At 32.1% G+C, this 72089-nt stretch overlaps 3 protein-coding genes across 3 annotated transcripts in view; 1 reads left to right on the top strand and 2 right to left on the bottom strand.

Annotated features, from left to right (window-relative positions):
• The window catches only part of LOC101265010 (probable sulfate transporter 3.4), a 7119-nt gene extending 5277 nt beyond the window's left edge, over positions 1–1842 (bottom strand). The window contains exon 1 of the mRNA XM_004252283.5: positions 1–1842. This exon is cut by the window's left edge and continues 1168 nt beyond it. The gene's annotated coding sequence lies outside the window, so the exon portion shown is untranslated.
• Positions 1843–8660: 6818 nt separating this feature from the next.
• On the top strand, positions 8661–13529 carry LOC138340720 (uncharacterized). The gene is made up of 2 exons (XM_069292677.1): positions 8661–12772; positions 12846–13529. Exon 1 carries the CDS (start codon positions 10337–10339, stop codon positions 11837–11839), a length of 1503 nt encoding a protein of 500 aa, XP_069148778.1. The 5' UTR covers positions 8661–10336; the 3' UTR covers positions 11840–12772; positions 12846–13529.
• A 37889-nt stretch (positions 13530–51418) lies between these two features.
• LOC112940501 (uncharacterized) lies at positions 51419–58623 on the bottom strand. Its single transcript, XM_026028747.2, has one exon. It carries the CDS (start codon positions 58621–58623, stop codon positions 57454–57456), a length of 1170 nt encoding a protein of 389 aa, XP_025884532.2. The 3' UTR covers positions 51419–57453.
• Between the last annotated feature and the right edge of the window lie 13466 nt (positions 58624–72089).

Genomic DNA, 72089 nt, shown 5'->3' with positions numbered 1-72089 from the left:
GATGCTCAAAAAAAATATATTATGATTTCAAATATATGAATTCTATTGGGACAATAATTCTAGGAAAAATCCTTTTGGTCAGAATCGCAGGATAATATATTTCATATTATGTTATTTTATTTTATTTTGAAATTTTTACTTTTTTAATTTTAATATTTTTAAATAAAAATGAAAAAAAATTAATTAATTTTAAAATTTAAAAATAATATAGACTTTTTAAATATTTGAATATATTTTTCTTAAAAATATAACCCTTATCCCATAAAACAAACGCCAAAATTATAATTGTTTAAGTGGTGGGATAAGAATTATATATAAAAAGATCGAAGATGGAAATGACATTTATGTTAAGAATTAATTAAGATGGAATATTTATTTGGTGTCCAGGGCATGACCAATAAATATTTTAGTATGTCCTTGTGCTAACTTTTCTATTATATACATATATAATCATTATTATAAAAAAAATGTTTTTATTTCTTTTTTTCTTCTTAATATGCGTAATGTTTTCCCTCTTAACATTTTTTTAAAACACTATGAGTTGGGGGAAGAATTTTAAATCATAGATATTGATATAGCACTGATTTTAAGCCATATTATAAATCAAACACTTATATCAAGCCTAAGTTCCAAAAAATATGGTACAAGTGTTTGATCGGTGGAATAAAGATAATAATTCTGCGATAAAATATGAGATTATTTGTTTATGGATATTAGTCTCAAATTTATTTCACTATTTGTATTAAAATAATTGAATTGTTTAATCTCATAAAATATTTTGATCCATATGATATTCTTATTTATCACATTCCACCAATCAAACCATCGTTTAAAATAATTCAAAATTCACAATGTGGAAAAATGGTTGAATTAATGACATCGTGAGAGTTCCATACTCTTTTTTTCTACCTCTTAGGAAAGATGAACTTTTATATCATTTAAATCCAAATAAATTATTAGGAGTAAAAAATATGTTAATTGTAATTTATTTTCAAATAAAAAGACAATCATCCATTTTAGAATGGACTAAAAAAGTGTCCTCTAAAAATAGGTTAGTGGGAGTACTATATATTAGTTGAGTGAGAATATAAAGAGAATATTCTATTTATAGTGAAAAGTGCACCAAGACATATTTGTTTGACTAATTAATTAACGGATATGGATTAATTAATAGTAATGTTGAAATTTCTATTCCACCAACTTTAAAACATGTTCAAAATTAGTGCTATTGTAAAATTGAAGTTTGCCATGTTTGATCACGAGTTTATTCTAATACATTTTTTTTTTTGTATTCAGACATAATTAAAATATAAATAATTTTTTTTGGGTCTGGCTCTAACTCGTATATGTAGACGAGGACTCTTATAATCATAAATAACAATAATTATATACCATCATACATTTTTTTATTTCTTTGAAGATTCATAATGTATCATGTGTTCGCAATCTAACTGCCAACTAAAATTAAAAATGAAATAGACTTCAAAAATTAATCGAGAAAAAAATCGCACTATAAATAATGATACTCCCAATAACAATAATATATATGTAGTCCAAGTCAGCGTGGCACCAACCACATACAAATAAACCTTTAGATTGTTTAGCTGATCTTTTCATATGATACAATTATTTGAATCGTTGAATTTACCACAAGTGTAATTATTATATTTATATTCCATTTTTTATGTTCTCTTTTTGTCGAATCAAATTGACCAAATAACACATGCCATTAATAATCAATATGTTTGAATTAAACACATGTATATTAAACGAGAGAAAAATATTGAACTAGAGCACCACATTCATTATGAGGAATCTCAGAAAATCTCTTTAATTAAAAAAAAAAAATAGGCAAAAAACAAGGATTAATTGAACTTGATCATGATAGGTAAACTCGAGTAAAGAATCCTGGATGGTCATACAACTTTTGAAATTGTAATTTCACTTTTTCTTTCTTTGAAATTCAAAGATAATAGCGAAAATCAAGACCGTTTCAATAAGTTTGAGGTTTAAATTTAAATTTCATAAATATGTATTATTTTTTTAGTTGTTGTCATATGTAAATTGAATAATTATAACTTACTTAATGTAATCTTCTACAACTGAAATTTCGAGAAGGTAGGATTTTTTTTTAATTAAAGGACTGAGAAGGTAGGATATACACACACCTTATGAATAATGTAAGCAAAAAAAATTTCAAGAGAGAAAATATAATATAAAAGTTAGAATAATAAAACCTGACTAATTTTTAAAAAAAATTATATAATGACATTGATATAGTTACATTGAATTTGATAAGTTGATATAATGATATTAAAATAATATTAATTTGTTGTGGTGCTTGAAATTTAAAAAATATACAAAAAATATTAATTTTCGTAAACACACACCAACAGATTTGTATAACGCAAAAGGTTTGTTCTTTTGGTGGACTTCAGAATATTTAATAATGAGAGAATAAAAATAAAAAAGAGAGTAAAAAAGATAAATTTAAAAATCATAATATGGGGTCATGAGATATAAATAAGTCAGAAAGATAGATAGTCACGTAAGAAAAGATGCTACAATTAACTAAACAATTTTTCGTTTCTCAATTATTACAACGAGCTTCGCATAAAATAAACAACTATTATTTTATTTTCTATCCAAAAAAAATCTTTTCAAATAATCTAATACTAAATATTAATTAATAGAAATAGTTACAAGGTAAGTAGATACGTCAATTATTGATTTTTTAATGAATATATCAAGTATAAAAATATGACAAGTAAAATTGCACGGAAGGAGCAAATTAAGATGGCGGCTAATATAATGCAAAACATGTGTGTATGAACTATACATTATTCAAGCTAGAATCCAACTATATGCTTAGAAATCAATGTAACGCTTTATTCGAACACAATCACTAAAATTCTAAGTTGTTATAATAGATTATAATTTACTTCATTTTCTATATCAAACACAAATAAAACTATTATAAAGAGTCAAATATTATTGTGAAATATGTTGATCAAAGTTAACTATGAATGAAGAGAAAACTAATTACAAAATTTTGGAATTTGGCAATGGAATTTGATTTTCACCACCAATAAAAATGGAATAGAAAAGGCAAATCGAGCACCTAATTGCAACCGTCCAAATTATGCTAATCTTGGTAGATTCCATGCAACTTTCAATTTGGTGAAACTCCTTTTTATTTTTTCCAAATTTTATTGCTTCCTTTTTATTTAGTTTAATTTTGCAAGTGTCATGTAAAAGTAAGTGTTCATATACTATATGTGACCCCCTTGAAAAGACATGTAAATCAAAATGCAAAAAAAAAAAACACTCTTCCAAACATGAAAATAGTTTTTCGGATCTAATGGACGAATAACAAATTTTTTAAAGAGATTCTTTCGCCAATTTTATATTTGTGAATCAATAATCAAAGAATATTTGTGAATCAATAATCAAAGAGTGAATAGTCAGCTCATGCATTTAAAGGATATGTCCTCGATGATGAATAAATTGAAAAGATCCTTTCTCACCCACAACAAAAAATTAAGGTGGTGACCAGTTTTTTTTCTTGCTTCAACAAGTATTTAAGAACCTAATAAATACTCTAGATACATATATCTTCGAGCAAAAAAAAGAAAATTCTTTTATCCCTAATTGCTTGTTCAATTTTGAAATAGCACATTATTAAGAAAATAGTTATTGATATGATGAGTTTATCATTTTACCCTATTTTTTATAAAGTGGATGAATTAAATACTTAAGATCGATATTAAAGAAGTTTTACATTTTTTAAAGTATTTAATTAATAATATACTCTCTTTGTCCTTATGTAGTTGTCCATTTTAGAAGTGTCATACACATTAAGACACCAATTATTATCATAGGTTACCTATAGTTTTATCCTTAACTTAAAAAATTATGCAACTCCTAAGTATAATAAATGTATTTTCTGATTCTAAAAAACATGCATTACAACTTAGTATAACTATAATTTTTCTAGAATTAAATAAGGGCATATTAAAATTATTATTCTTTCTTGATTTGTTAAAATAGACAAGTAAATAGGGACATATATAAAAGAAAATATGAACAAGTAAATAGAGACAGAGAAAGTAATAGATAAAAAAAATTATTACTCTTTCTTAATTTGTCAAAATGAACAAGCAATTAGAGATAACTAAAAAATAATTAAGAATACGTGGAGTAGATACTGTGTTTACTTCAAGATGTACTCAAAATAGGAGATTGGATCGTTACAATCAAGATTTCCAATTTAATTTGTCATGGTAATAAGGTCTCATTTATTACGATTTACATAATAATCACTCAATCACATCCAAAATCAATATCGAACCTCAAATTACGATTTAATATTACTACTTCATTATTCTCTTTATTAATTTGAAGTGCCATATAACATCACATTTTCCCCTTTTGATATTATAAAATATTTTCTCATGTATTAAAGTGAAAACTTTTGAAACAACTAGAAACACATGCATATTCTACTTTAACACCTTTACTCAGCATATATACCAATTCAAGTCCTTTATCATTCTTATTTAAGGAGATTCCTCTCCGTTCTTTTTTAGTTATTATAGTTTTCTTTTTCAGAGTTAAATAATAAAATTTTAGTTAGTATTTTATAATATATTTTTTATCATATTCATATGTAAAAGAATTAATTTAAAGTAGTTTTTTTTATAATTTTTAAATATTTAAATTTTTGTTTAAAATATCAAATCAATATAGTCTAATTTAATTTTAAAAATTAAATAAATTGACTTTTAAAAAATGCAATATGACAATTAAAAAGGAACGGAGCAAGTAGTATCTAATTCTTAACATGCACGATATTCTTAATTTAACAGATTATCACAACATGTATCCTTCCCTAAAATGAAACTTTCACGTTGAAAAAGAAACTAGCATGAAAGTCGATCTATTACGATCATATCCCATTTATAAAGCGAGTATGTTACTGTAGTAGCACAACATCAACATGAATAATTTTAAATAAAACAAGTATAACCTGAAAATTAAAATAATAACTTGTCAATTATCATGATCGATTAAATTTATTTGTATAGTGGCTAATTAACATTTTAATTAGAGGTATCTTTTGATGATATTGAAGTGGAGAATAAATGGAGGTCAAAAGTTTTCACTTGGCGTAATATAATTCAGATGCGTGATTCTCCCTTTAAAACTAAACTAGAAGCCCCTACTATTTCATTTACAAAAGAATATTATCTTTCTCATGATATTTTCCTATATTTCTTTATTTGGCTAAACTTAAACTCGTCAATAAATTTAATTTAGACATTTTAATTATAAAACTTATTTGAACTGATTACCTAAACATACGATATCATATTTCTATTATACACTTCCAATTTATTTTGAAAAAAATTATGTTTGTTATCAAGCGTTACTGATGTAATTAAATTATCTCTTAGTTATATGAAATATGTCATCTCCATATACTCATTAGCCTCAATTAGAATACAGTTATTGACATTTTCACGACTTATCAAGGCTAGCATGTATAAAAAAACACATTTTAAATGGTTAACTTATCTACGAATGAATATTTAAAAATTTATAGAATTTTTTCTCTAAAAATTGTATTAAGAATACCTAATAAAAATATTTTATGATATATTTAGATATGCTTTAAAAATTTTATATAAAATTTACTGATAAATATAAAAAGCCGATCAATTTATTAACCTTTTTTCAAAAGATATTTTCCTATATATAGTATATCAAAGGTAGCATAATGTACTTTAAGACGTGTCAATTTTTAGAGAATGAAGATTCATAAATAATAATTAAAAAAAGATTCATAAATAATGAGGGCAATGACATGTTGTCCCTTTCTATATGCGGCGAATAGAAAAAACAGTTGTAATCATAAATACTGTTTCAAGAATCCACCTTCAATGGACCAAATTTCAATATGCATGTTAAGCCTTCCGTTTCTATTTATTTTCTATTTACGTGGCATCATTTTTAATTTTACGTATATTAAGAAAATAAATAATATTATTAGTCTATTTTTAATTAACTTTTTTTAAGTCAATTTTAAATTAATGAATATGAATTAATTAATTTGACTAATAAAAATAAATTATTTACTTAGTTTTTTAATATTGATCAAATATATTTTTACGGCTAATAACTCACAAGTATAAAATAGAAAGAATATTATAATTTTATGCATTGATTTTATGAAATAACAAGTATTATAGATCAATTATGTATAGTAATGATGATACATAAAAATGAAACGAGGAAGTATGTGTTTTCTCTAAAAATAGTTGTATTAATTTATTACTCTATTTATTCACTTTTACTTCTCATTTATTCTTAAAAAATATTTTTATTTTTATTAGTCACTTATTTTAAAAATAGACTTTCATTTTTACTTGTTACTTTTGACATATCAAGTGTTACAATTTTTTCCCCCATATTCAACAGTAAATACTTATGTTCCAATTTGAAGACATAATTTAGTAAAATACCAACAATAATTATTTTTTTAATAAATGTGTCAAATCAAAATAAGACAAGTTAAATTGAACAGGGAGTATTTTAAAATTTTAAGATACAATTATTTTTTTACATTTTATCTTTGATTCAATTTTTCTTGAAGATTACAAAATCCTTGATTATGATTTATTAGGTGTTATTTTTTCTTTAAATTGTTAATTTAATTTTTTTCGACGTGTTTATTCAGATTTTCTACTCATTTTTGTTGATACAAATATAAATTGAGTAAACATTTTAATATAGAGAGATTATAGCTTAAATTTTAAAAATGAGATAGCGATAAAATTTTTTTATCTCAATACATGTGAAGCAAGGCTGCTAATGCGCAATGAACTAGGGATAGATATGATATGTATATGTCCATTATCTTATTGGAATTTTCTATACCGCAATATAAATATTATGACATTTGATATGTTAATTGATATGCATTTTAAATCATTTTGTTGGTAATTGTGTTGCATGTTTGATTATAAGATCAGATTTCATAGATATGATATAGTAGTTATTAAAAATTTATTAGATATAAATTTATAAAGTTATTTTTTATTATATTAAATTAATGAAGATATTAGTTCAAATAAATATTATGAATTAATATAATTGATTTAAATTATTTAAATTCAGATAAATATGAATTTAATTAAAGTCTGCTCCATAAAGTCCACATGATATTTCATTTAAATTTGATTGGCCGAAGGGAGTCCTGTTCCAACTGCAACTCCTCTATTATAAAACTATAAATAAGGGGTCTCATAATTCAAAAAAAAAAGAGAACCAAGAAAATTCTAAACAAGAAGCTAGAGAAAATCCGTGGTACAAACGCTATTTAATTCTCTACAAACTTACAAGTTTAAGAATTCAAGCATTCAAGTTCAAGAACAATCAAGATCAAGACCATCGAATTCAAGAACAATCTCGAAGCCCTTGAATTCAAATAAAAGTCAAGATCAAGATAAAGTTCAAGTTCAAGTTCATCATAGATTCAAGAACAAGATTTAAAGCACTTGAATTTATATTTGAAAAAGCGAATTCAGAGGAATCATAGAGATTGTAACACTCACATTTGAAATAATAAATCGATTGTTGCTATAATTTTCCATTCTTGATTATTGTTTTCTCGACGCGAATTTTTCTGTCTACAAATTCTGGCACGCCCAGTGGGACAAAATTTGCCCTTCATTTCTTCTCTCTTAAACCAAATCTAAAAATCTGAAGCTGCAAAGGTGGAAAAATGAGTACTTCAAACCTCGTCTTTGAGTTTCACAAGTCTACACTTCGTCAAGCCTTGAAGCAGGGGACATTTGTAGACATTGAAATTTTATGGGACTCTACAAGATGCGTTCGATTCGAGTTGGGACTCTACAAATTGTGTTCAACTTAAATTAGGATTCTTGAAGGCAACTCAACCCTAAACCCTAGTTTATGCCTATATAAAGGGTCTTAAAAGACATCTCAAAAATTCCATAAAGAGATCAATATCTCGAATACTCCGCAAATTGATGGATTATTCATATAGAAAGGTCAAAAACGGCCCTCGAATCATGGATAAATTTAGGAGAGTAGAATCAAGGGATCAACAGAATTGTACCTGCAATCTATCTTGATGAATAAAATTATGTTTCTTCATATTTTACTTGTGTGGTTTATTTATTTTCCATATGTTTAAAATTTATCGCACGGATATCACTACTAAAAAAAGACCAAAAAGAGACCTAAAAATGGAGACCTCAAAAATAGGTCAATAATAAGAGACCTCATGAGGTCGCTATTTAAATTAATATCTTTTAATTTTTTTTTAATGTAGGAGAGACCTCGTGAGGTCAATTTAATGAATAATTTTTTTTTTACCTAACTTATTTAAAAATTTTAAATTTTTAATCTAATTCTCATAAAATTGGAGACCTCATGAGGTCTCTTATTTTTTAACTATTCAATTAAATTAAATTATTATTTTTAATTTAACAAGTAGAGACCTCATGAGGTCTATACTTGTTAAATTAAAAATAATAATTTAATTTAATTGAATATTTAAAAAGTTAGAGACCTCATGAGGTCTCTTAGACAAAACCAAAAACCTAACCAAAAGTAAAATAACTCTTTCTTCCCTCTCTTAATTTTTTTACACGACTGTGCGCCTCTCTCTCTCTTTCTCACTGACCTCGTCGCGACGCGCCTCTCTCTTCGTCGATCGTCGCCTCTCTCTTTCTCGTCGTCGGTCGTCGACCACCTCTCTGCCGCCTCTCTCTTTCTCTCTCTAAGAAGCAGCTCGTCATTAAGCTCAATAAAGGTATTTTCACTAATTCCACTCATTTTTTGTGTTACTGTTTTTTTCTTTTTTTTTTCTATTTCCTTTTGTACATTTGGGGTTTTTTGGAAATGATTTGAATTTGCATGACCTAGATTGAAGCTTTAATTTTGTAATTTGGGTTTTGGAGAGTAGTTTGGAGGTTTATATTTGAATTAATGAGTGCTGAATTGGGGACCCCTCGCTGGAATAAAGAATTTGAGCTGTTTTGGGGTGTGTGGTTTGTCGTCATTTTAAATGTAGCATTTTGGGAGTGAGGCATTTGACCTGAAATTAATGGATAATAGGGTTCTGATTCTGACTGGTTAGGGTGGGGTGGAATTTGTGGGTTAGAAGTGGAAAATTGATCGAATATCATAGGCAAGAAAGGGAAAAAATGATTTCCACCTGAGGGTTATAATTATTTGTTTATGGGGCCATAAGGTATGTGAGATTACTTGAATATTGGGAGATCGAATTCAATGCTTAAAGGGGGCTCTTATAAGCAATGAGAGAAAAGAGGATTACGAGCAACTATTGTTAATTACATTTTATATGTCTCTCTCTCACTGACCTATGTCGCAGCAAAACTGTTATTGAATTAAATACTTCCAAAGAATAACAAAACATGAATCAACTTCAAATTAAATCCATTTGTGTCCAAGTTTTGGTATAGTTTGCCACAAAATGCAAATATCTTTGCATAGTACAACTACTTATGGTTTCACGTGAATTAGGACTTTTTATTTGTATTACAATGTATATTAATTTGAGATTGTTATAAAATCTCGTAAGTTTCAAATTCTAAATCCATATTTTATTTGTTTAAGCATAAGTACCAACACTAGTTGATCCTATTGATGACAAAATTGATTTTCTTTGAAAATCAATTTGTGTCCATCTAGTGTTGACACTTAGCTTTAAATTTTAGAAATAATTATTTGTTAAGCATAAGTACCAACACTAGTTGATCCTATTGATGACAAAATTGATTTTCTTTTGAAAATCAATTTTTGTCCATCTAGTGTTGACACTTAGCTTTAAATTTTAGATATAATTATTTGTTAAGCATAAGTACCAACACTAGTTGATCCTATTGATGACAAAATTGATTTTCTTTTGAAAATCAATTTGTGTCCATCTAGTGTTGACACTTAGCTTTAAATTTTAAATATAATTATTTGTTAAGCATAAGTACCAACACTAGTTGATCCTATTGATGACAAAATTGATTTTCTTTTGAAAATCAATTTGTGTCCATCTAGTGTTGACACTTAGCTTTAAGTTTGTAACTATCGTGTTAGTATTAAGTTAAACTAAACTAATTAAACTTAGAAATTTGTTAAGTTAGTTAATAAGTTAAACTTGTTACTATAGTATTAGAATTTATTTAAAACTAGACTAATTAGACTTAGAAATTTGTTGAGTTTGTTAATAAGTTAAAATTGTAACTATTGTGTTAGTGCTTGACAAATTTAATTTATGATTCTTATGTAGATGGATCGTAGTTGGATGTATAATATGACTAATTTTGGTCGAATGGGGCTAAGACCTGAATTTGTAGAAGGTGTCATTGGTTTTGTGGAGTATGCAAAGACATTAGATCCTTTTCAACGTAGTGGTATGATTAAGTGTCCTTGTAATAAATGTCAATGTTTGAATTATGAAAAACCAGATGCTGTTGAGCTTCATATCTATCGAAATGGGTTTAAAAAAGAATACACTGTGTGGACTAGTCATGGAGAAATTGATAATAACTTTGATGTATTCCAACATTATGTTCCTGGTGAAAGTAGTAGCGATGTGAATTCTAATGCACAAAATTATAGAATTGATGACATGGTTCAAGATGCTTTTGGTGTGCATTCTGATTTTGATTTTGCTAATCAAGGTGAAGAAGCTCCTAATTTTGAATGCAAAATTTTCTTTGAACAATTGGAATCTGCTAGTCGGCCTTTATATGAGGGGAGTCCACACTCACAGTTGTCTATTGCGGTTAGATTATTAAGTATCAAATCAGATTGGAGTGTTCCTCAAGGGGCAATGGACTCTGTGATTGACCTTATTCATGATTTAGTTGACCCAAATCTAGAGATACCTGATAATTTCTATAAGGCAAAGAGGTTGGTATCAAAGTTAGGAATGTCATCGATGAGAATTCATTGTTGTGACAATGGTTGCATGTTATACTATAAGGATGATATTGATCTAGAATCGTGTAAGTTTTGTGGAAAATGTCGTTATAAACAGACAGCTAGTGGGAAGAAAGTTCCTATTAAGGCAATGCATTACTTACCTCTTATATCAAGGTTAAAGAGGTTGTATGCGTCTAATAGATCTGCTCCTCATATGAGATGGCACCATGAACATAGAAGACCACCTAGAGTTATGTGTCATCCATCCGATGGAGAGGCTTGGAAGCATTTTGATAGAACATATCCACTATTTGCAGCTGAACCACGTAACATTAGATTGGGTTTATGTTCAGATGGATTCACGCCACATTCTGTTTCTGCTGCACCATATTCTTGTTGGCCTGTATTTATAACACCATATAATCTTCCACCCGAGATGTGTATGACCAGTCCATATATATTTCTCAATTGTGTCATTCCTGGCCCTCGGAATCCAAAAGTATTGATTGATGTATACTTGCAACCTTTGATTGATGAGTTGAAACAATTGTGGGTTCAAGGGGTTGAAACGTTTGATGTGTCTCTTAAGCAGAATTTTAATTTGCGGGCTGCCTTAATATGGACTATTAATGATTTTCCAGCATATGGAATGTTGTCAGGGTGGATGACAACGGGAAAGTTAGCTTGTCCTTATTGTACGGAAAATACTAAATCATTCACTTTAAAACATGGTCATAAAAATTCTTGGTTTGACTGTCATCGACAGTTCTTGCCAATGGATCATGAGTTTAGGAGTATGAAAAATGCATTCAGAAAGAATTCTGTTGAACAAGGTTATCCTCATCATCTGCTTCACAACTTATGATGTCGAGTCTTCGCATTCAAGGTAATAAATCTGAGCCTAACACTCCTACCACAAATCAGTCAGATACACCTGGTCATGACAATACACAAGTTGGCATGAGGGACATGCATAATAGACTTGTCATTGAGCCTGAAGGCTACACGTAAGTTTTTTTTAAAAAAATTATGGTATGTTTATTATTATATGATTTAATTCTATTTGTTTTAACTTGTAAATGTTAAAACTTTGTATTACAGTTTCAATCCAGATGATGCTGTGGGGATCATTTCTCAGACAATCAAAGAACTCTATAGAGATGCTTATCCTACATGGGGCAAGTTCCCTAGCAATCTCAAGAGACAAATATTTTTGGAGTTCAGGGTATATTCGAATTTATTTGTTTAATACTATTAAAATATTTGTCTTCATTAATACTTATCAAATAAAATAATTTATGCTTTGATTGTAGAAAAATGTGCTTGGCGTCCGGAACATGAGGCCAAAATTTGTGCAAACTTTCACAAGAAAGCTACGCATACTCTTGCTAGTTTGTTTAATAAAGCTCGTAGAGATAATAGCAAACCTAGCTGGGTTCTATCGGAGGATTGGGCAAAATTACTCGTGCATTGGAAATATGATCCAAGATTTAAGCAGATGAGTGAGATCGGTAAAAAGGCAAGATCATCTACTAAGGGTGGTTCTCTACACACAAGTGGGGCTCAAAGTCAAGGAAGTGTGAGAAGGAAATTGGTGTGTATCATTTTTCTTTGTGTTTATATATTTTATGTATTAATATTTAATTACTCTTGATTATAACTTTATTATTTTATGTAGGAAAAGGAACTAGGAAGACCGATAACTCAAGCTGAGGCATTTAAGGCAACACACATTAGAAAGAAGAAAAATTCTGAAGATCCAGACGTGTGGGTTGAACCGCGAGCTGAAGTGACCTATGTAAGCCTCTAATTTTAAAAAATAATTACTTATTTTCTAAATTTATATTCTCATATGATAACATTCAATTTAGAATCGATATCTTCAAGCTTTGGAGGATTTACAACAAACTCTGCCTGAAGAAAATCGAGGTATGCCACTTACTCAAGAACAGGATGAGAGAGTTTGGTTAGACTTGACTTGTGGGCCGAGTAGATATGGGTATGCATATGGAATGCCGCACAAAATCTTTCGTGAATTTTCTTCTGAGTTTGAAGGCCTAAATAGTTCAAATCATGATGAATCAATGAAGAAAAATTTGGCTATGGAGAAAAAGATTGTTGAGCTATCTAGCCAAGCCGAAGAATCACGGGCTAGGGAAAGGCGGTTGGAATTACAGTTTGCGGGTCTTAAGGCTCAATTCGATGCATTACTTGCCTCAGGAGGGATCCCCCCTTGTTCTGGTGATGTCACTTTTCCTCCTCGACCTCCTCAATCTCAACCTACTCATTATCCAATGGATGGTCAACAAAGAAATATGACCCATGAGAGTAGTGATGAAGAAAGTGATGAAGAAAGTGATGATTATGTGGAAAACACACTACCACATTAGTGAAGTTTAGACTTGTGATAGCTAACTTATGGATCATTTTGTTAACTTTATAATTTTGTGATGGGAATTATTTGTTATGTGAATACATGATAACGTTGGAATGTATTATATAACTTATGAATATCATGGTTTTTGTTTAATATATAATTATGTTGAAGTGAGTTGTAATTGAGTTGATAAGAGAATATTTAGTAAATGTATTGCTTCAATTGAGTTTTTGAAGCTCTTTGAGTTTGATTTGGGTACTGAATTAAAATGACAGGTGATGAGAAGCCGCAGAAATAATAATTTTCTGCCAGTTTTTTTCTAGAAAAAGAGACCTCATGAGGTCTCTATTTTGCATTAAATATTTCACATTAGAGACCTCATGAGGTCTCTATTTACCATTTTCTATTTTATAAATGCAGAAGAGAGACCTCATGAGGTCTCCCTTTTGTATTAATTTTTTCAGCTATTTCAAAATGGAGACCTCATCAGGTCTCTTATTAACATTTTATAAATGCAGAAAAGAGACCTCATGAGGTCTCTTTTCAGCATTATATTTTCCGTAAATATCATAATGGAGACCTCATGAGGTCTCTACTTTAAAATAATATAAAATTAAATTAAATAATATCTTAGCGACCTAATGAGGTCTCTTAATTAAAATATAAAATTAAATAATATTATAAAATTGTGACCTCATGAGGTCTCTATATAAAAAATATAAAATTAAATTAAATAATACAATAGTGACCTCGTGAGTTCTCCTTTTTGTAAAAAATCTGATTATTTGTTGGTGACCTCGTGAGGTCTCCATTTGGCGACCTCATGAGGTGTCTGTAAAAAAGTGACCTGCATTTTACTGACCTAGCGTTGAGGTCTCTTTTTTCCGAAAAGAGACCTCGTGAGGTCTCTTTTCTAGGTCTCTTTTTGGCCTTTTTTTAGTAGTGATATATGTATATGTTGGAGTGGGTACTGTATCAGGACATATATTTATTGATCGAGTATCTCATCAGTACATATATATTTATTGGATCGTATATTACTGAATTGGTCACACAAATACATATATTTATTGGAGAGATGTCACTCTAGTAAATATTGTTAGCAGATCGAGTACCACTCTAGTACACTAGCAACAAAAACAAATATCATGTTGGTACACTAACAATTGTGTGTACGGATTTCATGAAATAACTAGATTGGCTTGTTTATTGTGGTGGATTATCTTTATGGTATATATTAATTCAAGGTGAAGATTGCAAGTCCAGACTATTTTATATTCGTGTTTATAATTATATTATTTTGTTAAATTGTGATTACTTGTTCATCTATCTAAGAGTTTGATTAATTAACTGGTTAGCACCATACTGTCAGTCTAGATGATGTTGAACATATTTGATAAGGGAAATTTGAGTCAAAATGGTTTAGTAAGAGTCTTGCAGATCGAAGGTTTACTAAATTGGTCAAAGTCGTAGGTGTTAACATGAAAGCTTGAGGAAGAATAGTAGATTGGTTAAAAAAGTTAGTATTGTCTTATATTCAGAAAATCTCTATGTAATAGAAAGAATTAAGCTTGAATCTAATATGAGATTGAAATGACCTAGATTGAAATCACCCTATTCTTTCCTTTTCTTTATAATATATCATAGCTAAGCAATTTACAAGCATATATATCATAGACAAAAAATATGACAATTACCACCTATTTGAGAGAATTTCTTTTAAATATATCTTGATAACAATTTAATTAGCAACATTTTCTTCCTTGAGGTAACACTCAATAAGCAACATAATGCTAAAAATAACTAACCAAGTCCATCATTAACCTAATTAACAACAACTAATTATAGAGATCATGCAAGTGTTATGGCAAAATGACGTCAGCCCAGATTAAATTTAAATTATAAACAATCTAAGTGTATTCAATTTTTTGTATTTAAAAAAAAAACTTCACACGAAACATTTTTAAATAACGATATAAGTCATTACATATAACAATTGTTAAAATTGTTGCAACAACTTTAAAGTGATTATTGCAACACTCAAATAACTAATGAAGTTGTTCCAACAACCTCAACATAGTTATTACATTAAGTGAAGAAAATGGTGATTGTGCAAAGAAGTAAGTGGTGATTGTTGCGGTAATGATAGAGGAGGAGGAGGTGGTAATGGTGATAGATAAGGAATAGGAAGTGGTGGTGGTGATGGAGGAGTAAGAGAAGGAGGTTATTATAGCAAAGGAGAAGTTGGTGGAAATGATGACATCAACACAAGATCATGGGAAGGAAAGATAGAACCTTTATGTAAATAATAAAATTTTAGGATTTTGAAATTAATATCACTAATACTTACTTTAAAATTGTCATATCTACTCAATAATTAAGACTCGTGTCACTTTATTTTATTTTTGAAATTTGTCTTAATTATCTCCCCCTCACCCTCCCCCCCCAAAAAAAACATGTTTTAATTTGAATCAGAGGAAGTAGAAATATTGGAGAAGTATTGTACGATATTTACTCTTGAAATTGATGTTTCAGTATAATTTACTCCCTTCATGCAATTTTACTTGTTAACTCTTAAGAAATAATGATTAATATGAATATTTTACGATAATACTCATAATAATTGATATAGTATTATGTTTTGAAAAATAAACATATGTTAAAATAACAAATAAAAATAAATTTTATTTTTGAATGATAGGACCTACATAATCAAGTGTTATGCATATTCTAGTAAAGCAAACTTCGAAAGAGCATGACTAAGCAGATAAACAAGAAATATACCAAAGACATAAAAATATTTAACGTAATTTGATCAGTCGACTAATGTCCACAAGAGGAGAGGAGCAATCCGCTATATAAAAGAAAGTACAAAAAAATATAGAGAGAATATCTCACACTATTCACTCAGAATACAAAGAGGTCCACCCTTATACAAAAAGATATTCTAAGCCCCTAGGATTACATCGTGAATGCTATCAATTTAGAAGAAATAAGCTTCTACTTATCAAGTTATGTATACATTTTTCCTACAAGAAAAACGATTAGCCATATATGGAGAGTTTGTACTTTTCTTTTAGGAAAAGAAAAACTTAATTATGATAAGAAATCAGGGTAAATATGTTAAATTTGACAAGATTCAAAAATGGATTAATAAGAATATATGGTAGTTAGGAGGATAATTCTTCATTGGTAGAAAAGTCAAAGATAACACTTTTTGTAGGTAAAATTTAGGTGAACAATAAATTGGTTTCACAAGGTAAATCTTGACAGTTTGACATATTGTGATGTCATGGATGACATCAATAGGAATAATTCGCTCGTATAAATAGGTAGCTCCTAATTCATTTGTAACACACCTCTCAATTGTCTTCTCATCTCCTAAGGCATTTGTTCTTCTTTCTCTCTTGTAGTATTTCACTTGTACTCTTTTGGAGTGAAATAAATATTGTTTGGTTGTGTTCGAGGAGTAGGCAAAAGAAAACAAAAGTTTACCGAACCTCGTCAATTCTTGGTGTTATTTTTATTGTTGACTCATTTACTATTTATTAGTTACCTTTAGATATAGTAGTTGTGATTCAATCACTCTCTATATATTCGGCTTCCACAACAATTGGTATTAGAGCCAAGGTATTATTTGAGTATGCTCTGTGGTTTCAGCATAGTTTGAACTTCCACATCAGAAAAAGATTTACTTTTATCTTTGCATTGTTAGGTAGTAAATAGTATTTGTAGTAAAATGGGAGACAAGAAAAATGATGAGTCCACATGGAGTGTCAATAATACGTTTCATTGGCATCTTCGCTTATGACAAAAATTATGTCAAATGCGAAATTTGCAGTTGAAATTTATGACGGGTCAGGACATTTTGAAATGTGGCAAGGCGAGGTCATTCATGTTCTTTTTCAACAAGGGCTAGATATTGCCATTGAAGAAAAGAAACCAGACGATTTAGGAGAAGAAGATTGAAAGATTATCAACCGTATTGCTTGTGGTACCATTCGATCTTACTTCGCAAGAGAACAAAAGTATTCATACACGAAGGAAACATCTGCAAATACATTATGGAATTCATTGGAGGAAAAATTCTTGAAGAAAAATAGTCAAAATAAACTTTACATGAAAAGAAGACTGTTACGCTTCACTGATATTCCTTGTAGCACAATAAATGATCATATCACCAGCTTTAATAAGTTGGCGACAGATTTGTGGAATATGGACGTGACTTTTACGGATGGAGATATGGCCTTAATGTTGTTAAGTTTACTTCTCGATGAGTTCAAGCATTTTGAAACGACTCTACTGCATGGAAATGATGTAGTATCTCTCAAAGAAGTTTGTTCTGCCTTGTATAGTTATGAACAAAGAAAGACAGAAAAACAAAAAGGCGGAGAAACAGAAGCATTGATTGCGAGAGATCGTTCTCAAAATCATATGAGAACAAAGAAAGGGAGATCTAAGTCAAGATCCAGACTCAGCAAAGATGAATGTGCCTTTTGCCGAGAAAAAGGGCACTGAAAGAAAAACTGCCCAAAGTTGAATAGCAAAGACAAACCAAATAATGGGAAGGCTGTCATGAATTCAAATGTGGCTAATTGTGATGACTCCGATTATTCACTAGTTACGACAGATCCATCCAAATCACTGATATGGTTGATAAACTTAACTTGTAGCTATAATATGTGTCTTAATTGGTACTGGTTTGTTGATTTACAAGAAGGAAAATGTGGAGTTATTCACACCGCAAACAATAATCCTCTTATCGCATATGGTGTTGGTTCAATTCGATTAAGGAATCATGATGGATTAACTAGAACATTAACAGATGTTCGATATGTACCAGATTTGAAAAAAAAATCTCATTTCTGTTGGAGCCCTAGAGTCAAAGGGGTTCAAAGTCATTACAGATAATAGCGTGATGAGAATATGCTCTGGTGCCTGGTGGTAATGAACGCAATTCGAAGAAATAATAAACATGTATCATTACAAGGTAGTACAGTTATTGGGACAGCGACAACAACATTCAATGATTAGAAGGAGGCAGAAATGACCAAGTTGTGGCATATGCGCTTGGAATATGGAGGAGGAGAATCATTGAAAACTTTATTAGATCAAGGATTGCTAAAAGGAGTAAAAACTAGCAACTTGGAGTTTTGTGAGCATTGTGTCTAGGGAAAGCAAACAAGGGTTAAATTTGGAACAGTTTTTCATAATACTAAAGGTATTTTGGATTATGTTCATTCAGATGTTTAGGGTGCTTCCAAAACACCTTCCTTAGGTGGAAACACTATTTTGTAACTTTTGTTGATGACTTTTCTCGAAGATTGTAGGTGTATACGATGAAAACAAAAGATGAAGTATTGGGAAATTTTCTCAAACGGAAGGCGATGATAGAAACTCAAAGTGGCAGAAAGATCAAGCATCTTCGCACAAACAATGGTGGAGAATACAATAATGATCTTTTTCGGAAAATTTGTGACAAAATGGCATCGTCGTACATTTCACCGTCAGAATTACACAACAACAGAATGGAGTAGCAGCACGCATAAACCGAACTTTATGGAGAAGGTTCAGTGTATGTTGTCCAATGCTGGCTTGGGCAAAGAATTTTAGGCTGAGGCAATAACATATGTCTGCCACCTCATTAATCGTCTATCATCTGCTGCTATAGGTGGGAAGACACCAATTGAAATATGATATGAAAAACCTGCTGAAGATTATGGTTCTTTATATGTATTTGGCTCAATTGCATATTATCATGTAAGAGAATCAAAGTTGGACCCAAGAACAAAGAAAACTTTATTTATGGGAATTACTTCTGGAGTCAAAGGATACCGTTTATGGTATCTAGAGACAAGAAAAAATATTTTTAGCAAGGATGTTACTTTTGATGAATCTACCTTGACAAATAAGGTAATAGTTGAAGAAGTCAAACAAATTGATGTTACTTCAAAGCAGGTGGAGTTTGAGGGAAAGATAATTTCCCAACTCAGGGATCAAATGAGAAAACAATAGAAGATTTTCCTCTTGAAGAAGAGCCAGTCGAAGAGAAGGTTCCATCTCAATAACCTCAACCACAACTTGAATCAATATCAACGAGCAATCTAAAAAGGACAATAAGAAAACATGCTCGGCTCACAGATTTGGTAGCTTGTGCTAACTCAATTGTTGCCGATGACATTCCTACCATTTATAAAGACGCAGTCCAAAGTTCCCAAGAAGATAAGAGGAGGAATGTCATAGATGAAGAAATGCAGTCCCTTCATCAGAATCATAAATTGAGATTGACCAATCTCCCTGAGGGCAAGATAGCAATTGGGTGCAAATGGGTATTTGTAAAGAAAGAAGTATTTTCTAACCTAGAAGATGTTCGCTACAAAGAAAGATTGGTGGCCAAATGATATTCTCAAAAGGAGGGAATTGATTATAATGAGGTATTTTCTCCACTTGTGAAAAACTCCTCCATTAGAGTTTTGTTGGCTTTGGTAGCACAGTTGAATTTAAAACTAATTCAGTTGGATGTAAAAACTGCATTTTTACATGGAGACTTGGAAGAGGAAATCTATATGACTTAGTCAGAAGGATTCAAAATTGATGGAAAAGAAAATATGGTGTGCAAACTTGAAAAAATAATTATTGTACAGATTGAAAGACAATGGTACAAATGATTTGACAAGTTTCTGTTGTAGCAAAGGTACATAAGAAGCAAATAAGATCATTGTGTGTATTTGCGCAAGCTTAAAGATAATTCCTTTATATATCTTCTCCTATATGTTGATGATATGTTGATAGCTTCTAAAAGTCAAGAGGAAATTCAGAAGCTAAAAATTCAACTAAGAAAGGAGTTTGAGATGAAGGATTTGGGTGAGGCAAATAAGATTCTTGGCATGGAGATAAAAAGAGATAGACATTCAAAGAAACTCTATTTATCTCAGAAAGAATATTTGAAGAGAGTACTAAACCAATTTTATATGAATGAAAAAATGAAGTCGGTTAGCACTCCGCTTACTCCTCATTTTAAGCTTAGTGATGCTATATCACCTAAGAATGAAGTTGAACGAGAGTATATGTCAAGAGTACCATACCCGAATGCTATTGGTAGCTTGATGTATGCATTGGTTTGCACAAGACCAGATAATTCACACGCTGTTGGAGTTATAAGCGGGTACATGCACAATCCTGGAAAAGATCAGTGGCAGGATGTAAAATGGATTCTACGGTATATTCATGTACTATAGATGTTGGTTTGGTTTTCAAGCAGAAAGATAGTCAATATCTTGTTGGATATTGTGACTCAGATTATGCAGGTGATTTGGAAAAACGAAGTTCAACTACTGGTTATGTTTTCACTATTGCAAATACACCAGTTAGTTGAAAGTCCACTTTGCAGTCAACAGTTGCTTTGTCTACCACTGAGGCAGAGTACATGGAAATTACAGAGGCTGCGAAGGAAGCAATTTGGCTTCAAGATTGCTTAAAGAGCTTGGTATTGGACAAGAAGGAATCACAATATTTTGTGATAGTTAGAGTGCTATTCAATTAGCAAAGAACCAAGTTTATCATGCAAGGACGACAAAACACATTGACGTCTGATATCATTTCATATGAGACATCATATAATATCGTGGAGTCATAATGCAGAAATTCATACTACGGATAATCCTGGCGATATGTTGACAAAAATGGTGACTGCGGTCAAGTTTCAACATTGTTTAAACTTGATCAACATTGTTAAACATTGAAGATTAAGTTTGAAGACACAATCAAAATTGTTGTTGAGAGAAAGTTGAAAATGGAGAATCTTGTCAAGGTGGAGATTTGTTAAATTTGACAAGATTCAAAAATGAATTAATGAGAAGATATGGTAGTTAGGAGGATAATTCTTCATTGGTAGAAAAGTCAAAGATAACACCTTTTGTAGATGAAATTTAGGTGAACAATAAATTGATTTGACAAGGTAAATCTTGACATTTTGACATATGTGATGTCATGGATGACATCAATAGGAAGAATTCACTCGTATAAATAGATAGCTCCTAATTCATTTGTAGCACACCTCTCACTTACTTTCTCATCTCCTAAGGCATTTGTTCTTCTTTCTCTCTTGTAGTATTTCACTTGTACTCTTTTGGAGTGAAATAAATATTGATTGGTCGTGTCTGAGGAGTAGGCAAAAAGAAAACAAAAGTTTGCCGAACCTCGTTAATTTTTTGTGTTCTTTTTATTGTTGTCTCATTTACTATTTATTAGCTACCTTTAGATATAGTAGTTGTGATTCCATCACTCTCTATATATTCGGCTTTCGCAACAGAATACTCAACATTTACTACATCAAAAATGATTTTCAGCGGCAATTAATTATCGACAACAACTCAATTACCGCTAAATATATATATATTTTAGCGGAAATTAGCATTCTTTGTATATGATCATAAAACTTTTAGCGATATTAAATTTAATGACATTTAGCTAATGTCGATAGAGACTTTAACACTTTTTATTAATATATCTATTTGTTGTTACTAAAATTATTTTTATTATAGCTATTGAAATAGTGAACAAATAAAAATGAACGGTGATCCCTTCAGGTTCTTTTTTTTCATTGAGAATTCAATGGTCATTAATGATAAAATTAAAGTTCTGATTATATTCCATATTTCCAATTTAATACTTCTAGTTTTTTCAAATAAAATTTACGTTTGGAAATGCTGCTAGCTGTGTTTCTAACTAAAGTTGACAACCAAAAAGAAAATTTTATCAGAATATATACTTATCTTCAAAAATTGAGGGTTGGAGATTTTGTTAGAATAGTTAGTATTTTAGAAGAGAAGTTTTGTCATTTTTGGAATAACATAAGTATCTATTTTATTTGTTTGTTTTAAATTAAAATAGTGGTCAAATTTAAAATAGATGAATATTAATAGGTGTCTGTTGGTGGATAAGTATGCGGTGCCACGTGCCTAGACACTTAAAAGGTAGTAGAATTTTAAATATATGTTACTCCTCCAAAATAAATTAGATTTATGGTATAAGATTAGTAGGTCGTTGTTTAATTATATTTTTTTTAAAAAAAAAATAATTATAGGCTTGATAGCAATTTGGTGAACTTTACATGTTTCTCCTTTCATACCAATAGTAATAGTAGCATTATTCTTCTATTTTCTTGCCCTATAATTATATTATACTATCTCTCGTTTTTTGGTTATAGCATATTGTGTCATTATTTTCTTAATGTTATATAGTGTTTTTCCTATTATTTACTATGTCCTTTTTATGTCTGTAAAAGATCAATATGTTTTATTTGTGTTATTTAAATTGAAAGATCTTTTAAAAATAATATTTTTGTTTTGCTTTTGTGAACTAAGGTGAAATTTAATTGTACATATATTTTATATTTTACAGATTCAGCCTATGAAATTTCACTAAATATATTGTTATTATTGTTATAAATTCATGACTATAGTAAGTCGTTCAAAGTAATTTATAAAAACAAATACTCCATTTATTCCTAATTACTTGTCCACTTTTGAATTGACACACTTATTAAGAAAATAATTATTATTGACATAGTGAATTTACCATAGTATCCTATTAATTATGAAGTTGATGAATTAAAAACTTAAGATTTTCAAAAAGTTATTTTTTTAAAAGTAATTAGAGATTACGTAGTTTAGTCACATAATTCCTGGTCAAAGGTAATACTAATTAAGAATTCATAAATCAATGACTCATCACTAAACCTTTAAAGTAACTCCACTTAAAATCCATGATTAATCTATAGCATCAAGAAGTTTCTTCACACCTATAACAAAATTTTTCCACTTTTCAACACATTAAAGAATCCGTTTATTATTTACTTGATTAAAACTAGGTAGATCAAATTGATATTTTTATAAATAAATAGTTATATACTTAAATGTAAGTGTTCATATACAAAAAAAAATATTGGAAAACATCTACAAAAGCCCTAGAGTATAGTTATAAAATATATAAATCAAAAAGTATCTTTACCAAAAGATTAGATGGATGGTAGAAATTGAATGGAGAGGGTTAGATATTTTGTTTTAATAAGAATATTTCAAGAATTTAATTTTGTGAAGAATATTTCAGATATATATTACAAAGGACATTAGAGATAAAACAGTAAATAATTAATCGTCAAAAGTGCTTAATACAAGTTTGAGTGATCGACTTAGGACTTTTGCTCAATTTTAGTCTATAAACATACTTTTATATTTATCAAACGTTGTAACTAAGTCAAAACATATTTATGAACTTGTTGATCGACTTATAATAAGTATAACCAAACACCCTTTTGAGAGTATGTGTGGTATCCAGGAAAATATTCTCAATTTTTCCATGTTTAATTGGTCGAAATATTTTGTAATACCTTTTTTTTAGGAGTACAAATTTCTTAAAAATGAGAAAACAAACTTTCTGAAATAAGGAAAATAAATTTCATAAGTGACTTTGCTAAAGTTACTTGTGAGATATTAGTTAGGTTACTTACTTACTGAACACTAAAAAGTTAATTTGAAACCTACTTTTTTTCTAAGTAAACATTTTCCTTTGTACCAAACGCATCCTAAGAGGAGGAAGAAGAAGATAAGTACGTCATGTAAATTTGTGCTTTTTTACTGTAGATTTGGTTCAAATGTCACATCTTAATATTGTGTTTTGAGATATAGATCTTGTATTCATGGAGTAAGGTCAATCATACAAAAGATTAATCATCTAGTTGTGTATTGATAGTGGCCACCACTAATAGTTTGCATGTTAGCAACAAAAATTTAGGTACCAATGAGCATATCATGTGGATCCCAAAAGGTTTATTGACTTTCATAATATTTGCATAAGATTGAGTCATCTTTTATTTTGAAAAATAGTTAGTGACTTCGATACAATCATATAAAAGTTGAGTGATTTGATCGATTATTTTTGTAGTTATAAGTGGTAAAATATGATAATGATACAATGTAGATAGACGCGAAGCAAATAAGGAGAAAGAGGTTCAATCGAGTCCCTCCATTGAAAATTCATGCCTCCAATCCCCAATAGAATAGAAAAAAATACTTTTTATGTTATATATAAACTATTGATTTCCTTAACGTAAGCAAGAAATATATATATATATATATAGGTCACAAAATTTCTACTCCATTAGTAATCTTACTCTTTAATTCTCCTAATATAAATTTATGACTTGGCTAGTGAATGTCCAAAAGAGTAACATGGCAAAACATCATAGAGAAATTTGAGCCATTAACAAAAAGATATACTAGTTGTGTTTTGGACCCTAAACACTCCAAGTGAAATAGATTTGGATAATCAATTGAAGTGACAAAGACCTAAGATAGATATATAACAACCCCACAAAAGGAGAGAAAGGGGTTTGTTGGCAGTAAGTGGACAAGTTTATTCTTGGAATATACCATTCAACTATTGATAGTGCCATAGAGGAGTGAGTACTCATGACTACTCAATACTAATGAATAATCATAGGGACATTGACTTTATATGCAATGAACTTCCTAGTATTGTACATTGTATAGTAATCTCCAACTTCAACCTTTTCTTATGCTTGCAAATGAATCCTTATCAATTACTTTCCACTCCACTCTAGTCTAGACTAGTACCATGATCATACTCGATAGCCCTAGTCGATCTTGTGACCTTAGAATAAGATAAATAAAGTTATCGAAAAAATACGATTTTTTGATAAACTTTTCCGTCATAAATTTATGGAAATTCAAAATTTCCAATAAAAACGCCTCTGCCAACATTTTATGTTTTTGTTAATGCTGGCAAAATTGAGTCTAATTGTAGGGAATTCGCTCATAATTTAAAAGGTTGGACTCAAGATAATTTGAATTTGGTTTAATCTCAACTCATTCAAGTCTTAATACATTTTAAGAGAATCCTCGATTACGTCCAATTTAATCTTTAATTTAAACCAACTGTAAGACTCTTTATTTGTCTTGATTTAATGTATATTCGTATATTAAAGATACAAATTATTGTTTATTTATATTTTTTAGGATTTATTAATACATGTGTAAATTTTTAAAAAAAGAAACTATTTAGTTGAAATTCAAATTGTAGTTACAAAATTAAATAACAATATATTAATATTATTGAAATCGGGAGGTCAAGACCCACGCAAAGTAAATGAGGGGACCAGGACCCAACCCAATTGTATTTCAACCCATTTTAATGTGAAAAAATTGTATATAATAACAAATTATTAATTTAAATTAAATGTTATAAACATAGTTTGATTTGATTGTATCTCATAGCAAATTGTTGCTATTTCGCCTCTCTTCAAATTAAAGTCGCTCTCCACTCTCGTTCTCTCCCTTGCCTTTCTCGCTTTTTATACATACACAAATGTATAAAATACATTTGTGTTTGTATAAAGTGAGAGAAAATTATAAATATATACATATATTTTTGTTCTCCTCTCTCCACTCCCACATCCTTTCGCCACTCAACCAGATCTCGCTCGCCACTTTCTCCCTCATCTCTCTTGCTTATACAACAAAAAAATGTATAAATTGCATTTCTTTTTATATAAAGCGAGAGAATATTGTGTATACACATGCAAATACATATATCTTCATCATATATACTTAAAATTATACAATGCAAACATTCCCCTGCCCAGTTCTCTTTTGTCTTTCTCTCTTTCTCGCTTTATACAAACACAAACTATACAATTAATTTTTTTTATCTGTATGCCGAAACAACAAATTATATACAACTATTTTCTTTTGTATATGTATAGCGAGAAATACATATTTATGTTTGTTGTGAAGCACAATTATATAAACTATAGTTATAGCATACAAATATAATTTTTGTGTTTGTTATATGCGAAGGTTACTCTTTTATTATCTCCAATTTCAACTCAATCGGCCTATTTAGCACCCCTAAATTTTGTTTAGTAATGAGTCCAAACTTTCAATAGAGCAAATAATTCAAATTCGAAGGAACTATTTTTCATTTTTATTTTTTTTAGATTTATGTGATTTACATGAATATTCATTACAAGATTATGGATGTATAACTACGAATTTTAAAATCGCGGCTGATACCTAATACCAACCACAAATATTCGTATTTTATTACTATTTACAAATTCATAAAAAAGAAAAAATATTACGAAAATTAAATTAGCATTAGCTAATTCCACATTTTCCCTATAATTGTTAACAATCGTGTCAATAGTCACTTTTATATATATATATATATATATATGTATATATAAAATTTGAGTTTATTATACGTCCTTGTCACACAAGAAAAGTTTACTACATCAATAGTGCACTAGTAATAACCTGTCGGTCAGAGCTACTAATATGGATTAAGATTGGGTAGGTATTTTTGGAGCCCATTTAAGAATATAACTTTTGGCTTGGTTTCAGTAAGCTCACTTGCCTATGGGACTTGAGCAATGTGACTGAATCGGTCCGTGGACAAATAAAAATAAAGTAGATTACTAAAGTTAAGTAACTAACAAAAGGAATTCAAATTAGTCTACTGGTAACTTTCAATCTGAGTTATAAATCGGAAAAGGGTCAAAATTGCCCCTAAATTATGTGAAATAGAGCATTTATATCCTTCATTATATTTTGGGATCAATAATACCCACGCTGTTATCCTAGGAGACCACAAACACCTTCAAGAGTTATAACCCCAATTTTTTAGTGACATGGCATACCACATGACTAATCCCTTCACCTAAGCATTATCAACTAAGATTCACTACAAAAGAACTTGATCTTTAGTGGCGATAAAGTTGCAACAAAATCTCAAAATATTGTCATACTAGAGGTTATGAGTGATTTTTAGTGACGGCTAATAGTAAAACCTATTTTTTCAACAAAAAAAATATGATAACTAATTTTCGATTGCAACCTAACTTTCTAAAATAAATAACTTGCAATATTAATATTAAAAATACCCAATATTATTATGAAAAATCATGAAAATTACTTCTCGATTCACATCTGCTACTATATAATGTATCATTGTACATTTTATACATTTACATATAACATAAAAATAAAATATACCGTGTCTTAAAACTCCTACTTAATGTTAAAAACTTTTAGTGACGATTTTTTTGGCTTTTTTGGCGACTATTGTCGGCGCTAAAAGTTTAGTTCTTTTGTAATGAATCCTAGTTGGCAATACTTAGGTGGAAGGATTAGTACCATATGGCTTGCCAAGTCAATAAAAATATGTGGTGTTAACTTTTGAGGGTATATAAGGTCTCTTAGGATAATAACAAGGACATTTTTTATTCCAAAATGTAGCAAAGGATATAATTAATCTATTTCACATAATTTAGGGACAATTTTTTTATTCCTTTTCCGTTTATAAATTTATATAAAAAAAAAAATTGAACGTCCGGAAAAGAAAAGAAAAATTCAAGATGGAGACTTTTGCTACAGCAAGACCTGACATTTGAATTTCAATAAACAATAAAAGCACAATATGTGCTACTTAATAAAAATATCAACAACAAAAAATTAGAGGAATATATAAAGTATAAACTAAAGAATTGAAATAATAGCATGTGATTCAATGATTTGATCAGAAAATAAATATAGATTGCTTCTCACAATGCTTAATATCCTAAAAAAATTGATCAATCATTTTTCTCCAATACTCTTTTCTTGTTTGTTTCTGAATGAATATTTACAAACAAATTTAAAAAAATGTTGAAAAGTACCAAGTTATGATAGGATGTGCTGAAAGTATTTTTTGTTGAGCTCTTGATTTGTTATATATAAAATAATATGTATTGCATTAATTTTAAAAATAAGTTATTTGTTTATAAAAATATCCTTAACCTTATTTGAATTTTTATATTCTTTTCTTGCAAGTTTTAGTATTCACTTCCATCCTATTAGCTTAAAAATTTTTGTGTGTGCATTTCCATAATGGTAATGTATGTATTTTAAAAATAACTTTTTTTTATGTATTTAGCTTAAAAATAGAGTTTTCATCTTAAATTTATTAAAGCAAAACAAGATTTATGAAAAATCAAAATACAGATAAATGTTAAAATTGCTCAAAAAATAAATTTATATAGTGTAACTTTTCAATAGAAAAAATATAAAGAATTATCATAAAAAAATAAAGATTAATGGAGGTTGTAAATGCTATTATACATGGTGTTAAAATAATGTAAATATATATGAATGTGAAAAATGAGGTATAAAAAGATTTAAAGGGAATTTTTTTTGTTTTATCTATTTTATTTCGGAATAAGTTATTCTGAAATTATTATACCACCCAATGAAAGAGTTAACTTCTTTTGGTACTAATTATTAATCTCGAAATAAATTATTACGAACTTATCAACTAAACAATAAATTAATGACACTATAATTTTAATCTCGTGAGTATTTGGTGTTATTCTTCACACTAAACGACCCCTACAAGTCAAGAAAGGAAGTGATAAAAATTTCAGAAATTATTAATTGAAAAGGGTAAAATGAAAAAATAACAATTACCCTCTCATATCTCTTCCACAAATTTTGTATATATATAATAGGAAGTCAATTTAGGTTTGCTTTTGGTTAAATCAAAGTCTAAAAATTATACTTTTTCCAAGTGAAACAATATACTGTTTTCTTCACCCCATTTTATATGGTCTGCTTCTTTTTTTAATTATTCTCAAAAAGAAAAAAAGAAAAAATTAAGTGTAACGATTTGTTTTCATCATTATGGAAAAACTAATGGGGATGAAATTTGGGTCAGAGTAACTTCTGAGAGGTAATTTGAATATTTCTCGCTTAGGCCAGACTTGGACGAAATCTGAGTCAGGAGAGGTCTAGGTCAATCAGTAATGGATGGGGGATCTTATTATGAATTTGATCACGTGTTGGATAGTCAAAACGTTACAGAGCTTGTACGGCTTTACGAAATCAAATTCGGGCGAGTAAAACTTCTGAAACTGATCTTGGAGTGAAACGATAAGAATCAAAATGGGACCAAGTACGCATAATAGATATCAAGAAATGGAGATTTTTCTTAAAAGTCAGTATAGCCTCTCGAAGTTAAGTACAGACGTCTCCGTATCGATCCTCGACACTCTACATAGACTTGACTTATATACACGTGAGACCTAAGAACCTGGGGCTCTGATACCATTTTGTCACGACCCAAAAATGAGTGTGATGACACTCGTCTTATCCCACCAAGACAAATCAACCTAAAACTCAATTGTTACAATAGTATGCGGGAAAAAATTACAATCAACATAAAAATACCCCCAAAACTTGATTGTCACGTGTACAAGTCTCTAAAATATTACAATTGATTCAAAAGAAAAACTTAAGTCTCAAAAGAAATTGTTTCTAGAATAAAACAAGATCATAATTAAGGAGAAAGAAAGTTTGTTGAGACGACAAACAACTACCTCACAAATGTCCAAGAAGCCTCGAAAAAAAAAAGAATGACAAATACCATAAAAATCCAGGCTCATAACCTACAAAAATTCATAGAAGCAAGGGGTGAGTACCAAACCACATGGTACTCAACAAGTAAATCCCTAAACACAAGATAAGGGGATGAAATACGGGTACTCCTACCCCCTCCCCAATCGAACCTCCACAACTATAACCTGCATAAAAATCAGCCTAATCTAACAGCTCACAATTTACATAGCACGAAGCTCAACAACAACACTTAGATAAATTACATATTATCCACAACAACACTTTAACAAATTACATATCCTTAATAATAAGTTCAATATTCATCAATCACAAGTTCCGCAAAAAGGCAATCACATGATCAACAAAACACAATATCAAGTTCACTAATGATAAGTATGTGTAATGCAATGGAATGCAATGCCAAGTATAATGATGCATGTCTGACCTATTGATACACACCCGTATTATCTCAGTTAGGGACCCATGGGAGACACATCTGTCTAAGGCTGGCAAACGGACAGGACCGGATCAACAGGACCGATTTTACCGGAAACCGAACCAGTACTGAATTTTTCTTACCGGATTTTCTTATCGGTACCCGATTTTCTTACCGGTACCGAATTTTACCAGACCAGATTTACCGAAAAAGTCAACCTATTCCGCCCGGTTCGTTAGTAACCGGTTTGGAACCGGGTTGGACCGGTTTGGAACCGGTTCATCCGGTACCTTTTTTTAATTATTTTTAATTATTTTAATTATTATATAATATTATATGTTTATATTAAAAACTTCAATTGAAAATTTTAAAGTTTATATAAGTTTGAAATTGAATTTATACTTTAAAGTTTATATTGAATTTAAAGTTTCAAATTGAATTTAAAGTTTTATATTGAACTTAAGTTTGAAATTGAATTGAAAGTTTGAAATTGAATTTAAACTTTAAAGTTTATATTGAATTTAAAGTTTTAATTTAAACTTTTATTAAAATAATTAAAAATTAAATTTATAAAATGACATGAATTAAATAGAATAGACTATTATGAAAGAAAATCAAGGCGAATAGCCGTATATTTATTCAAATAAATAAATTATACATTACAAATATTAGAAAGAGAATAAGAGTACATAATTTAGGAGGAATTGAATAGTAATTATTATACTAACAATTGCATTTTTTTAAAATTCTTTTTGTAAATTTAGTATCATTTGAAAAGAAAGATTTTTTGGGACTTTGAGAGATTGTGTAAGATTGTATAAGTAATAATTTGTGATTTAAAATGGAAAAAAGGATATATTTATAATGTAAATGGGTTAGAAAGGGGTGGGGGTGATAGTTGACCGTTTTGGGCCCCAGCCCAACGGCTAGAAGGGCCTAACGATCATAAAACGGCCACCTTAATTAAAAAAAAATTAAAAAACCGACTAAACCGGTTCTTACCGGATCGTACCGGTGCGGAATCGGTTCTTACCAAACCGGTTCCACCGGATAAAAAACGAGAACCGTCCCGGTATACAAAAGATTGGTTCCTTACCGGTTCAATCGGTACCGGACGAACCGATACAGGAATCGGACTGTACTAGCCAAAAACCGTTCCGTTTGCCACCCTTACATATGTCCATGCATCTGTCGCAGCGCACGATATGACCCTTGATAATAGTAACCATCGCGGCGTGCGATACATCTCTCGAAATATAGTATCCATCGCGACGCGGGATACGTCCCTCAAAATGGTACATCCTCTTTAGGTTCTCATTCTTTCTCAATGCACATAACACTTATCACAAACATGTCTTAAAATAATGCAAATGACATGTTCACATAAATAAAGAGGATATTATCATTTTCATAACATTCCATAATTCACAACAACATCAACAATGATTCAACAAGCCTTTCAAACCATTCTCCATTATCAATACATCACACACAATTCATTATTCACATTGCCTTTTATTATCATTTGTTTTCATCATTAGAATTAATCAATGTGTACAAGTCAACTCATCACCAAGTCCCATTACTCCCACACATATACCACAAGGAAATACACACATTTCATACACTTAACAAGAGTTTAGAAATTCACTTACCTCAATCAATCAAGAGTTTACTCTGGGACTTGAGTCTTCCCTTTTCGTTGAATTTTCAACTCAAAGCAATCTATTCAAATAAATGAAAACGATAAGATTTCGAAACTAACAACATTCATATTGTTATATCTCTAGCTTAGATCCAAAACTCACCCGAATTCACAATAAAGTTTATAAATCTTGATTCTAACCAATTGGTCAAATCTCATATTTTATAGAATTTCAAATCTAGGATCAAATCTTAATTCGTCGAATAACATAATTATAATAATATTCTTATAATATACTATACCTAATATTTAATTACCTATCTCAACATACCAAAACATAAATCATGATAGAATACTTATAAGAATAATTCCACCAATACGAATCTAACTACCGGTTACTGTTTAGGATAGATGAATGTGGCCCAATGGCTAAAGCTCTGCCAGCTTCTTGTAGACTGAAATCTCTTCTCTTTAGGCTCCGAGTTCTTTTTTTTTGGAGGGGGGGAGTGGTCTAATTTACTAGTGGCAACGAAGTTCTTAAATGACTAGATTCTCCCGGAATGCTACTAAGCTAATCGTCTTAGTTCCCTTCAATTAAATCAATAAGCTTTTTGATTGATTCAGAGCGCCGCCCCCTTCTTAAAATTAGAACCCATTGAGGGGGGCCTCGGCCCGGGACGCAATAATTATTCACTATACACAAACATACCCAAATTATCTAAAACTTATCAAAATCTTAAGTTTTAAATGTTTAGCTCATTATTGTATACTTAAATTCATTAAATAATAATCATAACTAAATACAATAGGTTTCCATTTTTTGTTTTGACCGGCATTTTTTTTCCAAACAACCATATACATGACTATTTCTTAAATGTATAATATTATATTAATGTGTATTACTAATCTTAGCAATTAATTAGATTATAAAAATGTGACCTGAAATTTACCTGAAGCACGAAATGTATTTCTTGTTGCGCCGATTGTGTCTCTCTCGTACAATCTTTTCTTTTTTCCTCTTTTAAATTTGGACTAAAATGTTAAATCAAACTAATTTATTTCCTTATTTTAATGTATTTGAGCCAAGTAATATATTAATTAAATTATGCATTAAGCTCATTAGCTCTCAAATAAAATTAATTATCTAAAATCACTCCTCTACTAAACTATTTTAATTAACAAGTATGAAAAATTACATGTCATGTACTTGTTGCTTGAATGTGACTATGTGCACTGTTCATTATGGGTGTGATCATGACTGTGGTTGTGCTGACTGAATCGGGGGTCACGCTCCGACGCACTAATCGTTTGAGTGTGGATTCAATCAGAGAACCACTATGACTATGTATTCTAATTATTGTTTATATTGTGAACTTTACATTGCTTGTGAAAAGATAAATAACATGTGTATAGTGTATATGAGTGTATACTATGTTGCGATTGCTTGTCTATGTTTCACTTATTGCAGTACTCGTGTGATCCTATCAATACTGTGATTGTGTACTAATATTATACTTCTTCATTCTTTGTTGAGTACGAGACATCTTTAGGCGGTTACTAATTGACCTCAACTAAAAGATGATTGATCGATATCGATTATAAGGGTGAGCGCCAATTCTTCCAGGCTGCCATGAGTCCTCTTTTGTTTAGTCCATTCTCTTCAGACTCAGACTAATGTTTTAGATAATTCTTATGTTTGGTTGGGGTTTCACCCCTTTTTTCTTAGACTTGTTGAAATTAGAGTTTTGGTACAATGGATTTAAGGTTCTAGGAGTTGTTTTCCTCCATAGTTTGGTGTTTTGTTTTGTTTTATTAAATTTTATAAGTTTATGGGAACTCAATATTTCCTTTGACATTTAAATCTGTTTATGTATCTTTAAATATTTACCTTTTCGTTAAGTTGTTTAGTCGGATTGTAGTAATGGTTCTCCCACCGAGAAATTGATATGGGTGAATCACGACGGTGTGGGTCATGACAGGTTTGCCTAACATCGATTATATACAATAATGAATAAAAAATATAATTTGAAATCCATTCGAATAATTTCAATGGGAAGCAACTTCGGGTACCTGTAAAGATACTTAATGAAAGTGTTAGTACTAAATAAATATGAACAAAAATAAATAAATAAATTAATAACTTAAAAATAAAAATCAGCCTTATTAACTTGGGAGACCTTAAAAATGCACGGTAATCATTTCATCGGTCAATTTTTACAAACAAAATATATAAACTTAAACTAAATTTCTGTCTTCTAAAATGGGAAAACCTTCAAAATCGACGAAATTTTTTTTATTGGCCAATTTAACGTGATATTTTTCTAACACAAAATTACTATTAAACTTAAACAAAGAATAAAATGAAATAACTTGAAACGACTAAGAAAGATAACAATAATACTAATCAAATAAAAACATAGAGTTGGTGGAAATTCTTAGAATAATAGTAATAGCTTAGAATAATAGTAATAGGAATTGTAGTAAACAAATAATAAACTATAATGAGAAAGAACAAAAAATTCAGCATGAAGAACAACACAATTGACAACACTAATAATAATATCAATAATCTTAAGAAGAAATAACAATTATACAATACTAATAACAGTAAACAAAAGAAAACAAGGGCATAATAATAATAACAATAAAATGAATCAAGGTGAAATTGTTAGATGGATCCTTCTACTCGTATAAGTTTGTATTCTAAATTTTTTTACTTAACATTTTGTCAAATAGACCCTTAAACTCAACGGAACTCAACATATTAAACTCCTTTGACCATTGACAAACTTATGTGACAACTTAATTATTTGCATGAAATAATTATGTGATTCCACGCAAAAAAAAAAAAGTGTGAACATAAGAATCCCCCATTCAATTCTCTATTTCTCTCTCTTTCTCCCTGTTTTACGAAAATATATAAAATATATAAGTAAAGTAAAAAATGACTAAGTTTCAAAAAAATAATTGATCTTATGATTTAAGAAAAATCGACCTTCCAATTTAACAGAGTCGCCACTTGATTTTCTAGTAAAAAAAATCAAGAAAACTTAAAATTGTTTTTTAAAAGATTTAAACAGATAAAAATCAGTTGAAAAAGGGTTCAAAGTTCAATATACATTCCGAGAAGGTGTTAGGTCCTCGGAATGCCCGCTAACTCGCGGTTGACCGACCATTTGACTAAAAAACCTTTTGAAAAATTTCAAATTTTAATTAATTAAAGAAAATTTATTTTTTATTATATGAAGTCTCCTTCGAAGCTTTAGACAAAGGTGCTATTGAGATATTGGGCCCTTATGGTATCTCGTACACATTCCGACGACTGGCCGAGCGAATAAGTCAACTTCAAAGTGGATTTGTTGTGCGAAGAGTGCGTTATGACCCGTGGCCGCCTGCCTGGTGGGGGCGGCTCCTTATTTACTTACAATTATCTAATTTGATTTTATCTATTTATTTTTTCTTTCTCTAATCATTTTTCTGAGGTGAAATAACTAGAGGAAATCCTTCTTAAGGTAATAGATTCAAGTGTTAAATCATAAGTCCAATTAAAAGGTAATATATATATATATATATATATATATAAACACGTTAACTTTTAGAAAAATAAAGTGAAGAAAAATAGTTATCGCTGAGAATTCATTAAATTAAAACCAAAATTCAATAATGTTAGTCAATCAATATAGTTAAAATATAGAGAGAGGAAGTAGTTAAGCTTGGACTTTGGCCCGTGTTCTCTTTTGGGCCTTGGCCCATTCCTCACAGAATTCTGCAGGGAACCAACTCAAATCGGCTTCGGCCCCATTTCTCTTTACAAAATCTGGTATACACTTAATGTATACTGATGTATATGATGTGTATCCAGCATGTTTTGAATCTTCTGAAACCTGTATTGTATCTAATTTTGTATGCTGTATTTTGCGATCTGCTCTTCCACTTATTTTGTACCTGTATACTGTATTTACTACTATACATCACTGTATAAACCATATATATAGGTGTATACATCTTGTATATCAACCTGTTCTTCGACTTTTCGGGGGCTGAAAAAATATTTTCCAGCGGTATATATTTACTGCTCTCAACCTGCATTTTGAATTTGGCCCCCTATGCATGTTTTGACCTGTATATCGGTGTAAAAAACGGGTGTAACAGCCCGTTTCTAAGCTTCGGGGGACCTGCAATTTAATTTCCAACGATGTATTTATTGTTTTCTACCTGTACCAGGTTTTTCAGGGGATCTACAACTCGAGGAGGATATTCTGAGCCTTAATGGCTCGACGAGAAAGTGCAAGGAGTTGGAGTGAAGTCCATGGGGACTCGAAAAAAGTTTCACATGCAATAAAACAAAAATGGATTAGCACATGGAAAGATAAAATAATAAAAATGTATCTTGAACAAAGTGAAAATAAAAAGGCAAACTACTTTAGAGATTTGAGTTAGATCGGAATGCATATTCCAACACAAAATCATATGAACCTAAATAGCACTAACAGAATCTAAAAATAATAATAATAATAATAAAGAGAAACTCTAAATGGTATCACGCATTGTGTATATGTGCATACTTTGAAATATATTTTCCAGGGAATATTAGTCCTTTAATTGTAAGAGACAAAAACAAAGTATATGAAAAAAAAAACATGTTGCATACTTACTCAAACAGAATACCTCATGTTCAAAGTCCAAATGATTTATTTCGATTAAAAAAAAAACTAACGATGCCATATAAAATCTTTTAAAAGAAAGGGAGAAAATTTGTGAGGCCTTGCTAAATCATTTAAAAGGACATAAAATAAGACTATATATTGTCAAACTCTAACAGACTTATCCTCCCTGCATTAACATGTTATACACAAATCCAACAGACGCGAATAAACAAATTGCCAGATCAATTCGAGTAGCTATTTTTATTTATGATAAAACACATAAAGAAATTAAAACTCGGATATCACATAACGCCATGAGAGGCACATAAACTTTTAGAAATTAAACCCAAGAAAACCGAGCCTAGACGAAGAAGGGTGCTCTGGAAGAACTCAAAGGAATGCCCATGGCTAAAAAGCAATATGGTTAGTCTCCATGGCTAAGTGAAGCACTGAAGGCAGCAAATACTAAACTATTAAGCTAACGGTGACTAAACGGAAGAGATTTAAACGCACTTTTTTGGACAAATAATAACAGGAAAAGCCAATCAGTGAAAGAAAAGTAGTGCAGTGAAGCAAACTATTGTAACCGTTATCCTAAGTTCAAAGTTGATATCATGTTCAAAAGAAAATAACAGGACCACTGGTTGGCGTATATCAAGTCGACAAAGGAAGTGATCAGAACACACAACAACAGCGAAAGGCGCAAGTCTGTGTAGCTAACACGCTAATCAAAAGGCTTGAATAATCATAAAATATACAAAATTGGTCATATGTATGTAACAGCTGAACTGATTCAACAATGTTTGATCCAAACGGGACACCGAAACGGGTTATCTCTGTGTTATTTAGTGAAATCGTTTCTAAATTCTAAGGGAAATAGAGAAAATTGGGAAAAATTAGGGGTAAGTTTATTAGTCTACGTGGCATGGTGGATCACTATTGGCTTATGTGACATCCCATGTGGTATCCACATGATATCCAAGTGGTGTTTAACAGATTCTGTTAATGAGAAGCGTATTTTTGACCCTATAGTTTGAGGGGAAGGGTATATTTGAGACGAAACATAGTTCAAGGATATATTTGATCTATTTCAAATAGTTCAAGGATATTTTGACCCTTTTCCATATAGAAATATCAATGTCCATTAATTTTCCAAAACAAAAGAACATTACTCCATAATAGGAATCGTACTACTAATGAAATATAATTCTCCATTAAATAAGAAAATAGAGAAATATTCAAAAAGAATAATTCAACTATTTAATTAAAAGTCGAAACTAGAATAATTTTAAACATTAGATAACTAAAAAGTAGTATAAAAAAGAACTTAAAGAAATATATGGATTGTTTTTTTTTTTTGCCACCTCTCCTCTCAGTAGCAACTTATTCCTCATGTTATTTATAGTCGTATTCTGAAAATGAAAATTACTATTTTCTCTCAATTTTTTCACTTGGTAATTGATATTTTTAACAAAATTAAAATGGTAGGTCAAATGTATAATAACACTAGATATGAAAGGGCCCGTTAACGAGCTCAATATTACAATCTTAAATATCTTATTTCGCGATCAAATATTAAAATGCATCTCCATATCATGGACTTGCTTTCAAATCATATTTTCTTGATCATTTATCATGATTAACTATCGAAAACTCATTTAATCATTACGATATCTTTTATACCAAAAATAATAACCTTCAATTCATAATTCAAATTCAAGATAGAACAAAGAGTTAAGTCTTGAGAGTTCTTTCGAGTCTTTTGAGGAAGTTCATCTGAGTCTTTTGAGGAGCCTTCTATAATTTCTAATAACTTGTTTCAAAAATTGATTAAGTGAGTATGAGAATGATGAAAATGTATTCACGAATCTACACTATCATCGAGATTCTTCATATCATGAATCATAACTCTTGAATTCATAATATAAGAAAGAGCTAACAGTAGAGTTCAAGAAAGTCTTTGAGTTCAATTGTGAATCCTTTGAGATCAACAATTAATTTGAGCTAAGTTTTGAGGAAGTAAGTATGAGAGTGAAAAGAATCGTATACATGAATTCCGTATTGTTATTTAGACACTCGAGTCGAGTCGTTCATGCCCATAAATTCCACATGAACTTCATGAGTTGAGTGTATTTGAAAGCGGCAGTATCTTCAAGTTCTAAGTCTTGAGTATTGAGTTCCTAAACATTTAGGGATTATATTCCTAATCATGGGGTTACAACATGTTACCCATGAAGTCATTGAGTTCAGGAGTTCATGCTCATAATTCTGCATGAACCCTATAAGTCGAACAATCTTTAGATAAGAGGTATCATCGTGTCCTTGAATTGAGTAGTTTACGTCCATAATTCGGCATAAACCCTATTTTAAAAAGTCTTTTGCAAACTTTTTTTTATTTTTTTTATGATTTGCGCATATGACTTGAGGAAGAGTAGAAATGAGTTCATTTTCTTTATAATGATATGTTAGAACTAAGTATTCCCAAAAATAAACATTCTTACATTTAAGATGAGAGAAAACTAAGATTTTCAAAAGAGTTTTGAACAGTTTGAGTACCATCTCGTTTAAGAGAAATCTTTTTGAGTAATAATGTCACAACAGAGAAAGACTTATGTTTATAGAGAAATCAAATAGAAATTGCACTTAATTATAGAGCTTTTTTTTGTGAAATTATACTATTTGTTTGCTTATTAATTGTAAACAATATATTAATTAATTAATAATTTATGTATTGGTGTAATCTCTATATAACTAATACCACATAACTAAATCTTGCATAAATAAATTATGCATAAGTAATATATGCATAACTCTAACCAATAACCAAATGGCCCCTAACAGTATTATCACTTTTAAAATATTATCACAAATTATTTATTCTTATAAAACTGACCCCATTTTTTTTTAAAAAAAAATACATTCAAATAGTCAATTATTATTTGCAAAATCAATAGATTAACACAAGTTCAACTTCAAAAAAAAAAACGGTTATAGTTGTACTAGTTCTTATATGAGATTTGATCTATGACATTATACAACTATCTATTTTGATTGGAAAAATGCACAAGTACCCCCTCAACCTATGCCCGAAATCACAGAGATACACTTATACTATACTAAGGTCCTATTACCTCCCTGAACTTATTTTATAAGTAATTTTCTACCCCTTTTTAGCCTACATGGCACTAGTTTGAAAAAAAAAGTCAACCATCGTTGGGCCCACAAGATAGTGTCACGTAGGCTAAAAAGGGGTAAAAAATTATTAATAAAATAAGTTCAGGGGGGTAATAGGACCTTAGTATAGTATAAGTGTGTCTCTGAGATTTCAGGCATAGGTTGAGGGCGTACTTGGACAGTATCCCTATTTTATTTAGTGCACTTTGGTTGTATGTCTCATGTAAATTAGTCAAGTAATTTTTAGACTGCATTTTGGTTGTATGTCACATGTAAATTAGTCAATTAATTTTTAGAAACTGAGGAACGTAAACCATATTTAGAAAAACATAATATATAATTATATCTTTTAACTTGACTTCGTTGACATCTATGACATTCACCTTAGGGCGTGCATAAGTAAGCACTAAAAAATTTATAAAGTTGAAGAAGTAGGTACACGCGTCCTATGGGGAATAACAGACGTAGGAGCGACATAAAATATTACATATGACGTGAATTATATTGTCATGTAGGACGTCAAGTAGAACACAAGTGTCAACTTGTTCAATTTTATACAAGATTATGTCTCTACTTGTAAATATCTAAAATTAAAGGACATAGATGTTAGATGAAACCAAATTAAATGACATATTTATGTATTATGCCTTTAGAAAGATTATATTTATATTCTAAATATTTTTTGCACAAACTTTAACGACTTCAACTATAAATTTTTTAAATAAAATAAATAGTATTTTTTTCATGACCAAACCACACTTAAAAAGGAAATGATTAAAAGTCCTCAAATTTGAATTTTTGGTATAAAAAAATCTCATTAAAAATTATACATTCAAAAATAAGATAGATTTTTGTAAAAGAAAAATGTATCAACTTGAATGTACAGGCTTTTCAAGTAATAATAAATCAATAAATGGGGTTCATATAACTTTGCAGTGATTTCTTTTTCTCCTTCAAATGTATTGGTACACGTGTGGCCATTAGAATCCATAATTATTGACTTAGTGGTGGATTCATTGGGAATGACATAAATTTTTATTGGTTTTTCTAGAAATTTGAATATTTTATTGCACAAGGTACAATTAAACTAAGCTTGAAATTATTTTTGGTTGACAAAAATATCCTTGGTCGTCCTCCTCTTCATGCTTCTATATAATAGAAAAAAAAATTCTTTTTAGTGTGTGTGATAGATTAGTAAATATTAGTTAGTAGTGAAAGACTATTTTACCCCTTGGTCGTCCTAATTCATCACTTTCCTATATAGTAGTAATAGTAAAAAGAATCCATACATATGAATTGGGTATCAAATAGAAAATAGGACTAAATAATGGTTTTTACACAAACAAGTCAAATTGTACATATAAATTGTGGTCTAGAAGTTAAAAATTACTCAATAAAAAAATATGATAGAAGAGCACTGAAGATAGAAAAATTCAGAAGAAAAAAAAAACACTTACTGAAGAAGAAACTGAGACAACAATGAAGATTGAGCTGTGATGGAAAGAGAGAAGGTCTCTTTATTTGTGTCTAAATTCTAGAAAATTCCTATTTATAGTCATATAGGTAGATATTATTTAGTGGTAAAAGACACTTTTACCCTTGGTCATTCTTGGACTTCTCTTTCTAGAAAATTTCCTTTTAGTGTGTGTGATAGATAGTTAATAGATATTATTTAGTAGTAAAAGACTATTTTACCATTGGTCGTCCTAATTCATCACTCTTCTATATAGTAATTCGTTCTCCCACTTCACTCTTCTATATAATAATATAATTTGACAAAATTTTTCATTTAATTTATGCTTTGTTTTTGTTTTGGTGGCTATCTTGCTATTACATATTCCAACTTTTATTTTCCATATTTGCTGCCCATTTCCTTCATTTTTTTCTTTCTTATTTGTTCTTCTTTCCATCTTTAGCTTGTGGGTTTTACACAAAGAAAAGTATGTTCAATGTATTATTATACTAGTTCAAACTTTCATTCAGCAATTATGATTCTTTTGTCACATATGTACTTACTTGATATTTTCTTATTATATTGCAACATTTTCTGAAAAGAAAAATTTAAAATACTGGAATTAAAATTAAATCACAACTTAGTATATATATGATGTTTTTCCTTATCAGGTTCATTATGGTATCAGAGCTAATTGTTTTGAGTATTTTATGGAGAATTAAATTTGAAGTTTAATTGTGGTTATGCCTTTATTTTCAATTTAGTTCAAACTTCAAATAAATCCTTCACGATTTAATATTCGACTTTTATCCTTTAACCAAACTATGACCAAAAAATCTATCTTCATTTTGTCCTAATCCAAAGTTGCATTACTCTTAGTAATACTGGTACCAACACCTTTAGTGTTTATGTGAATTTCAACACTCAATATATATATGATAGATAATTTTATAAATTTGACATGATAAAATTATCATCAACCAGTCAAATTAAATTAAAGTAATAAAATTTTTACTATAAAAAAAACATATCCAGTACTCCTAATGAGAAAATTTAATTTGATTAATTAATAGTCTGTTGGACCTTATATTATTTCACAAAAAATTAAAAATATTCAAATATATACTTGTGTTTAGAGTCTGAAAGTAGAAATAGTTATATCATCAAAACATACCTTATAAGAAATATTATGTTGATAACGTGTTATAAAATAAAGACAATATGTTATGACTTTATATAGCAAAAGAGAGATATCTTCATAGTTGTTATTCTTTCAATGTTTCTTTATATATATCTTTCTGCAAATGAGACGAATTCACAAGTTAGGAGCGCATTTGTTATGCATTTATTGTTAACTTCAATGTCATAAAGGAAATTTTCTATGTCATAAAGAAATCTTAAGGTCATGTAGGATGAATTTGTTACATGACATCTCTAATATTTTATTTACAATAAAACAATAATAAAAACGTAATTAAATGGATACTATATTTAATAAAATGAAAAAATAGATAAAAATAATAAAGAAAAAAAGTAAAAAAAAAAGAAAGTTTAAAAGTTGAAGAAAGTGTTGTAAAACAATGACCACTACCACGTGGAGCTTACCAAAATAGTGACTTACATCACTTATAATGTTGCAAAGTAAATATGCATGTCATGTGGACACCATCAACACTTGGCAAATAGTAGTCAAGAAGCATATTTCTAATACTACTATATATAGATTTACAAATCTAAGATATATATAGATGGAAAGACGGTGTTCTCTCCTTGTTCTTCTTTTCTTATGTGTTAATTTATGTTTACTTAGTAATTATTTTATAAAAGAGATCAAAAAATAAAAAATAAAATGAAAAAAGAAAAAAAACAAATAAAACTAAAAATGAAAAAAAATAAAAATAATTAATGATTGAACAAAATACTTGGAATTAAGCATGAATTGAGCTTAGACTGGATGATTTGTTTGAGTCGAATGGACACAATAGAGTTATCAAAAATTTACTATTCACGGGCAATTAGTTCGAATTTTTATCTAATTAATGTAGTTTTTCTTAAAGGTTACTATAACTAGAAATAATTGAACATTTATATTTTTTTCTTTAACTTTTAGTGAAATGATTTACAGTCACACAAATATATAAAAGTTGTTTTAGATCACAATTTTAAAAGTTTTTCTTTTTTTCTTAAATATCATGTCTAATCAAATGGTATTGCATAAAATAAAATAAAGGAAACATTATTTTTTATAAAATCAAACTATATTCATAGGCAAATCGAGGATTTAAAGAAAACGACTGCACCATTGCTTTAATGATAACGTTAAAAAATTATAATAACAATAACTAAGGGAGAAAAACATAAAATATTACATTACCATGAAAAATCTCATCACTTTACAATTGTAGCAGCGAGACTTCATATTTTGAAAACGATCTATTATAACATCATTACTTACATTTTAAAATATTTTACGCTATATCTTACAAACTAAAGAACAAATTCAAAAATTCTTCACCAATGCTATTACGTGGATCATTTTTTATGAGTTTCATCGAGGAGAATGATATCTTCACACCTACAATAGCAACATGCAAAATCAAAGTTAAATTTACATGTAAATAAATAAGAGATCAAGTTTGATCCATTTTGTTTATGTCATCATTGTGCAAGATCCTTAATCGCCTTCAAGTTGATAAACTTGCTATCACATTCTAGTGCATAGGCAACGAAACTATTAAGCTAATAACTGAGATTTTGAAGTTAATTATCACCAAATTCACATGAACAATATCCAAAAAGTTTTCTATCAACTCTACATTTTTTTATAACATGTCGTAAAATTAGTGTTATTTACTCTTTATGTGAATTATCATTTGACTCATCAACTAGTATTCTAAAGTAATCACCATTTTAAGTCTTGGATGATATCTTCAATTATTTCTTTAGTACAAGCATTTAAGATCTCTTTTTGAATTGTTCAACAAATCATTATCTCATTTTTTAGAGCATTTTGTAATATCACCTTTTTCACATTCGGGCGATTAACCTTGTGAAATTTGAAAATTTCAAGAAAAAGACTTTTTTAATCGAAATCTTCACTCTTATCATAACAACGAAATGGTAAAATTTATTTCTTAGGAAATACTTACCACATCAATTGAGGCAATTAAAGAAATTCAATAATCACTTTTTATTTTTCACTTTGCTTGTAAAGAGAAGATTGAATTGATATACGTTGATTCACAAAATCACGTGTCTTATTCAGACATTATTATAAAATATTATTTACCTCACCAACATGCAATTAAATTATTTTCGGATTATGATTTCAATTTTTAAAATCATCTTGTATAAATTATTTTTCTGCATTGTCACGACTTCCAATTTCATTTTTGAAGAGATAACAACACAAACAAAATAAAGCATCATCGTTTGTTTTATTTTCCAATCAAGTGAAATTTGGGGCATTACACACTCGAAATTAAATTGGTAATTCCTAGTCCCAAATATTATTTTAGGATGTTTACAAAATTTGGATTGATAAGACCCAATCAAAATATAATATCTTCTTACAACATCTCGAATATTGAAATTATATTCAAAGATGAGATTTCATTCTCCGAAACTCCATTTTAGAGATTCAACCCCAAGAATACAATCAACATTTGAAGATAAAGATGAAATTGTCTTTCTTTGAGCTTCTAGAGCTACATGTTAATTAATAAACAGGCCGCTACTAAAATATGGTTGCTTAATCATGAATTAACCATTTCGATATTCAAGGATAAATGTTCCTACAAATTGAAATAACTATTCAACTTAGTCATAAATTTAACTAGCAAATTTAAAATAAAATAAGAGATTCTCACACCTTTTACAATAAAAAATAAACGAATCTTACCCTTGCAAGCTCAAATAAAATAAAGGAAACAATATGTGCAAACCTAACCAAAAATAGGGAAATCACGTTCTTTCACATTTAACAATAAGAAAATCACACGTGCATAAAAAAAGAGAGAGGTTGTACCTCTTTTGCATTCAAAATCACATATTCATAATAAAGAAGAGGAATCACCCCCTTTCATATTTGAAAAAATAAGAAAGTCACAACCTTTTTTAAAAAAAATAAAAAAACCACATTCCTTATACATAAAAAAAAAAACACCCTTCAAGATTGACAATATAACACAACACACATTCTTCAAAAGTTACGCACATCAAAAAAAATATGAAAGTTTGGTGTTTTATCGAAAAATAATTCGAAAAGAGTTTGTTTTGTTTTTTAAAGATATTTTCGACTTTTAGGAGTCGCCACTTAATTTTTAAAGAAAATTAAGAAAACTTGTTTTCCAACAATTCAAACAGAAAATTGTTTTGAAAAACGTTTTAAGGGTTCAGGATTCCTATTAGCGCCTTAGGAAGGTGTTGAAAGCACCTAAGACGCTCCGCTAACTACGGTTTTCCAGCGATTAACTACTTGACTATTTTATTTTATAATTTGCGAATTTTTGAAGTTGAACTTCTTAAGGTTTTTATTTAGGAAAACTTTACAAATTTTGAAATATTTATTGTTTTAAGATTTAAATTTAGTTTTAAACTTTGATAAAATAAATAGGCGTTTCCACGAGGTTGGAGTTATTCTAACCCTAAGTTAACTGCATTCAAAATATAAACAAGTAGTAAAGCGAGATAGAGATAGAGAGAGAGAGATTTTTGGGTCCAAATTCGGGTTCTGTTCGCCTTGACCGAATTTTGGACCCACCTGCTTTTGGGTTTTTGACTCATTCACCTGTCCTAATCTAAACATACAAAATAAAAATACAAGAAAGTAAAACAACAAGGGCTTATGCCCATTACAAAATAAAAATACAAAAATAAAAATAAAGGAAAGTCTTCTAGTTCGTCTTCTTTAAACTTCTTCAATCTTCACGACACTTCGAATCTTCTACGTTTGCCTTGACTCGACAAAAGAATTGAGCCTTTACGGCTTCTCCGGAATGCGAAGGAAAAAAGGGAGTCCCAAAAAACGGGCTCGAGAGGAATTTTCATGCAAACAGACAAGAAAATGATATAAGTAATGCAAAAAAATATGCGATAGAGCTATTTGCTGAAGTACACAATAAACACCAAAGAAAATAAATAAACAAATAAATGATTTATAAAAGGTAATAAAAAGCTAAGAGCCAAGACTTCTTCTCATCAAAAAGGTCAAAAGTACGCCAATAAACAAAATGAATCCCAACGAATATGCAATAACCGAAGACCAACAAGTAAACTGTTAACAACTAACTTAGATTAAAATGTTTCAACTAACCCATTTCAATTTTCGAAGAACTAAGCTAATAACATATATGATATACCAATATGCTACACTTGTGGTTAGAAAAGACCATGCACGAAACAAAGGTAGGCATGACAATTGCTACATAATCATATTACTACATAGCCATATTAAATGAAGAAAATTCCAACAAGATAATATAAATGAAAATAAAGGAAATGCACTTCCAGAGGCACAGATTAATCACCCTTATTGTATGTGAAGGCCAAGCAACAATATTTAAATGGGTTTGACGCAATACTAACAATGGATACACGACATTAAGATCCCACAAAACCGACAGACTCTTATTCTATTTTTTAGAACTCCAAACGAACAGCTCCCATGAAACACACACCATTTTTACTTACGGAGCTGCCTTACTCAACCTGAGACAAAACATTTATCGCTTCATCGATGATAGACTACAAGAGACTGAAGCATACAGGAAGAAAAAGAAAAAGAGCCGACGTAAACTTCATATTTATAAGAAAGAAAAAACAGAACAATACGCTCATAAATCAACCCATCTAACGTCTAAACACAACGTACACGAAATAAAATAGGCATCTAAACCCAACTTGAACAGAGAAAGATGGAAACTATCATACTTGGTGTCACACCCCATTTTCGCGCGACGGCGTAAGGGTTTTTCCAATTTAAGTGACGTAATTAATTAGGGGATTATTTTAGCTTTTTCAGAGTCGCCACTTGAAATTGAGTTACGGTGTTCCAAGTCACCTTTTTGTTTAATCTCTAATCAAAAGTAAATGACTCTTTGTTTTACGGTCTGCGAAATCAAAAATTGGGTAAGGAATTCTATTAACCGAAGGGAAGGTATTAGGCACCCCTCGATCCCGTGGTTCTAGCACGGTCGCTTTATTGACTTTTATGACTTAAACTATTTTTTTTGAAAATTCTATAATTAAAACAAATTTTTTACCCTCATTCTTTAATTTACTTAAATATATTAAAAACTATCTTATTTTATTAATCTATGCCATTTAATTAAAATATATATACGCATATAAATTAAATAAAAAAAACAGAGTAAAATAAGATATTCTTTATTTTTACTTTTTCGTTTGTTACTATTTTTTTTACGCTCTTCTTTTTCTTTTACCTTCTCATCTTTTACTATTATTATTATTTTATTGTTATTATAAATTTTTAAACTTTCAAGGTTTTATTTATATTTTATTCAACTTAAATTTTTTTTGTTTGGACAAAGAAACTTTCAAAAAAAATCTTTCTTTTTCAATTGCATATTTTTTTATATATATTATTTTTATACTTCTTTTTCTTTTATTTATTTTTTCTGTTTTTTCTTTTCCCCTTTTTTATATTCTTTCTCACATTTTTTTTAACTTTTCTTTTTTTTCTTTTTATTATTATTATTATATATATTTTTTCCATTTTTATTCAAAAAAAAATTTTACGTCACTAACATTAAACGAAAATTCTACTAACTAAAATTAATATATTTACATAATAGCTACACATGTTATCATTATAAACTAAAGGGATAATGCCCAAGTACCCCCTCAACCTATGCCCGAAATCACAGAGACACATTTATACTATACTAAGGTCCTATTACCCCCTGAACTTATTTTATTAATAATTTTTTACCCCTTTTTAGCTTACGTGGCACTATCTTGTGGGCCCAACGATGGTTGACTTTTTTTTCCGAACTAGTGCCACGTAGGCTAAAAAGGGGTAAAAAATTACATATAAAATAAGTTCAGGGGGGTAATAGGACCTTAGTATAGTATAAGTGTGTCTCTGGGATTTCGGGCATAGGTTTAGGGGGTACTTGGGTATTTTCCCTAAACTAAATATTAAAAATTAAATGACTTGGACAATAATTTTACTTAAATATAAAATAAACTATGGGTTATTTAAATATAAAATAAATCATGATTTGTTACAATAATTTCACACTAAATATAACTATACAAAGGATCTAAACATAAAATTGATATGAATATTTGAACATACTTCATATAACAACATCGATAAATATTAATGGTTTATGCACATGCGTAATTTAACAACTTCAATATATTGCAATCCACTTTCGCATTATCATGACATAAACTAATACAAAATAAAATTAAGTATTACCTCTTGTGGAAATTATTTCACGAAGAGAAAGAGTTTAGGAACCGCGAACTTGAAACCTCGAACTCCACTAATTTTCTTTTAGTGCGGGTGTTCTTCATAGAAAAAAAAATGTTTTCTTTGTTATTTTTCTTTTTTTTTCTTTTTTTCTTTTCTTCTTTGCTGATTTTCTTTTTCCCCTCTTTTCCCTTTTTTTTTTCTTTCTCTTTTTTTTTCCTTGATCTTTTCCTCTTCTGCCTTCCTCCTTTCTGATTCTCGTTCCTCTCCTTTTCTTTTCTTTTTTTTTGTTCTCTTTTCGTTCCTCCCTCTTTCTTTCTGATCTTTTTCTTTTTTTTGTTATGTAAATTTTAAATAATAAATAGAGGGGTTGTGGGTTAGTTTTCTGATAGTTTTTCATGAAGATGGGGGTAGTAAAATGGTATGTGGGAATGTGGTAGTGGATAGTGGTTAAGTGGGATAATGGGTAGGTTATTTTGGCATTAAAAAAATATATGAAATAGCTAAATAAAACAATATAACGAAGAAAATATTAAGATCAATAATTTATTCGCTAAATTTTGAATAAATTAAAAATAAAAAATAAAAAATAAATATAACTTAAAGGGTAACTCTATTTTTGTTGTTTTCAAATCCTTTAAAATAAATTTATTAAATAAAATATCTAGTTTATATTTAAAAAATATTTAATCTCTAAAAAGAGTATAAAACTTAAATTCGGTCAAAATTACGTGTCTACAGTTTGCCCCTCTTTGACTGGAAACACGAAGAGTTTTCAGACAAAGAACTAGACAAAGTGACAAGTTTTGATCGAACTCTTATTTGAAAGACCAAAATTTATGCGATCGAGTCCTTGTTTTGGACAGCCTACATATCCCAGGTTATGAGGGAATCAGGTCACATGTAGTTCGAGGAGATGAGGTGATGAGTGGGAGTTAAGTGAGGTTCCATTGAGGATCCAGATCGCGGCTCTTATCCTTACATAAAACTTGAAAACTATTATTCAAAAGAAACACAAATGCACAACCTTCTATCCATGCAGCTTTTCTTGAATCTTGACTTTAAGATATCACCTTGATTTTTGGTGAATATCTTAGCTTTGAATTGGAATGGAGGCTGAACTTGCCACTTAGGCGGAACTTTTGACACTCTTCAAAAATGACAATTTGAAAAGTGTTCTTGAATAGCTGGTGTTTTCTTGATCAAAAGTTGACTAGTAAAAGATGTGACGAAGTCAGGCTGCTACGTGCATTGAATGAGCTAATTCTAACCATCATGGAATTGATTATTCTAAAAAAAGTTGAAACTTTGTTTGTGAATTTCAAATCCATGTCTCGCTTGAGGAAACTTGAAAACCACCACAAACAAAAAAATTTCCCCAGTATTCATTGCGAAAATTTTGTGAGTTATTAGCAAATATAAATATAAAACATAAACTTCGACTAGGAAGTGTTTATTTTAGGAAAAAATAAAACTAAAAATCTAGACTAGGAAGTGTTTATCCTATGAGAAAGTAATCTAATCCCATTATTCAGGAGGGTCCTGCTAGTCCTATTATTCAGGAGGATCCTGCTAATCCCATTATCCAGGAGGTCCTGCTAATCCCATTATCCAGGAGGGTCCTGCTAGTCCCATTATCCATGAGGGTCCTGCTAGTCCCATTATCTAGGAGGGCCCTGCTAGTCCCATTATCCCGAAGGATCCTGCTAGTCCCATTATCCAGGAGGGTCCTGCTAGTCCCATTATCCAGGAGGGTCCTGCTAATAAAGTTATCAACAAACTAATAATACCAACGAAACATTGTGAATGGTATCTTCATTATTTGGAAGTTCCTTCAAGGAGAAAAATAATAATAATAGTAATAAATAAAGTAAATATTCCAACATTCAAGTAATTGCTATTTTGATATATATTAGCCAACTTTCATATAATATTCCACAAGTCTTTATTGTAGGGTTTCTATTTCGCTCACTGCAGACTAGGTTGAACATCTAGGTTCCTCGAATCCTCAATCTTGAAACAACTTGTGTCCTTGCTTCAACAAAGAAAATTTGTGAGTTTGAAAAGGTGGTGGTTGGTTTGTGCTTCCATCTTTCGACAAGGGCGGCTCAAACACTTATGACGCTTTGGTTGTTTCAAACGGTCAATACTTCTTATTGATTGATAGTACTTTCATCCGAATTTGCTTACTTTGGGACCTAAATTCAATGTCTTTATCTCACAACACTCATTGTTTAGCCTTCATAGGATCAGAGAATTTTCGAATTCAACACTTGAAGACAGATTAACTCAGTAGCCTGATGCTTTGCCTAGTACCGATTAGAGACTTGATAGCGAGTCTTGAAATTCCTTCATAGTTTTTTTTGACAAAGACTCGACTCAAATACATACAAAAAGTGACGAAAAAATGTATAAGAAAATTGCGAACTATATGAGAATAAAAGAAAAGATTCGATGAAGACTCTTTTTTTTTAGTAAGAAGAAGAAAGAAAAACTTATCTGAGTGTGGGAGCCAAGTCTACTGATCATGCCATGCAATTTGAATTGATTTCCAGACTTGTCTATCCAATCTATTCATCAACCACTATTGATCATTCAATCTTGATATGGAATCCCGACACTTAATGAAGCCATAAATAATTTGGAACCCTTATACACTTTGTGATATTCACGAAGGTCTTTGCCGCTAAAACTCTATCATGTTAATTGCTCCAGCTCACGTCTGACTTATGGTGCATGTCAAAATTTTCACCAATAAGACTCTCTTATATTCAACTCCTTTGCGCCTTACGGTGCCCACTTAGGGTTTTCACCAATGAGACTCTCTAATTTTTATTTCTTTTTATTCACATTTGTCATATGGTGCCCATTCAGGATTTTTACCTACCTTAACCAACTTATTCTCGACATATCAAGGGTTGATGCAAAGATTTTTTATTTATTTTTTAGACTTTAGATGATGGGGTTGATTTTGAGCTTTGAGATGAGAGACCGAATGAATAAACAAACGACTTTTGCCCCAGTATACTACAATATGAATTTTTGGATTTGTATTTGGTTGAACCGAACCCAATATTAGGGCTTCCTACGTATCTTGCCGAAACAAGAATCAGGTCAAACGTAGTTCAGGCAATTTGTTTTTTTTTCTTATTATTGTTTTTTTTGAAAAGTCAAGGAAACAGCATTACCAAGAGATCCCATTGAATCAACTCTTGAAATGTCAAGCCCAAACATAAGGGTTTCTAATGTCAAAACTCAATCATATGTAATATCTTTTCACAGCATCAGCATTGACGATCGTTTCTGTCACTTTGCCTTCTATATCTGCTAAGTAAAGAGCACCATTGGGTAATACCCTTTTAACAACAAATGTTCCTCTCCAATTTGGAGAAAATTTGCCTTTGGTTTCAGCATGATGTGGAAAAATGCGTCTCAACACTAATTGACCCTCTTCAAAATGTTTGGGACGCACCTTTTTGTTATATGCCCGTGCCATTCTTTTCTGATATAATTGTCCATGACATACTGATGTCAGACGCTTCTCATCAATCAAATTTAATTGCTCTAACCGAGTTTTGATCCATTCATCATCATCAATTTAGCCTCCACAACGATTCGTAAAGATGGGATCTCAATCTCTACAGGTATAACTGCCTCAGTCCCGTATACCAGTGAATATGGGGTAGCGCCCACTGACGTACGGACTGTAGTGCGATAACCCAACAAAGCAAAAGGCAACTTTTCATGCCATTGTCGAGAACTTTGCACCATCTTGCGAAGTATCTTTTTTATATTTTTGTTAGCAGCTTCTACAGCCACATTTGCCTTTGAGCGATACGGAGTCGAATTTCGATGCTCAATCTTAAATTGGTAGCATACCTCTTGCATTAAGAGGCTGTTGAGATTTGCGGCGTTATCAGTTATAATCACCTTTGGAATACCAAATCGACAGATGATGTTGAAATGGATGAAATCCACCACGACCTTCTTCGTCACTGACTTGAAAGTTACTGCTTCCACCCACTTTGTAAAATAATCAATAGCCACCAAGATGAACCTGTGACCATTCGATGCTTTTGGTTCTATCGGTCCAATCACATCCATTCCCCATGCCACGAAAGTCCATGGAGCGGATATTGCATGCAACTCAAAAGGGGGAGAATGTATCAAATCAACATGTATTTGACATTCATGACATTTACGAACAAATCGTATCGAATCCCGCTCCATGGTGAGCCAATAATATCCTGCTCGAAGTATCTTCTTAGCTAGAACATATCCATTCATATGGGGTCCACAAACTCCTGAGTGTTCTTCAATCATGATTGTGGAAGCCTCCTGAGAATTTACACACCTTAGAAGACCTAAATCGGGTGTCTTCTTGTACAGTATGCCTCCGCTTAAGAAAAAACCCCTTGCTAGTCGTCGAATAGTCCTTTTTTGATTACTAGTTACATCTGACGGACATTCTCCAAACTGAAGATAAGTTTTGATATCATGAAACCAACGTTTACCATCAAATTCCTCCTCAATCATGTTGCAATAGGTATGTTGATCACGAATTTGTATGTATAAAGGGTCGATATGGACGTCATCAAGGTGTTGGAGCATCGAAGACAAAGTGGCCAATACATCTGCAATCTCATGTGCATTCGGGGAATGTGTCTAAACTTTATCGACACGAATCATTGACAAAGACCTTGTAAACAATGTTGATATGGTATCAGCTTTGGGTCTCGAGTTTCCCATTCTCCTTGAATTTGATGAACAAGTAAGTCTGAGTCTCCTAACACTAACAATTCTTGGATGCCCATGTCAACAGCTAACCTCAGACCCAAAATGCACGCTTCGTACTCAGACATATTATTAGTACAATAGAATCTAAGTTGGGCTGATATAGGGTAATATTCCCCTGATTCAGACATAAGAACAACTCCTATTCCAACTCCTTTCCTGTTAGAAGCACCATCAAAGAATAACTTCCAACCTTGATCGTCATCGTGAATAACTTCATCGATACAAGATATCTCTTCATCTGGAAAATAGGTTTTAAGCGGTTCATATTCTTCATCAATAGGGTTCTCTGCCAAATGATCTGCCAATGCTTGAGCTTTCATTGCGGTCCGCGTTATATAGATAATGTCAAACTCTGTGAGCAATATTTGCCATTTCGCAAGCCTGCCTGTGGGCATGGGCTTTTGAAAAATATATTTCAACGGATCCATATGAGAGATGAGATAAGTAGTGTAAGATGAAAGATAACGTTTCAACTTCTGTGCTACCCAAGTTAGAGCACAACACGTTCTTTCAAGAAGGGTGTACTTTGCTTCGTAAACGGTAAACTTCTTGGTGAGGTAATAAATGGCCCGCTCTTTCTTCCCAGTGACATCATGCTGACCCAGTACACAACCAAAAGAATTATCCAGTACTGACATATACAATATCGAAGGTCTTCCCAGCTCTGGGGGAACCAACACAGGGGGATTCGATAGGTAACTCTTAATTTTTTCAAAAGCTTCTCGACATTCTTCGGTCCACTCGACTGTGGCATTCTTTTTCAACAACTTAAAGATAGGCTCACAAGTTGTTGTGAGTTGAGCAATGAATCTGCTGATGTAGTTTAACCTTTCTAGAAGGCTCATAACCTTAGTTTTGTTCTTTGGAGCTGGCAATTCTTGGATTGCTTTAATTTTTGAAGGATCCAACTCGGTACCTCTTCGACTTACTATAAACCCCAAAAGCTTCCCCGATGGTACTCCAAATACACATTTTGTAGATTAAGCTTGAGATTATACTTGCGGAGCCTTTCGAAGAATCTCCTTAAGTCTTTCACATGATCTGAGTGTTTCTTAGATTTAATAATAACATCATCCACATAAACCTTGATTTCTCTATGCATCATATCGTGAAACATGGTTGTCATTGCTCTCATATAAGTTGCCCCTGCATTTTTTAATCCAAAAGGCATAACACGATAACAATATGTACCCCATGGAGTGATAAAAGATGTTTTTTCTGCATCTTCATCGTCCATAATAATCTGATGGTAGCCCGCATAACAATCCACATAAGATGCAACCTCATGTTTAGCATAATTATCCAATAAAATATGGATGTTAGGCAAAGGAAAATCATCTTTTGGACTTGCCTTATTCAAATCACGATAATCAACACACATTCGAACTTTGCCGTCTTTCTTAGGGACAGGTACGATATTGGCTAACCAAGAAGGATATTGAGCGACTTGAATGACTTTGGCCTCAAGTTGTTTTGTAATCTCCTCTTTAGTTAATACATTCATGTCGGTTTTGAGTTTTCTCAACTTCTGCTTTATCGGAGGAAAATTAGGATCAATTGGCAACTAGTGAACAACCATGTTCGTGCTTAATCCAAGCATGTCATCATAAGATGACGCAAAAACATCTTTGTAATCAAACAGGGCCTGGATTATATCGTCCTTTTGATGTCGAACATGTTCACTTATCTTAGTCTCCTTAATAATTTCCTGATCCCCCAAATTTATCGTCTCAGTTTCACTCATGTTTGGATTTGACTTATTTTCAAAATGATTGAAATCCCTCCTTACTTCTTCAAATACTCTGTCTTCATCATGTTCGATTTCTTGACTTATTATTTCAATATTAGGTCGAAGATTAGATTGGATATTAAGATCTGGCGAAAAATTCTGCATGCATGTCATATCACTATAATCGGCATACAAAGAATTGTATAAAAGAAAACGAACAAATACATTAGACTGAAATAAAGATGCAATTACATCCTATTGAAAAGGGAAATAGAATGTTTGAAATAAAACGACAAGATGAAATCCGAATTACAATACTTGAATGAATCAGACGACAAAAGAAAAAACAAGACAGACTATCAAGACTCGTCTTTAACGGGGAGAGGGGTGGCCTCCCAATTGTTTAGATTGACATCAGGACCAATGAATTGCACATCTCTGTCGCTAGTGCCTTCTCCGAGTTCCACCATATCAACCTCGACAAATAAATCTTGAAAATAGTTGATCATTTCTTCGCTAACTTTCATTACTGGCTCTGGAAGAGATGATTGATAAGATTCTGTTGCGCGGGCTTTGATGAAAGATTTGTAGATTGGTTGTATAAGCTTGGTAAGTGCCCATACATCTCTCTTCTGCTTCTTTACCTTCATTTTGTCCTCGACTCTAGGTTGGTAGCCTAAGCCAAAAGTACCGATGCTCTTTCGTAGACTCACAGGATAAGCCCTTCCTTGCAAGTAGATTCCTATGCCTTTACCCGGCTCAAACCCATGTTTCAACAATTCATTCACCACTATTACAGACGCGATGGACATATTTGGTTTTGAAATGACACTCCCCTCGGGGACATGCTCAATAACCACTACCTCAGAAGCTTGATAAACTAGTGCCTCATTCTCATTATCCGCCTTGATAAAAGGGGAAGAAGAGTCTTTGTAGATTGACAAATCCCCCTCACCATGGACAATTACCTCTTGTCAGTCGTATTCAAACTTAATCATTTGATGCAACGTTGAGGGGACTGCTCCAGCCTTATGTACCCATGGCCTCCCCAACAATAGATTGTAGGACGCGTTGATATCCAACACTTGAAAATTCACAGCGAAATCAACAGGCCCTATGGTTAGTACGAGCTCTATCTCACCAATAACATCTGTTTTTTGACCCATCAAAAGCTCTAACACATACATTGTTGGGTCGGACCCTTTCAGCACTAACATTCAATTTCTGTAGAGTTGATAAAGGACAAATATTTGCTCCAGATCCTCCATCAATTAGAACTCGAGTGACATATGAAAGCTCACACTTTACAGTGATATGTAGGCCTTGGTTATGTCCTGTACCTTCTTTGGGTAGTTCATCATCTGAAAAGGTGATGTGGTTTACCTCAAATATTCTCCCAGCAATCTTCTCTAACTGACTCACTGTAACTTTACTAGGAACATGTGCTTCATTCAAAATTTTCATTACAGCCTTACAATGTTCATCAGAATGTATTATCAAAGACAACAAAGATATTTGGGCTAGAGTTTTTCTTAATTGTTCCACCATAGAGTAGTCTTATAGTTTCATTTTCCTTAGAAATTCCTCTGCCTCTCCTTCAGTGACCGGACTCTTTACTTGTATTTGGTCATTTTTAGTTTTCCTTAACTCCATCGGGACATAACATCTTCCTGAACGGGTTATTCCTCCTACTTCATCTATTTCTTCATAAATTTCTTTTCCCTTGTATGTCACGATAGTAGGCTCATAGTTCCAAGGAACAACTTTGGGGTTAGTCATTGGGAGCTGGGATACTGGCCTGATAATCACAGGAGGAATATGGGCCCCTCGCACGATCAAGATAGGCTTGTTTGGGCTTTTTGGAACAAACAACTTTGCCTTACTCGGACTTGCCCAAACATCTTCAAGGGCTCCTTTCGCAGTTAAGATGGGTGTGTTTGATGGACTCAGCTTTTCGAACACACTTTCCGCCCCTAAAGGCATCATTTTTGTTAAATCAACAACATTTGATGACTTCTCAATACCAGTTCCAACCCTAAGGATTGGCTTATACGGAGATGCAAACTCTTCATGACCCTTCATCATTTCCAGCATGTTTGTTTCAGTATGCGTCGGCAATGGATTTTGATTGATGTTGGGTCCACTCGGACTTTCAACTATAATTCGGTTAGAATCGACCAAATCCTGAATGTCCCTTTTCAAATACCAACATCTCTCTATGTTGTGCCCTCGGGCATTAAAATAATATGCGCAATGTTGAGAATAATCCAAATTTCTCGGGAGAGGATTCGACATCTTTCTCTCAATAGGACTCAAAGCATTCAACCTCCTTAATTTTTGGAACAAGCTAGCATACGACTCCCCAATAGGAGTGAACTCATCTTTAACGTCATTTCCCTTTTTGTATTGTGGCCTAGTACGGAAAGGAATTCTAGCAGTATTTTGATGAACTTGTGGGGGGGTGGATGATTTTGTGGAGTAGGTGCACGCCATTGTGGATAAGAAGGGGGTGCAATTGGTTGTGCATTAAAAACATAATATGGAGTGTATGGGACAGAATATTGTGGAGCTTGGGAAGGAAAATAGTGTTGTGATGAATTACCTTGGACATGAGTCCTAGGCGCTGATACAATAGCGGTCACATCCTCCCTTCTCTTCTTCCCTCCAATATTTCCAGAACCATTTTGAAGCATTTGTGTTGTGGCTTTTAAGGCGGCTTGACTTACAATCTTTCCAGACTTTATGCCATTTTCCACCATTTCCTCTACCTTAATAACTTCAGCGAATGTCTTCCCTACGGCAGAAAGCAGATAGTGAAAGTAATCAGGTTCTTGCGCCTGGAGAAATACATCAATCATCTCTGACTCCTTCATCGGTGGTTTAACCCTAGCAACTTGTTCCCTCCATCTGATAGCATATTCACGAAAATTTTCCGTGGTCTTTTTTCTCATGTTGGCTAACGAGGATCGATCTGGAACAATGTCAATATTATATTGGAATTGTTGTACAAAACATCGAGCCAAATAATCCCATGTGTGCCAGTTGGTGATATCCTGATCTTTGAACCATTCAGATGCAATCCCTACTATGTTTTCCACAAAATATGCCATAAGTAACTCTTCTTTTCCCTCTGCACCCCTTAATTGGTTGCAATATCTCTTTAGATGAGCTATGGGGTCTCCGTGACCATCATATTTTTCAAACTTTGGAGTTTTAAAACCAGCAGGTAAATGGACGTGAGGAAACATACACAAGTCACTGAACGAGACGCCTTTGTGGCCTCCTAGTCCTTGCATATCTCTTATACTCTGTTCCAAACTCTTCATTTTCTTAGTCATTTCTTCATGTTCCTCATTCTTGACCATCTTCTCAATTTCGACAGGACAACTATATTGATGAATGTGGGGATGAGAGCTTGGAATTTTAATGGACTCTTCAAGAGTGTAACTCTGATCACGCCGAACTTTGGGCGGAGGATCGCTGTTGGATTTGGGCACCATCGTTGGCTGCGGGATGCTGTTAGCCAGGGCAGTTGACACAAAGAGTGGATTACTTATCACAGGCGTATTCGAAGGGCGCACTGAAGGAATATTGATTGTATTAAAGTGTTAACCTAATAAGGGAATACATGGGAGATATATATAGGAGATATAGGAAGGAGTACTAAACCTAATAGGACTAGGATTAAGGAGTACTAATCCTAATAGGACTAGATTAGTACACAGTAAATACTAATATTATTTTATACTATTTATTTAATACTATCTGTTATTATCCCCCCTCAAGCTGAGCTGAGCGGAAGCAAACGGAAGCTTGGAATTGAGGTAATCGTGTTGTCGGCTCGGGAGAGGTTTGGTGAGAATATCAGCCGATTGTTCTTCAGCGGGTACATACTGCACAGTCATGGTGCCGGCCTGAACTTCATCGCGAACAAAGAGACAATCGGTATCAACATGCTTCATTCTGGTGTGTAGGACGGAATTCTTGGCCACACAGATGGTTGATTTGTTGTCACAATAGAGAGCAGACAGTGTGAGTGGCACGGAGTTCGCGAAGAATATATGTGACCCACATGGTCTCAACAGCAAGAAGAGCAAGGGCGCGGTATTCAGCTTCAGTCGAGGACCGAGAGACCTTGGGTTGTTTTTTTGTACACCAGGAGATTAGGTTCGGCCCCAAAAAAAGGAGAAACCCCGATGTAGATTTTCTGTCATTTTTATCATTCGCCCAATCTGAATCTGAGAAACCCCGAAGCTCCAAGTCCCCGGGTCGAATGAGTAAACCACGACCAAGAGTGCCAAAAATGTACCTGAGAATGCGTTTTAGACAATGGTAATCATGTTCACTTGGTTGATGCATGCGCTGAGCAACTCGGTTGACAGCAAACTGGATGTCAGGACGAGTAATGGCTAGATACTATAGAGTCCCAATGAGGCTGCGGAAGTGGGTTATATCGGCAAAGGGGGTGTCGGCTCCATTCGTAGACGAAGACGGTGTTGGTTGACTGGTGCATTTTTCCAGTCCAGCTTTCTGCAACAGATCTCGAGCATATTTTGACTGATTAAGAAACAAGACACTGCCTGTCCGAGAAACCTCCATTCCCAGAAAATAATGTAACGGACCAAGGTCCTTCATTTTAAAGGTAGTACGCATAGCTCGAGTGACATCCTGAATGAGAGCTGCAGTAGAGCCTGTAATAATGATATCATCTACATAGACAAGAAAAATGCCCGTACCGTGTGCTGAATGTCGAGTAAACAGACTCGTGTTGTGTACGCAACACGTGAAGCCGAGTCCCTGGAGGAACATTTTCAGACGTGTGTACCAAGCACGGGGGGGCTTGCTTGAGTCCATAAAGAGACTTCTGGATTTCGCAAACATGTTGAGGGAAGCGGGATCAACATAGCCTGGTGGTTGCGTCATGTAGATAGTTTCATCAAGCATGCCATGAAGAAAAGCATTGAAAACATCCAACTGATTGATGAGCCAATTGTTGTGCACGGCGAGTGACAGTACCAGGCGAATGGTTTCCTGCCGAATAACAGGACTGAATGTCTCGGAGTAATTAAGCCCATACTCCTGATTGCAGCCTTTAGCAACCAAACGAGCCTTGTACCTGGAAATACTGACATCTGCATTGTGTTTAATTTTGTACACCCATGTACAGCCCACTGGGTGCCGCCCATGGGGCTTAGGTACAAGAACCCAAGTTTTCTGATCAGTCAAAGCCTTAAACTCGTCATCCATAGCATGACGCCAATAAGCATTTTATGAGGCAACAGAGTAGGTTGTTGGTTCACTATCGGGAAGGGGTGTATTTGGTAGTATGGTAGCCTGAAAGGTTTTGGGTTTAAAGATACCAGGTTTGCCACGGGTTAACATGGGATGAGTATTGGGGGGTGGCACGAGCGGTGGTGATTCGGGGGTGGCCGGGAAGGACCCAAAACGGATCGGGCTGGAGATGTTGTGGGTATGGGGTGGTTCGGGTTGGTTGTGAGTGTGGGTGATGGTTGCGGATGTATTGTGGGTGACAGTCGAAGGGGTGATGAGGGGTGGTTGGGTAGTGGGTGGAGGTGTGGGGGAAGGTGGTGAGGGACCCTGTGAGTATGTTGAAAAAAGGGGAAGGATGCCAATGAATGATGTATTTGTGGAGGAGGAAATAGACTCGTAGGGAAACTCATTTTTGACAAATTTGACATGACGAGATATGTAGACTTTATGAGTTTGTGGGTCAAGACAGCGATAACCCTTGGAGGTAGGATGATAGCCCAAAAAAATACAAGGACGGGATCGGGGTTGTAATTTGTGAGTAATATGAGGGCGTAGCCAAGGGTAGGCAAGACACCCAAAGACGCGAAGGTTGGTATAATTGGGAAGTTCTTGGTAAAGGAGTTGATAGGGTGATTTGTTGGAGAGGGTGAGACTGGCCATTCTGTTAATGAGGTAGTTTGCGGTGGCTAGAGCTTCTACCCAAAAGGAGACAGGGAGATGAGATTGATGTAGAAGAGTAACCACCATTTCAAAGAGATGGTGATGCTTACGCTCAGCCACCCTATTCTGTTCGGGAGTGTATGGACAGGAGGTTTGATGTATGATTCCCAGGGATTGCAAAAACTAGCCAAAGATGTTATTTACGTATTCCTTTCCATTGTCACTTCGAAAAAGTTTAACATGAGAATTGAATTGTGTTTTGACCATTTTTTCAAAGGTGACAAAGGTGATGTATGCCTGTGATTTGTGTTTTAGTGGGTACAACCAAGTGTATTTTGTAAAATCATCCACAAAACAAATATAATAGCGAAAACCAGCAAATGAAGGAACAGCAGTAGGACCCCATAGATCAGAATGAATAAGTTGAAAAGGTGCAGTTGTACGCTTCTCAGATAAAGTAAAAGGTAATTTATGAGATTTAGCAATTGAACAGGAGTCACAATTGTTTACATGAATGGAAGAAAAACCTAATTGAGACATTAAAGAATTTATTATTTGAGTAGACGGGTGACCCAGACGACTGTGCCATAACAGACTGTGGCCATCACCCGAAAGAGCCACTGGAGCCACAGGAACGCTTTCTTCAACTGGGTGGGTAGACGAACTTGTGCCAGGAAGAACGTACAGACCATGCTCACAGGGTAGTATTTTCTAGGATCTGAAAATCATTAGAGGTGAACAAGAGTGAGCAATTATTGTCTTTTGTGAATTGGTGAACTGAAAAGAGATTGGTTTTAATAGAAGGGACGTGGGTAAGGTTACCTAGGTGAAAGATAGTTGTGGGGGTTTTAATGGTACCCGTGCCAGTGTGAGAAATATTAAGGGACTCACCGTTGCCAACAGTAATACAATTGGAGCCATGATATGGATTTGGAGCATTAAGCTTGGATAGATCAGAAGTAACGTGCATGTTGGCCCCAGTATCCAACAGCCATTCAGAGTAGGGCCGGCTTGAGATGCATAATTGGCACGGTTATCACTATTTCGGCTCTCCTCATACCGAAACCAGCAACGAACAGCGGTGTGTCCTATTTTCTAACAGATTTGACAAGTTGGACGATCCCGCTCGTAAGTGCCCTGCCCGCCGCTGGAAGATGACTGCCCGCCGCTGCCGAAGGAGTGCAGGCTGTTGTTGCTGTCGTGCTGCTAACCGTTGTACGGCGGACGACTGCCCTGTCGACCGCCGCGCCCGCGGCCTCCGCTGTTTCTGCCGTAGCCGCCGCGGCTCCCATGACGGCCGCTACCACGCCCCCCGCGATAGTTCTTGTTTGCGGTGAGGGTGGTGGCCGGCTCCATAACAGCGGCTTCTCGGAGAAGAAGTTTGCTCTCCAGATCCACGTTGATTTCTTCACTTTTTAGCCAAGAGGAGAGAGTAGCCAGGTCAACGGGCGTTGGACTGATGCAAACCGCCTATTTAATGGAGGAGTAAGCTAATGGGAGCCCCCGAACGACGCACATGACGAGATCTTTTTCGGGAATGATTTCGTTCACGGTATCAAGGGTTGTGATGATGGTGGAGACCTCGTCTAAATACTCCTCCATAGTTTTCGTGCCTTTGGTAATTGTGTGGAGACGATCACGCAATTGAAAAATATGAGAGTGGGAAATTGATGCATAGCGTGTTGCGAGGGCCGTCCATAGGGCTGAAGCAGTTGTGTAGGATCGGACGTGTTTCTGAACCTTGGGAGAGATGACCGCAATCAAACATGATCGGATCTGGCCATCCACGGCTTTACAGGCGGCATGGGCCAGATTTGTTTTTTCTGATTTATCCGTGGCGGTGATGAATGCCAGCGGCGGTTCTGTGATTCCATCGACATATTTGAGAAGGTAATTGGCCTCAAGGGCTGTAAGAACGGTGATTTTCCATGTAGGGTAATTTATGTCTGATAATTTTTCGGGAATTAGGGCATGAAGATGCCTGAGGAGGAGTTTAACGCCAGAAGGAAGTGAATCGAGAGGATCCACCTCGGTTGTCATGGCTGCCGCCGCCCAAGAGAAGAGAGGGAACGATCGGTGCCCTAAAGTGAGAGAAAAAACCTAGAGAAAAGAAGATCTAGGTTTTCTGGCTCTGATACCATGAAGGAATATTGATTGTATTAAAGTGTTAACCTAATAAGGGAATACATGGGAGATATATATAGGAGATATAGGAAGGAGTACTAATCCTAATAGGACTAGGATTAAGGAGTACTAATCCTAATAGGACTAGGATTAAGGAGTACTAATCCTAATAGGACTAGGATTAGTACACAGTAAATACTAATATTATTTTATACTATTTATTTAAAACTATCTGTTATTACGCACCATAGAAGTTCCAGCGACATTGGATGTGTTTGCATAGGGGTCGAATCCAGGGGGATATATCGGATCTCTTGTCGACACCTGGATAGGGTGAGACATATTTGTATTAAAATAGTCTCGGATTGAAGATGGTGGAGGTTGTCCACTCATCCAAGCCTCGTACATCTCTGCCATTTGTTGTCTTAACACCCTTATCTCTTCTGTTGTCCCTGTTTCTTGTGAAGTTATCTGGTTTTGGATCTCCTCATCATTGTCCGATTCATTTCCGTCTCAGGGGGCCATCTTCTGTTTCCCTTTCTCTCTCTATCTCTCTCTCTCTCTCTGAATAGAGTAACAAACCGATTAGTGCTAAGAAATTATGCACATTGTATCCACATACATACTTCTTTTACGGAGGACCACATGTTTCATCCCGGCTTACCTAGGCATTCTTTTCTTCATTAGTTTTTTAATATTTTATTATTATTATTATTTATTTATTTTCTTATTTGTTTATTTATTTATTATCATTATGACTATCATTTTTAAGAGAAAGAAAAATGAAAAAAGAAAAGAAATAATAATAATAATAATAATAATAATAATTTGGATTGAACCCCCTGGGTTGCCTACGTATCATGTTTGGCCCATGAATCAGATCTTGCGTAGTTCGAGAAAAATATTAATAATAATAATTTCTTTTTTTTGCATGACATATGCACATAAGGTGACCGAAAGTAAATCTTTTTCATTCATTTTCAAATATTTGAAACAATGATTTGAATAAAACAAACAAAAAAAAAACAGAAGTACCTAGGACTTAGATAGACTCTAAATGAAATAAAATAACAAAATGAAAAGAAAGAGAAAAAAACTAAAATAATAATAATAATGAAATAATCACTACTAAGAAAACAGACTCTAAAAGAAACTGAATCCTCGAATCTGAATCATCTCCAAGACCCTTATAAATCTTCGCCAACGCTTTCGGTAGATATGGAGCCGAAGCACGGGTCTGTCGGCCCAACCTCTCATCGTTCTGGTGTAAATATCTAGCATAAGCATTATTGAGTTCATCCCTGAGTTGCAGTATTCGGTCTCTGGCTTCATCCATATTATCATAACAATTCTGTAACCAGTGGTGAGCAGTATTGACTTCATGCGTCAATTTTTCCCTTTGTTCTTGGAGCTCTTCGATTTGAAGGTGGAGTGCATCTCGCTCGGCTATCCTTTGACCTCTCTCAATCTCACAGTCTGCCTGATAAGCACTGAAACGCCTAGCTATTTCTCTTTCCCGTTCCATAGAGGCTTTAACTTGAGTTTGGAGTCTAGACTGTGCGCAGATAAGTTGGGCCTTTTCTTTCTTATACTCCTCTTCCTGTTGCTCCATAGCACCTGTGGCACTGCCCAAGTCTTCTTGTAAGGTTAGAATAGTAGAGCGGTGTTTTCTAACTCTAACTTCAAATATCGTATCACGTTGGGCCAATTCCTCTTTAGCGTTTTTCAGGTCATTACTTAGGATATCCAGAGTAGATTTGTAGCTTCTTTCGACTTTGAGGCGAGCTTGCTTAATCTTAACCTCAATTTCTGCTTCTCGGTCTATAGGTCCTTTTATTGACCCTTCTGGCATAACCTTAGGAAGGGGCTGATCATGAACCCAGTCTAAGTATGCTTGGTCCACCTCGCCTCTTGTGCGATCCTTCACCATATCGTGGGGACTTGAGAGTATGCATCCACCCCCCCCCCAAATCTTAAATATCTCTGATTGCCTTAAAGGTATCTTAGGATGAAACTCATACATGAACTCACGCATATCTTCATTTGATGGTATAAACTGGCGTCGCCCAAGTTGTCGCATGACTCTAAGTGGCATGTAAGGTTGGACACCTCGAAGATCCATTAGGACAATGAACGATCGAAAAGTAGACATGTATATCACCTCGGCCGATGGAAACCAATGATAATTCCACACAATCTTGTCAGCAGTCAGATTATTGAGGTGTTGCTTCCAAGCTTCAATACCCTTCGGAAAACTATGATCTTTGATTCTTTCTTTGTGGCCTCCAACATAATCATTTCATTCTACTTTAAAGTCCACTGCATAAGGGTGATGACGAATGTGTTCAATCATCCATAGTTGTAATAACATATTGCATCCCTCAAAGTAGTATTTTCCATCCTTGCAAATAGTTAAAGCACGATAGATGTCTGCCAGAATCATTGGTACGAGGGTGATATTAGGCTTTTTCTCAAAAGCTGTAATGACTGCAGCTAAGTTCATGCTAATCTTTCCTCCCATTTTTGGAAATACCATGATCCCCAAAAAAGCCACCACGAAAGCATCATAATTGTGTGCTTCCCAGGTCAGACGACACCCATTATTACGGAGTTTCTTTCCATACACTTCGAATCCATCACTTTTGCCATATATTTTGTACAAAAATTCCGGAACCCATCCATTATCGAGACAACCACCTATATCATTCTCATTTATATACAGTAATTCTAGAAACCTCCTCCCATTAATATGTTTTGGTATCATAGGTTCTTTATGAAGATGTTTACCCTTTCCAATAAATGCCCCTATCTCCTCAAGGGTGGGGGTGAGTTTACAACCAGAAAAACGGAATACATTCCTTAATGGATCCTAAAAATGCACTAGTGCTTCTATCAAATCCCGTCGTGGCTCAACATACAAAAGGCTTCGTAGAAATTCCAAGCGTTTGAACACCATTCCTCGTCCATGGTTTGTCATATTTTCATACCATGTCTTCAAGAGTGTCGGGGCCTTATCCACTATCATGAATCGAGGTGATTGGTCCTCTCTTTGTCTCTTATCTCCCTTTCCATATGGATTCATATTTCCCTATATTATGATAGTGACAAATTAGGCTTAATAAATTATATATTTTTTAAACAAGAATAATGGAAAAATCATACACACAAAAAAAGTAATTTTTATAATTATTTTTTTAATAAAATATTTTTTTTTTTAAAAAAAAGAAGAATAACGTAAAAATCATACACAAAAAAAAAATAAAAAAAAATTAATAAAATGATCATACACATACACACAAAAAAAAAGCAATTTTTTTATTTTTTTTTTAAAAAAAAATAGTTATTAGAGGAAGAATGAAAAAAAAATAATAATATGTATATAAATATCCCTTAAAATTTTTTCAAAACTAAAAATATTAATATATTCGATTGTATTTTATTTTTTGTTGATTAAATTTTCAATCTCTTTTTTTTATATAGAAAATCTTTAATGGTAATAATAGATTTTTCTATTTGTAAAAGAAATATGAATTTTGATATAAAGAACTGTGTTTAATAAAAGGATTACGTCAAAACTTTAATTTTGTTTTTTTCGTTATAATTAATTTTTCATTATAATTCATATATCTAAAGCCGATCAACATTTGTATAGTCTTCCCAATAATGCAACAAATAACACAAACAATTTACATGATAGTCTCAAGCAGGGATACTTCTCCTAAACAAACTCGACCCTTATGTCGAGCTCCCCATTAATTCAACATTATGTATTACGCAGATAAATCGAATCCTATTAGGGATAGTCATTGTTGAGGCTTGTTTTACTAGGTAAACAATCTAATAGGGAAGGTGTCTAGACTGGCCATAAAACGAGCTGACTACTCGAGTCGAGAAGGGACAGCTTACCAGAAGCAGGGCTTTCTGGCCTCAGTGTTAGTCCTTCCCATCCTAAGACATGTGTTACTATAGAATCCTTCCCAGGAGCGTTGCTGCATCTAGTATCTCATGGCTCGGGAGCGCAATCGCATCTCCAAATAAAGTATCTCAAAAAACTCAGATTGGTATTTATAGAAGACAATTTATATTGAAATTCAAACAATATCATAGCGGTAAACAAGCAAATATATACAACATCAATATAACAAACACAATAAAATTAATAACAGTCATACACAAGCCAATAGTTACAAGCTCGAATTCTAGTTAGTCCCCAGCGGAGTCGCCAGAGATGTCACACCCCTTTTTCGCGCGACGGCGTAAGGTTTTTCCAATTTAAGTGACGTAATTAATTAGGAGATTATTTTAGCTTTTTCAGAGTCGCCACTTGGAATTGAGTTACAGTGTTCCAAGTCACCTTTTTGTTTAATCCCTAATCAAAAGGAAATGACTCTTTGTTTTACGGTCTGCGAAATCAAAAATTGGATAAGGAATTCTATTGATCGAAGGGAAGGTATTAGGTACCCCTTGATCCCGTGGTTCTAGCACGGTCGCTTTATTGACTTTTATGACTTAAACTATTTTTTTTGAAAATTCTATAATTAAAACAAATATATTTACCCTCATTCTTTAATTTACTTAAATATATTAAAAACTATCTTATTTTATTAATCTATGTCATTTAATTAAAATATATATACGCATATAAATTAAATCAAACAAAACAGAGTAAAATAAGATATTCTTTATTTTTACTTTTTCGTTTGTTACTTTTTTTTTTTTTACGCTCTTCTTTTTCTTTTACCTTCTCATTTTTTACTATTATTATTATTTTATTGTTATTATTATTTTTTTATACTTTCAAGGTTTTATTTATATTTTATTCAACTTAAAAAAAAATTGTTTGGACAAAGAAACTTTCAAAAAAAAATCTTTCTTTTTCAATTGCATATTTTTTTATATATATAATATTTATGCTTCTTTTTCTGTTATTTATTTTTTTTGTTTTTTCTTTTCCCCTTTTTTATATTCTTTCTCACATTTTATTTTTTAACTTTTGTTTTTTTGTTTTTATTATTATTATTATATATATATTTTCCATTTTTATTCAAAAAAAAAATTTACGTCACTAACATTAAACGAAAATTCTACTAACTAAAATTAATATATTTACATAATAGCTACACATGTTATCATTATAAACTAAATATTAAAAATTAAATGACTTGGACAATAATTTTGTTTAAATATAAAATAAACTATGGGTTATTTAAATATAAAATAAATCATGATTTGTTACAATAAATTCACACTAAATATAACTATACAAAGGATCTAAACATAAAATTGATATGAATATTTGAACATACTTCATATAACAACATCGATAAATATTAATGGTTTATGCACATGCGTAATTTAACAACTTCAATATATTGCAATCCACTTTTGCATTATCATGACATAAACTAATACAAAATAAAATTAAGTATTACCTCTTGTGGAAATTATTTCACGAAGAGAAACAGTTTAGGAACCGCAAACTTGAAACCTCGAACTCCACTAATTTTCTTTTAGTGCGGGTGTTCTTCATAGAAAAAAAAATGTTTTCTTTGTTATTTTTCTTTTCTTTTCTTTTTTTCTTTTCTTCTTTGCTGATTTTCTTTTTCCCCTCTTTTCCTTGTTTTTTTCTTTCTCTTTTTCTTTTCCTTGATCTTTTACTCTTCTGCCTTCCTCCTTTCTGATTCTCGTTCCTCTCCTTTTCTTTTCTTTTTTTTTTCTCTCTTTTCGTTCCTCCCTCTCTTTTTTTGATCTCTTTCTTTTTTTTGTTATGTAAATTTTAAATAATAAATAGAGGGGTTGTGGGTTAGTTTTTTGATAGTTTTTCATGAAGGTAGGGGTAGTAAAATGGTATGTGGGAATGTGGTAGTGGATAGGGGTTAAGTGGGATAATGGGTAGGTTATTTTGGCATTAAAAAAAATGAAATAGCTAAATAAAACAATATAACGAAGAAAATATTAAGATCAATAATTAATTCGCTAAATTTTGAATAAATTAAAAATAAAAAATAAAAAATAAATATAACTTAAAGGTTAACTCTATTTTTGTTGTTTTCAAATCCTTTAAAATAAATTTATTAAATAAAATATCTAGTTTATATTTAAAAAATATTTAAGCTCTAAAAAGAGTATAAAACTTAAATTCGGTTAAAATTACGTGTCTACACTTGGTAAACTTTGGCAATCCTTAAAAATAAACATCATGACTAATCCATGGCAACGATTAGGAACACCTACTTCATATCAAACGACACCAAGCCCATAACAGTAACCCAGCAAAACGAACGACATAACGATGATTTTACATCTCATCTAGCACTGAAAACAAGACGCGACTTAACAGATAACAACTAAATAAACTTGACTCGAGGGGAAATGAAGGGACAACAGTTGACGAACAGCAACATCTACAACGATTTAAACTAATAGCTCGAGAAGACGCTAGTCACAGCAGGGAATCATCGCGTCAAAGAACCACATAGACGAAGAGTGTTCGGAAAGGATAAACAGTACTTGTTCTTGGCGACGAACTGGAGATGCGGCAAGTAGGAAGACGAATCTATCACGACCTCCAAAACCACCCCTCTGCTTCGAGCGTTTGAGCTAGAACGTCGCACCCACTTGACGAAACGGTTTCCTCTTGTCCAAATCTTTTTAAGAACCTCTTTGTTAATCCTCTTATGAACAGAAAATCCTATTAGAAGGGGATGAGTATGAATTTTCTCTGGAATTGCTTCCTTCTCCTCAAAGGAAATCTCGATTATCTTTATATTTCTTGTTTTTTTTCACAATGGGATTTCCGCCAAAAAAACAACAACCTCTGTCTTGAAGGCATAAGGAGGGTTTTATAGAAGTTTTTAGGGTTTCGATTTTTGGAGGTGGGTTGTACGATTCTCGGCCCATTTTCATCTTTCCTGGCCGAATCATTATCCAAAACTGAAGGAATATGCCGATTAGATGCCATATTCCAACGGATTGAGGGCGAAGTGGACGATCCAGATCAAATGGACGTCCTTGCGAGCTTCGTGTCACCATCTCCAAGGGCGGGGTCAAACAGCTGAATATCTGTACCAAATCGTACACCACCTCAACGGAACAATGAAGGAAAGCCCTCCGATCTTGAGCCAAGGACACTCAAATTGTGGAGATCGCTCCATCTGGCCTGCATAACGTACAAGTTTCTTTTCTTATGCAGATTTACGAATCGGAAACGGGGGAAGAAAAGAGAAACGCGCAATAGAATCGATTCCGTTGTAAAGCGCGTGACGGTTGTCCTGTTCTTGCTCTCGCGTCTAGGGGGGTTTGTTTTTCTGGGAATCGTGGGGGAAGGAAGAAGGTAAAGGAAATTTGGGTCGGGTCGGGTAGGAGAGTTGGGTTGGGCTGGAGGGAGATCGGGTTGGATTAAAAATGTTGGGCTGGTAATTAATTAAACGAATGGGCCGTTGTTCCCTCTTAAATAAAAATGGACCTGGAGAAAATAAAACAATTGAAGCAATGGGTTGGGAAGGAAGTGGAGTGGGCCGCCTGAATATTGGATGGAAGGCCCAAATCTGGTTCTTTATGGATTACAATGACAAATGGGTTAGATTTAAAAGATGGCCAATTTTAGCTAATAACTTAAAAATTGGCTAAACCTTAAATAAAAATAAATTTGTATTAATCAATCAACGAGCTCCCTTTTTTTTCTTTTTTTTAGTAATATAATTATAAATAGTGATTTAAAATATAATTATAATTTAAACTAAGATAAGATGCTTACTAAATTTAAAATATTTTTGAGATGATTTTTAAATAATCATGAAATATACTAACTATATACATAGCTATGTAAAATATATATTATCTAAAGTTATGATAAAAAGTATTTGAAGTAACATAAAATCCATGTATTATATTATATATTCGTAAAATTTATAAAACTAATTAATTTAAATTATTTGGAAAATTTAGGAAGCTCGATAATTAATTTATACCGACGCGGGTCAAAAATTGGGTGTCAACATTTGGGATAATCAATTCATTAGATTTTGATGATTACCTCTTATAAGTAATGAGAAGATTATTATTTTTTAGGGAAACCTTAATTTAAGTGATATAATTTTTTTCTTAAAAATATTTTGTTAGTTTATTAATAAAAAGTAAAATCATATACTTGAAAAAATATCATAAACTTTGATAATGATGATTCTTCTAGATTTTTGACTTGAAGTTAGAGATTTGTAGCTTCTTTGTTTGGAAAACAAAAGGTAAATTTGAATAGAGAAGAAAAATGTTGATGGAACTTGAAAAGTGGACGGGAAGAAAACTTTTGAAACCGGTTGTTTTTAGAATTTGTAGTGGCTGGTTGGGATCAAACTAAGACTTTGGTGTCAAAAATTGAATGTTAAACCAGTGAACCACTCAACCACTTTGAGAATATGTTCTACAAGTTTTTATTTAATCTATTATTTATTAATTATACAAGTAATATATCAAGTTTAATCGAATTGTCATGAATTTTGGTAATCCAATATTAATATATAAATTTTCTCCTGACTATATTTGTTGAAAGTATCAGATTCATTATGGTATCAGAGCTAATTATCATGAATGTTATAGTAAAATAATGGGTTAGAGAAACACACTGGATTGATGAAACTAATTTTATAGGAAAACAATCATGATTTTAAAATTAAATATTTTTTAAAAATACTTATTAGGGTAAAGACTCCAATAAGGGTGTCAATCCTGATAAAGTTATTGTTGATCTCTTCTTACATTGCCTAAATACTCCATCATGTATTGTTTAGATATTCTGAGAAATTTCTTAATTTTACTCGTAACGCACCCAAAAGCTATTGATAGTTATTGATTATGCACGTACCTAATACAAAATCAGTATGAATTAGATCATTACTATTTTTCTAAAAAAATT

The sequence above is a fragment of the Solanum lycopersicum genome, chromosome 12 (genome assembly GCF_036512215.1).
Source record: "Solanum lycopersicum chromosome 12, SLM_r2.1".
In the NCBI taxonomy this organism is placed as follows: Eukaryota; Viridiplantae; Streptophyta; class Magnoliopsida; order Solanales; family Solanaceae; genus Solanum; species Solanum lycopersicum.
The sequence above is the reverse complement of the archived record's forward strand: the minus strand, read 5'-3'. Positions and strand labels throughout refer to the sequence as shown.

Coding starts and splice junctions, on each gene's coding strand:
- LOC112940501 (XM_026028747.2), bottom strand. CDS start 58,623: ATGGTGCCCAAATCCAACAGCGATCCTCCGCCCAAAGTTCGGCGTGAT.
- LOC138340720 (XM_069292677.1), top strand. CDS start 10,337: ATGGATCGTAGTTGGATGTATAATATGACTAATTTTGGTCGAATGGGG.